Genomic DNA, 65597 nt, shown 5'->3' with positions numbered 1-65597 from the left:
AATGTCATAAGTTCGATTCTCATTTATTGCAAAGAGCACAATTGATGAGGTGCAATAATTATCCATGCTGGATAGAGAAATCGAAACATGAATCTTGAGCTACTGTACGTTTTAAAATATTTGAGTTAACGTTTAAGTGTTGTTATCACAATTTATAACTTTTGGTAGCGATAAACGCTTTATCCTATAATATTTATTCCTATCATGACTCAATTAATTTTACATTAATTTAAGTTAATAATAAAATTTGAATTTGAAATTTTTCTTAAATACATTAAGTCAAACAGTTGATGAAAATTATTCAAGAAAACTTTCTTTGACAAAATGTTTCACTAAACAAAATAAATTATTTAATTTAATTTTTATTTTTCAAACCCTGCATCATAAATTCTAAATTATAATTGAAAATTTCGAAATCTCTCATCATTTTTCTCTGTCAATTCTCAATTTTTTTTGTAATATTTGACATTATTAACTACTTTAAAAATGTTTTTATATTTGTTATGGTAATTTTAACTATTATATGGTGATATATATTGTGTGTATATATATATTTGATGAGAAGAAACATAAAATTATATATGATGATATGATTGATGAATTTAATAGAAGAAAAAAGCAAGAAAAATAAAAATAAAATATGATAAAGATACTGAAAAATTCGAAAATAATACAAAAAAATGATTGAAGAAACTAAACCATGGTTGTTTAAAATGATAAATAAACTGTGAAATAATATTTGTTATTGAATAATTTGTAAAAAATTATGTTTCTACATTCATTTGCAAATTTAGAATTAATATTCTAATGTATTTAAGTTTGTTACCCACGTGCAACGCACGTGCTTTGCTACTAGTGTGTGTGCGCACGCGCGCTTATACCAAGAGGTTAGAGATTCAATCTATGCAAGTCTGTCGTCCCAACTTTGAGCATGCCACACATGGCTTGTCTGGTGTGATATATTTGGTCAACGTTTTTTTTTGTGTCAACACTTTGAGTTTATCCAGAACACACCAAAGATAGTGATGGCAGGTTCTCAAAGTTTTTTTTTTTTTTTTTTAAATACGTACATATATATGTAATTATTTATTCAAAATATTTTTTTATTTATTGTTCGGGAAAATATTTATTTTAGAAATAAAACACTCAGATCTCCCAATTGTTCATACAATACATCTCAATACCATGTAGTGTCATATGAAATCCATATCCATGCAATATACCAGCAAAGAACCAACAAAAGTAGATCAAATAAAACCGAAATGAAATGCTTTGTAACAGGGAATGGCTACCCTCACGGTTTCGGCAGTCCTGCCTCAGCTACGGCCGCCGCCATGCCCTGCTCAGGTGGACTGCAAGGAGGCCTCCGGCCAACAGCTATGGATTCTGTACATTTCCCTTCTTTTAATGTCATTAGGTGCCGGTGGGCTGAGGCCTTGTGTGGTCATGTTTGCTGCCGACCAATTCGAGATGTCCAAATCCAAAGTAGAATCCAGGAGCTGGAATTTCTTCAACTGGTATTACTTCTGCATGGGAGTAGCCTCTTTTCTTGCTCTGACAGTTGTAGTTTACATCCAAGATAACATCAGCTGGGGTTGGGGCCTCGGGATTCCGACAATCGCCATGGCGTTTTCTGTTGTAGCTTTCATTCTCGGCTCCTCCTTATACCGAAAAATCAAACCAGCCGGGAGTCCATTCGTTAGGCTTACACAGGTAATCGTTGCTGCTGTGAGGAAACGTAAGGAGATTGCACCGGATAACCCAAATGCCCTCTACGAAAACAGAGATTTGGATGCCGGTATATCGACCACCGGGAGGCTCCTCTACTCCAATCAGTTCAAGTAAGATGCTAAATTATAAGTACAATTTTGTTTAGACTATATATAAAATGTTACTGTTGGGCTCTCTTTCATTTACTCGAGGTATGAAACAATGAAAACCCTTAATCCTTACACTCACCTCCCTCAGCCCATGCCATGGAGCATAATCCTCTTTGTATTTGATAAAATTTGTTTTGGTCCGCTAATTCAACGATTCCGGACCAACGCATATTGACTATTAATTACAGAAGTAAATTCCCCAGTCGATCTATGGTTCAGACAGGTGGGGTTTAAATTGTTGAATTTGAATGCCATCGAGCTTCTGAGCTTGAGATTTCTAACAAAGGCTGCCGTGAAATTTCAGTACTTTGACAAGAAGGGTTGCCTAAATCTTGCTTCTTTATGTACAGGTGGTTCGATCGTGCTGCTGTTGTATCCGAATCCGACACGAAAGTGCCGAACCAGCCGAATTTATGGAGACTAGCAACAGTCCAAAGAGTTGAAGAGCTCAAATCCATAATCAGAATGATGCCTGTTTGGTCAGCATACATACTTCTAGTAGCTGCACATTCCCACCAGGTCAGCTTCACCATCCAACAAGCTAGAACCATGAACCGACGTTTATCTCCCTCGTTTCAAATCCCACCAGCCAGCATGTCCATATTCAGTTCCCTGACTTTTTTAATCGGCATCCCCCTATACGAGCATCTATTCGTACCCTTCTCTCGAAAATTTACGAAGAACCCAGTAGGAATCACATACCTTCAAAGAATGGGTATTGGATTTGGGATCAACATATTCGCCACTGCCGCCTCAGCACTAGTCGAGATTAGACGAAAACAAGCTGCATTAGACAACAATCTTCTCGATAAACCAGCAGCAATAATCCCCATCAGTGTCTTCTGGTTGCTCCCGCAATACTGCCTCCACGGATTAGCCGAAATTTTCTACGCCGTAGGCCATACGGAATTTCTCTACGACCAATCCCCCGAAAGCATGAGAAGTACTGCGTCTGCATTAAACTGGCTAGGAATAGGATTCGGGAACTACTTTAGCACACTACTGGTAGCTTTAGTTCACAAGTACTCGGGACCAAGCGCGAACTGGCTACCAGATAGGAACCTTAACAGGGGACGGTTGGAGAATTACTACTGGCTTGTGACGGGGATACAGGTGGTTAATTCGATATATTATGTGCTGTGTGCCTGGTTTTACAAGTATAAACCGATAGAAGAAATTACTGATCATATCAAAAGAACTGATGAACAAGATCTTGAGTCTGATAATGGTAGAAAAGCAATCCCCAATGTAGATAAAGAAGTGGAGCTGGCGAGAAATTAGCTAGACTAGACGTGTTTTCAAGTTACCGCAGATCGGTAGTTTTTGTGGGAAATTCATGTAGTAAGTAGTCGGATTCTTGATTATTCAAGTGTCATTTTTAAGAAGCCAATTTCAAGATTCAGTTACCAGTTATATACTTTTCATTATTTAAAATATTAAAATTAACTACTAATTGGTTATGGATTAAATAGAAGATTTTTTTAAAGATTTAATCTTACATCTCATTGATCATTTTATAAAATATTATATTTAAAATTTTATGTATTATATACAAGTAATATGGTTATTAATTATAATTAATAAGACTTATAACGGGCTATTCTGAAGTCACTCCTTTTGTTTTGTTTTGTTTAGTTTTTGTTTTTGTTTTTTTTGTCTTAATCTCCAATTCGGTAGAATGAAGAGTTTATCACTAAACTAAAAATTATAAAATAAGCTAAAAGTTATGTGGTAATTCTAAAAGTGATCGTTGTTAGCTAATACATATTTTGTTTTCCTATATTTGTAATAACGCAAATCCACATGCTAAGCTACGAGTTTCTTAACTTTCCACTGTATTAGACCGGTTTTACATTTCCCCTTCAACTAATCATATTCTCATCAGAGACCGTCTAACTTAAAGTTTGAAAAATTTCCTAAAATCAGATCCATCCCGAATCCCGTCCCAAAAATTCATGACCCGAAATCTTGGGATTTTTTCCGTCCTGATTATTATCGGTAGGAGGATCGGGTATTAAAACTTTACCCGACGAGATTCCCGACCTAACCTTATTTTATTAATAATATTATTTATATTGGAATTTTAATCTATCCGAGTTATGATTTTAAATTTTGAATTCTTTAATTTTTTTGAAATTAGTCATCTAGAGTAATATCAAATTAATTATTGTCGTGGTTTTTTCATAACAGTTTAAGGGGTTTGGTTACTTTTGAACATAATTCATTTGCTTTTCTTATTTGGACATTACTATATTGCTAAACAGGTGATGACAAAAATTTGTGTGAGACGATTTTACGGGCCGTATTTTGTGAGACGAATCTCTTATTTGGGTCATCCATGCAAAAATATTTTTTTTATGCTAAGAGTATTACTTTTTATTGTGAATATTGGTAGAGTTGATTTGTCTCACAGATAAAGATTCATGAGACCGTCTCACAAGAGACCTACTCAACAGTGATTCGTTGAGAGTTAGACATAAGGCTTAAACAAGAATTACTTGCATCACGTGCACCATCGGACCAAACCAGATCTCAAAAATATGTTTCTTTCTCCTTTCGTTTGTAAGACATGGCCGGTCTGACTCTGAGATAAACCATTCGATATATCTCAATGTCAAACTTACAACAATTTAAAGAATATTTATGTTGCATTTCATGTCATTCTCCACTCCTTCTATCCTTTTATCAATTATCAAGTTAAGTTTGATATCCCAGAGGAAATTGTCCATTTTATTTATAAATCTAAATCTTTGCTTCCAAACATGATGTTAGGATTTAGTTTCGAAGTTGGTAGAGAAAGAGAAAACAAAAGAAGAAAAAACAAAAGAAGAGAGAAAAATTATGTATTTTTCTATTTGGAGTAGAGGATATATAGAAAAGAAAATGATGATTTTTCCTCCTATCACGTGTATATTTCCTCAATTTTGAGAGGAAAATATTTGAGGTGTGGAGAATAAATTTTTCACTTGGTTTCCTTTCTTTTATTTCCCTGAAAAACTCCTAAATACAATCATTTTTAACTTTTTCCTTTCAAATCTCTCCTTTTCTCTTCATTTTGAACTCTCAGACGAAGCCTATATGTGAAGTTCATTGTGATGGTAATTGGTAAACAAAAAAAAATTCCATGAGACTAAAAATTTGTGGGGATTTTCGACTCAATCCGACCTATAAAAAAATTACTTTTTATTGTCGAAATAGACTGAGTCAATTATATCCATGAGACTGTTATGCAAAAAATCTACTTTAATAGTTTAAATAATACTCACCTTCCCATTCTTAAGAAATTTAGTGTAAAAATCTATAGAAATGGTAAATAAAAATATTCCCGCAACTTTTAAAATTGTCTATGATCGAAGAACAATCTACACGTCGTGATGTTTGAAACATTGGTCGGTTGTATTGGTGGTTAAATTCGTTGTACAAGTCTACAAGAACCAGTGCCTAGCAGTGGATATTCAACGGTTTGGCTCTTTGGAGTCGATGATTTCTGATCAAGCGTGTAGATAAACTAGTATCCCACTGCGAGCGCCAACTTAATTTATGTTCCTCTTCTTCACTTTGACGGGCAAACCACCCTTCATTCTCAGAGTCAGAGACAGCAAATGTTCGGGGCACTTAGCTTTCTCCATCAACACTTGTATTGCAAATCTAACACAGAGGCAGCTATGGATTTCATCTGAATGTAGGCCATATCTTTCCCTAAACACATTCGCTGGCCGGCGTGGAAAACCAGAAACTTAAAGGTACTTTCTTGTTTACAAATCCCATTCTCAATCCACCTTTCTGGCTTATACTCGCAGCTATCTTTGCCCCAGATACTCACCATTCTCCCCATAGCGTACGTGTGGTATGAAATGAACCAATCCTTGCCGATAAACGTGCCATCGGGTAATATAACATCTTAATTACAAGTTTTTGTGTCGATGGGCACCGGTGGATAAAGCCTCGTGGCTTCTGATATGGGTGCTTGGAGATACTGCGTTTGACGCAATTCATCGAAAGTGAACATATCGCCCATTTTATTTCCCACTTTGCCGTCGAATTTTATCCAGTTCTTGAATAATTGTTTCCTCTACATCTGGTTTTGAAGATAGCAACCAAAAGAACAAAGCAAGAGCTGATGATGTAGTGTCCCTGCCGGCTAAAATGAAACTAATAACAATATCCCTTAAATATCCAACCGAAGTTTCGCCATTTCCTATGAATCTTGGTAACAAATCCTCACCTTTCTTCTCAGATTTCTCCTCCATTCTTGTACTAATTATCTTATCAGCAAAATCATAAACATCAGTGTTAATTGTCCCACATCGGTTGGATAAATAACCTTGGGCTATGTTTGGTAGATAGGATTAGCCCATGATAAGTTAACAATCATTGTATATCCAATGTTTGGTTGGTTTTTTGATCAAATATATGGGCCCGTGAAATAAGTAAAAACCCGCACTGTAGCTATAATTTGTTGGACAAATAATTCTGATAATTTAGGTGTGATAATTTATCCCATTTATTGATTAAAGTAAATTTTACCATAATACCCTTTCTCTTTCATTCATCACCACAAAACTGTATTTTTGTACGAGATACTTTCAGAAACATCACCACAAACTATTGTCCTCCATTGGAGCACAATCTTCGCCTTGTAAATGTTGGATTAGCACTTATATCAGTAGGAGTCATGCTGAGTCTTGCCCTGTGGATGCTGTACGCGAACCGCCCCCGAAGGGAGGAAGTGTTTGCTAAGATCTCATCAAGAATAAGAGACAGCTTCAGTGGCAACAAATGAAAATGTAGTGAGAATGATGTAACATCAAGTTCAAATATCCCTTTCTCTCTCCTTCATCAAGTCCAAGATACCATCCATGTTTTCTGCGCCGATCTCTCAATTTCAATACAATCCCATGTCTTTTGCGCCGATTGGGTGGAGGTGGAGGTGGAGGTGGTGGTGGTGGATTCAGAGGTGGTGGTGGTTTTGGTGGGCCGTGGTGGTGGTGGATTCGGAGGTGGTGGTGGTTTTGGTGGGGGCGGCGGTTTTGGAGGTGGTGGAGGTTTGGGTGGTGGCGGAGGAGCAGGAGGTGGAGGCGGCTTGGGTGGTGGTGGAGGTTTTGGTGGTGGCCATTAAAGGAGTTGGGAGTATTTAGGCGATGGTGGTGGACTTGGTGGTGGTGGTGGTGGTTTTGGTGGGGGCGGAGGTTTTGGAGGTGGCGGAGGAGTAGGAGGTGGAGGCGGCTTTGGTGGTGGTGGAGGTTTTGGTGGTGGTCATTGAACCAAGAAAATGGTAATTAAAATTATGACTGATTGGTAACAATGGTAATATAAATCAAATAAAACCATTCCCCGATAACGGCTCCAAAAATTTGTTGCGAATTTTTCTTACCACAAGTATACAATATTAATTTTTAGTATATGATGAAGTAGAAATATCGTTCTCACTGGGAGTGTATATTTAAAATTATACTGCTTATCGTAATTAAAATAGTCTAAATTTATTTTTAAAAAATCAATAAGAATCTTGATTGTTAAATTATTATTGATAATAATTATTGATGAATCTAGAAATACAATTTCATTTAGTCTCTATTGTATTAAATTATTATTGATAACTATATTATTAAAACCAAATATTTTATTAACCAAAAAACACTAAATCTTTATATTCTCTCTCTCAATTGATGACACCTTATGTACAAGGAAAATACCCTCTTGGACCATAAATGATATTTTTCCCAATAAAGAACCAAGTTCTTTTCTTGACATCTCCGCAAAATACGAGAAATATTATGCTAACAATTGTCAAAGGAAGAGCTAAATATCGAGAAGTCATCCATGTAAACCTCCATGATCTCTTCAACCATGTCTGAAAATATAGTCATCATACACCTTTGAAACAAAAAAGAGCATTTCAAAGCCCAAACGGAATTCTCCTAAAAGCGAATGTACCATTGGACAAGTGAAGGTGGTCTACTCTTGATCTGATGGTGCTATTGCAAACTGATTATAACCTGAATAACCATCTAGAAAGCAATAATGATGATAACCGCCTAATATATCTAGCATTTGATCAATAAATGGAATCTATCTAGGTGGTTATCATCATTATTGCTTTCTAGATGGTTATTCAGGTAATAATCAACATTTGATCAATAAATGAAAGTAAAAAGTGATCTTTTCGTGTAACATCATTCAGTTTCCTATATTTGATGCATACATAAGGCAGCCACAGTACGAGTGAGTTGAGATCAAATCATTCTTTTCACGATCATACCTCTATTCTTTGGCACTACATGGAATGGTGAAACCCAAGGACTATCTAATATAGCATAAATGACACCAGCATTTAATAATTTCAATACCTCAACTCTCACAAATTATTTAATGGCTGAGTTCAGTATCCTTTGATGGTCAACATAAGAGGTATACGGTTTCCGTATCAAAATTTTATGCATGCGAATAGTGGGGCTAATCCCTTTAATATCAGCAATCGACCATCCAAACGCAAATTTTAAATTCCCTCAATACTCTCAACAATTTATATTTTTCATACAATGTAAGAGAAGAAGATATATTTACCGGGCACATCAAATTCTCACCCAAAAATACATAACATAAATGTCTTGGTGGTTCCTTTAAATCAAGAATGACTTGTGGTACCTTTTTACTTTAATCTTCTAGCAGTTCCTCTGTTTGAGCATTAACTACTTATTTGGCAAAAGACAGAAAGAGAGTAATTTCTCTCTAAGATCCCAACCTTCATCATCTACATTAGATGTCAAACTCACCATACATCTCTCTAAGGCATCTTCCACAAGCTTCCCTATACCAACTTGAGATACACGAGTCAATAATATCAATTTATTGCATGTACTTACCTCGTTGGTTCTTCTGATGGAGTTGTAGATATTGAACACCACTTCTTTGCCACCAAATCTCAATGTAAGCTATCTTTCGTCAATCAATATTTTTTCTTGTGGCCAGGAATAGTCTCCAAAAATGAAAGGTGTGTCGTGATCTTCCTCCATGTCTAATATAACAAAATCAAATAGGAAGATAAATTTTTCCACCTTCACAAGAACATCTTCCACTATTTCACGTGGATATGTAACTGACCTATCAACTAGTTGTAACGTGATTATGCTAGGCTCACTTCTCTAAACTCCAAGGTCCTGTAAATAGAAAAAATGTATTAAGTTTATAGTTGCTCCTAAATCACATGAAACTCCATTTACATAAGAGCCACCAATAACACAAGATATATTAAAACTCCACGGGTCTTTTAATTTATGTAGTAGTTTTTTTTTTTTTGGAGAATGACACTATACTTTTCTGTCAACTTCACGGTCTCGCATTTTTGCAATTTCCTCCTCTTTGACATTACATACTTGATAAATTTAGCAGAGTTAATGGGATGTTAATGCGTATTTTCTTGAAAATTTCAAAAAACTTTGCAAACTGATAATTTTAACACCTTATTTTTTAACCTCCAAGGGTAGGGAAGGTTTGCTTTTGGTACATGCTACTATTCAAGTACTCTTTGGTCCCTTAGCTTTTTCCTCTCTCAGATCCTTGCCTTAGACTACCTCTTCTTCAGTACTCTTTGGTCCTTCAAAGCATTCGCAAGCTACTATTCAAGTATTCTTTGGTCCTTCAAAGCATTCGCAAGCTGGCCTATCTACGTCTCTGGAGACTTCATCGTGCACCCATATTACCCATATGCATCTCAACCTAGTCAAGACGAGATTCAGTATTTCTCATCTTTTTACTCAATTCTGCTACAAAAGTACCAACCAAGTCTTCAAAGGATTATTTTCCTTGACCCTTTTGAATATTGAACCCTGGATTCAACACATTCTTGTTGTTTGCATAAAAGAAATTTACGCAAACTAGAATGATATTAATTAGAAAAAGAGTTACCTCGATAGCCTTCATACCCACAATTGTTATTGTTGATGTATTGATCTCCTTTCATATTAGGCTCTTCTTAAAGGGTGATTGTAGTTACTTCAAAAGTACACTGGCCTCCTTTGTTTATGGATGCAATATGTGTGGTCAATGTAGACACTTGGGCGATGAACGATGTGATATGATCCACCGCAAGACTCCAACAATTTATTTTTGCTCCAGATCATTCAGAGGATCATTGATAGCTATTGATAATCATCTGCTAAAGCAACTCACAGGATTGGTCTCGAGATTTAACAAAGATTGTGCCACCGACAGCTGCATCAATGTGGGGGATGTTTTGGTCATTTTATGTTAATGTACAAAATTAATACGTAATATTAAAATCATACCAAACACCGTAAATTTTATCCCACCATGTTATTTATCAATATCTCTATTTTTTAATCCCTATATTATTAATCATTTACTTATCCTATCACACGTACCAAACGTAGCCTTGGAGTTGTATATATGGGCTTGGACAATCCTCCCCCCTTGAGTTAGCTTTTGGGGTTGAGTTAGGTCCAAGTTCCATTCTTAACATGGTATCAGAGCCCGGGTTCCACCGTTATGTGTTGGACTGCCTATAATTAGGCAACATGTTCTACCCATAATTGGGTCATTTGTAAACTCCACGCTCCAGATATTCATTCCTGGGCGTGAGAGGGGTGTGTTAATTGTCCCACATCGGTTGGATAAATAACCTTGGAGTTGTATATATGGGCTTGGACAATCCTCCCCCCTTGAATTAACACACCCCTCTCACGCCCAGGAGGTGGAGCCCGGGTGTGTTAATTGTCCCACATTGCTTAACAAGTAGCAATAGAATTTTTCAATTTTTTCTTTGATCCCAGATTGAAAAACTTCTTAATTACCTATAATCTTGGTAGAGCATACATAAAGCGTAGAAGCATCCTCAAACGCCTGTATGAATTCCCCACCCGTGGTTCCATCTCCGCCCAGACAACAGTTGGATCTCGATTTTCTCGTGCCCAAAACGCAGCGGAAGTTTAAAAATTTTATTTTATTTTGACAATCAAAATATATATGTTTGAGCACTAACATTCATAGGGCGTTAGAATTTATACCTTTGGTGAATTAATTCACTTGGCTCCAACTATTCCGGGGTTAGCAGATATAGCTCTTGATGAATTCCCTACGAACGTTCTTCAAAAACTCCTTTCTTTATTCTTCTAATCAGGTCCATGACCAGATGATTTGTTCCTCTTCTAATTTGCACTAGAAAAATTAGAAGAGATTTAACGTTAGAGATCAAAGTTTGAGAGACGGCTCAAACTTTTTTCCCAAAGAGAAGTGACCGAAATTTGGAGTGGAGGAGGAGAGTGATTTTTCGAAAATCATTATGATGGAGGCTAGGGTTATGGCTTGATTATTATATTTTATAATTAAGCCATGACTTAATTCACATTATTAACATTAATGGACTTGATTAATTAATTGGACTAGTCCAACTAGTTTAGTTAATTAATCAAAGTCTATTAAGAACTTTAATTATTTAGTATGTTGGACTTGTACTCCTATAAGCCCATTAAACATAATTCTCACTAATTTTAATTTAATATTTAATAAACTCAACTTTTGAGCTTAATAAATTAAATCGATTATAAATTCAACATTTGAATTTATTATTTAAATTATAAATTCAACTCCTTGAATTTTATCACCTCCAAAATTTAATATTTAATAAACCCAACTTTTGAGTTTAATAAATTAAATTCTCAGATTTTATAAATTCAACTCCTTAATTTATTTTCCCAAATTTTATAAATTCATAAATTCAACTTTTTGAATTTACTATCTCAGGAGTTGAATTTATTTTCTCAAAATTTAATTATCATAAATTCAACTCCTTGAATTTACTATATCATAAGGGCATCCACAATGGTGGGTATTATCCAAGCCATGTCATCCAAATATCCTCTCCGTTTAAATATTTACCATTGCACACCATTGATTTGTGTGCCACAACGATATCCGGTTAAAAATTTGTAATCGGATATTGTAATTTTTTTTAATTTCTTGAAACAAGCGTGATTGAGACACGCTTGTTTTTTGGGTAGATTTTTTTTTTTTTGGACGAGATGGGTCGTGCTTCTTTTTTTGGTCGAGCTTTTTTTTTTTGGGTCGGACTGGGAGCTTGGGTGGGTCGAGGTGAAGAGCTTCACCTCGACCCAAGCAGCTTTTTTTATTTTTTTCCAATTTTTATTATTTATTTAATTATTATGTGAAATATAAATGGACAATTAAATGAAAATAAAATATGAATTAAAGAGACAGTGGGATCCATAAATATTTGGTTGGTGTGATATTTGATTGTGAAATATGAGAATTTGAGTAGAGAAATATTTGATTGACGACGTAGATTAGGGGGACCACAAATATTTGAAGGAAATATCCTCCTTATTGTGGATGACCTAATATAATTTCAACTCCTTGAATTTATTCTATCAACGGGAACAAACGGTCCAGTGCTTGTGTGACCCTCAATAGTTCAGTGATACAGCTAGCCGTGGGTTCACAACTCCTTGTGATTCAGGACATAATCATTTATTCGGGCTTACCCTTACTTGCCCCATTCTATGTATCAACAATTGATCATCAGAATGTCAGAAATTATATTTCTGATTAAACTCATCGAACTATGGTAAGAGCGTCTAGTAGCATCGTCCCATGATTCCCTAGGTATCACTGATAGTGCCTGCAAGAACCAGTAGATTATGATTAACGTACAGTACAGTCCCTTCATCTCATATATCCCGATCGAATCTGCAACCATTGGTTCATCGAGGGTTGCATAATAATTTTCTCGGGTCGTAAGAACTAATGGTACACAATCATAACCACGGACTTATTCTCTCGATGAATGATGATCACTTGGAAAGTCCGAGGGAGGGTAGTTCGGTATAATCATCATATGACTACCCATCTGTATGTTTGGACATCTCTATGTCTTTACCAAGAAACACGGTACACAACATCACAGATGCTAGTATCGAGCTCAAGCAACCTTTATCCATGTTTTAGGCGGCTGAATCGACTAAGAACGAATTTAGATTATACAGTGTTTACAAATGAGTTTCAACATCGAATTAAGATTCATTTGTATTAAAGTATAATCAAGGACTTTATATATGTCGATTGCGTGGGTATACAGATAAAGTAAAACAAGACCATAAAAAATTAAATTATATTAAAATAAAGATTGTTTATTACACTTAAGTCAATAAATTCCTTAGCCAACCGTTGGCTTGCATGACATCTACTCTAACAACAACCTGGATCAACATTAAAAGCAAGTTTACAGATGTTATGAAACGCAAATCTTTCAAGAATGTCTTGTGCATCCTCAGCGGCCGTTTCAAGAATCGGGATAAAACGCCTCTGAAACTCCACAGTTACATTTTCCATGACCAAATTCCGGAGGGATTTCGTATTAAACTCATAGCTCGCTGTTTTGCGCTGAATCCTCCATAATTCCCCATCCCTGTTGAAGATTCCACCTCCAAGGAAATCTTCGAGAAGGGTCCTGAAGCGCTCGCCTTTCGGGTAGTTATCAAAGTTGGATTTCAGCATGTGCTTGACTAGTTGCGGGTTGGCATGGATGACGCCGTTAACTTTCCCGGGACAGTGGAAGACTGCGGAGTTGGTGGGGCAGTTGGACAATACTTCGGTGCTCCAGTCTACCTTAGCACGTATGAGGATCACAGCCCTCGCGGCAACGGTTTATCATGTGTGGAATATGCGCAATAGGGTAATGTTTGAAAAAGAAAAATTGGGATTCCAAGAGATAGTCACAAAGATTAAGATACACACCTACCGTTGTATACCGGAGGCCATTCAGATTGCGTGTGTGCCGCACTAGTTTTTTTTTTTTTTTTTTGGTTTTCATAGTGAATTGTATTGCTGTATCATTGTCATTGTAATTTATGATTATCTTTGAATTCTGCTTGTGAAAGACCCTGGGTATGTCCAGTGTATTTGTATCTCAAACTTTTTACCCATTTTAATGAAAAATACTTTCATTAAAAAAAAAGAAGATGAAGAGAAAATGGATTACCATATCTGCAGATAGAGCTGGAGATGGGAGCGTACAGGGTTGATATGATTACCAGCTCCAGAAAGCCGACAATATTGGAGTCATATTTTGGGATTTATATGGAAACTATGCTATTCACACATAATTTGTGATTTCATCTATTCAATCTATGATATAAACGTTGAGTCATGAATCATAAAAAAACTGAATATATACTCTTACATGGGTGTCAAAAATTGGAGTTGTTGAAACATGCGAGAATTTTATTAATAGTGAAGAGTTACATTCTTTATTAATATTTTCTCGGATGAGCCTTGTCATTTGTCTTATACAATTTACCAATCTAACTTAACTTATATGTTACTGCTTTAGTCCGATGACACTGAGGCCAACTCCAACCCATAAATCTATTTTGGTGCAGAAAACCAAAATAGTGCAGTTTCTGCACCAAATATAACATTCATCTCCAACACATTTACTTCAAATCTTACACTAAAAAGTATATTCCTAAAATATTCCATTTGTTTACTATTTATTTATAATTTAACAATATAATTATAATTAATGTTAATATTAGTTATTAAATGTATAATTTTTTTAAAGTTAGTGATATAATTATAATTATATTTTATAATTATTGATAATTTAATTTGTTTATCCTTTATTATAATTACATATTTTCGGATCCGATTTTTCAAATTACTGATGATTTAGTTTGTTTATCCTTTAATATATTTGCATTTAAATTATCTGAATTCGAATTTGTATTTTTATTTTAACTGTGTACTTGAATGTTTAAATATTATTCAATAAATTTGTGTGTTAGATGTTTAATTATAAAATTATTTAAAAATATATTTATAAATTTATATAATTAAATATTTTAATTTTTATTATTAAATATCTAATTATTAAAATAATAAAAAAATATTATTTAAATATATCTAATTATTAAATTAATATAATAATATCATATTATTAGATAAAGAATATTTATAATTCTTAAATATTTATAATTAAAAAAACAAAAAAATTGAAAAAAAAAAAAAGAAATTCCCTGCGCCAATTTGGCGCAGAGGGAAGATAGCGCACCTCCCATTGGAGCATCTCCCCTGCGCCAAAACGGCGTGAGGGCGCAGAGTTGGAGATGCCCTGAAGAGTAACAACTTCAAATTCTATTGTAACAAAAAATTAAAAAAATGAATATATTTATCATACTACATATTTAATCAAAGTATACAATTTTTATATTAAATTTACAGTCAAAATTTGTTCATAAGAAACAAAACAAAGAATATATGATATTCCTGGTAAAACCATTAAAAATATAATAAAAAAAAATATCACGGATGCGAAAATACCATAAAACACTAATCACCAACTTAGACGCTGTTACATATACGATTTATGAAGATTTTGGATCTCAATCAACGGAGTTAAATAATGCCATAGGGTGTAAACGAATCGAATCGAACCGAATACTAGTAAAATTTTAAAACACGAATTTAGATCGAATCAAGTATATTCGAGCTCAAACTCGATTATTTTTAAAATTTTGGCTTGAGCTAGGCTCAAAATGAAGTTTTGAGTTCAAGTTCGATTCGAAATCTTCAAACATATTAAAATTATTCGAACTTTTGTTCGGATAGTATGGTTCAAGAACAAATGTTCGAAATCTCGAAATATTTGAATTGTAATATAATTACATTATATTAATAAAATATTAAGGTTCGCGAGCGGCTTGCGAACTATCGAACAAAATAATTTTGACTCGAATACGACTCGAAAAAAATTCGAACATGTTCGAGTTCATAAATTCGAAGACGAATCAATTATTTATCGAGTCTGCTCGAAAAGCTCGAGAATCGACTCGATTTGTTTACGGCCTTAAATTAGACAACCAATTGGAATTCAAATTTAATAGTTGATCTTAATTCTGTATAAAACATCTAAAAATCAAAATAATCACAAAATATAACTTGAGTTATTTATTTAAGAATATGTTTCTTGTGAGACCTGTTGACCCGGTCAACATTTGGAGTGAAATATAATATTTTTGACATAAAAACTAATATTTTTTCATGGTTCGATATGATAGGAGGTCTATTTTTAAAAATTGAAAAGTGAGACGGCCTCATAGGGTTTTGTGTTTATTTAAATACTCGTTAGTGAGTGAATTGTGGTATTGTCAAAACGAGCCGACGAGGCAGATCGACCCATAATCCTATGCAGGCTGCCATTAGGCGTGATGGGGGTGGAAAGATCTACACTTTGGCGGGTGGAGATTTTACCAACCTAAGTTATCATGCTTAGCTCCTGACTTCTTGGCAAATCTCTTAGACATGAATGAATGTGTAGCGCCACAATCAAATAACACATACGCAGGCATATCATTGATTATAATGGCACCTGCTACGACATCATTTGAGTTGTCAGCCTCTTCTTGAGTAAGAGCATAAACTCGAGCATTTGTCTTGTTTTCCTTAGGCTTGTTTGGAGTTGTTCCTCCTGCTGGACCATTCCTTGGGTCTGGAAGAGGGCATTGAGCAATGCGATGGTCCATCTTTCCGCAACGGAAACAAACTCAAGAATTCCTACGACATTCACCAGTGTGAGCGAATCCACAAGTTTGGCACTTGACTCACTCTTTGCTTGATTGAAAAGACGTGGTTCCTTTAGCTGGAATACTGGTGAATTGATTGCTTGAAAATCTAGGCCTCTTGAATTGTTGGCCCAGTTGGTATTGGCTTGACTGATGACCTTTGAGTTTGTTCTCACCTTCACGCCTCTTGATGTCATTCTCAGCCCTGATGGCGGCTCCCATCAATTCTTCAAAACTATTGGGCTCGATAACGGCAAGGGCAGATTGAATACGGCTGTTCAATCCCTTCTTGAAGCAATGCATCTTCAAGGCCTCGTCTCCCATGATGGTTGGAGAGTAAGTTTCCAATGAGTGGAACTTAGATGAATACTCCACCACTGTCATGTTTGGTTCTTGAACCAAGCTTTAAAATTCTGGCAGCTACTGTACTCGAACTGCTGTCGGGAAGTACTGCTTCAGAAATGCCTCTCAGAACCTTTGCCAAGTGATAGGTCCCGTCCTTACCATAGCTGGTGAGACTCCTTCCCACCATTTGGCTGCTTTATCCACAAGAAAAGGTGTAATCACATCTACCTTGATCCTTTGTAGAACCTCAAGTAGTCGAAGATGATTCTCCACCTCTTTCATCCAATTTTGTTCGACCTCAGGATCGGAGCTTCCATCGAAGTTTGGGACTCTTGCTCTTTGGAGAGCCTCATAATGCTGTTTCGTCCCATTCTGAGCTGGAGGCGGTGGCGGTGGCTGATTAGCATTAGGGTTCACTAACTCTTGTAGCGTGGTTGCCACAATCGTGGCTATAGCCATCAAGTCCACCTGACTGAGGCCAACTGCTGGTGGTGGTTGTGGTGGTTGTTGTGCATCCTCATCATTGCGATTTTTTTGTGGTTGCCATAGCGAGGATTGCGATTGTTTCTAACTGGTCGTCCGCCCATTTCCTACAATTATGAAAGTTCTAAGGTTGATGGCAGAATAGAGACTAAACAAAGGAAGCAAAATGATTGAGTAATTGCTCCAAAAATTAAATATGAAACCAATGGATATAAATAATTTTTTATTGATTTCCCAAGGAAGTGCAATTACAAACAACCTTTGAAAATGCTAACAAAATGCAAATAGAACAAGTGCTATTACAAAAAGCTACTACTGAATGTCTAGTCTATCACTTCCCCTAATCCCAAATCCATAGGATCCTCCTCGACTTCTTCATCTTCTTCGGGATCTTCCTCAGGTTCGTCTTGATGGTTGGCTATCACTGTTTCAAGGTGTTCAATATGACCATGCAGAACTGCATTCTGATCGCTAAGCACTTCGACAGTGTCCTGCAGCTCTTGAATCTGAGCATCAGTATGTTCTCTATACTGATTATGCTGGTGTACGAGTTGGTGATTTTGATCCTTAAGTATTTGGATCTTCTCAACTAATGTATCACGTAACTCGATGAACTCTGCAACAGTCTCTTGGGAGGTTTCAAACTCTTCTTGAGTTCTCCTATTCTTCTCTTCTGCCTCATGCAGATAATGAGCATAACGTTGAACATCACCTCTCAAGTGTTCTGTTCGACGCTCTAATTCATCTTTGTCCAGCTCTAGACAGTAGTTATGTTCTTTTAGTTTCTCTAGCTTCCTCTCTAAGCTCTTAATGTAGCTACTCTGGTCAGCCATATCCTACATCCAAAACATGAGAGTGAAGGTTCAGAAATGATCTCAAGAGTACAAGTCGAACTATAGACAATTACTGGAATGAACAGAATCAATAAGCCTATAACATTTAGTAGAAGAAAACAGCTCAAAATTTTTTCGGTCTCAGAATGGCGTGAAAAATTTACTAAAAATCCTCCACATCAAGAACATGAAGTGTACCAAATTTGGTTCAAAAATACTGAGCCGTTTGGAAATGAAAATTCCTCAAAGTTTCAAAAATCTGGAAAATTTTACGAAAATGATGATATCACTATCTAAATGAAAGATTTTGGGGTTTGTCGACGGTTGTAGAATGAAAGTTTTGTTCTAGGTTAGGTTATCCTCGTCGAGAGCTTTCCAACGCATACTTTTAATAGTAAAAATTTCTCCTGGATCAAAAGTTATGGTCGTTTGAAGTTTGTGTGAAAAACACCTCAACTTCCACGCCATTTGCAAGGTCTACTGCATGCGCCTACTGGAATTCACTTCCTACTGAAATTCTGATGTCACTGCAGTCAAGTCTGCTGCTTTCCAGCATTGTTAAAACCAGTCTGCTGCATTCCGATCTACTGATTTTCATCTGCTGGTTCTGGTTCCAGACTACTGGTTTTGATGCTGCTTTTTTTCGGTCATTTGCTGGTTCCGACCTACTGATTTTGGCCTACTGATTTTTTTTTTCTACTCATTTCAGTATTCTATTACAGTAGCTTATTTTCAGTAGTCTATTACAGTAGCTTATTTTCAGTAGTCTATCTCAGTAACTTTCAGGACTTATTTTCAGAAGTCTATCAAAACTTATTATTTCTAGTTCCTCCTCCCCAGATTATGAAACCTGGTTTGCTCTGATACCACTTCAATGTCACGCCCCGGGACGGGGGTTGGTTGACACCGGCGTTGCTCTCAAATTTACATTCGACAACAACAAGCCTCAGAAGTACAGAATTCAGAAACCAGTTTTTTTATTCATAATTACTGAATATTTCAATGTCTGATACAGCGAAAATGCCAAATGTTTTACAGCAGAAATATAAAACCAAATATAACAACGTCTTAACAAATGCAGCGGAATAAACATAAACTAAAACTGATAAACAACGGTCTTCTTCACCAGCCCCAGAATTGAATCTGCTCTTCTTCTTCTAACTTTTCTTCCTCGTTCTTATCTGAGATGGGTTTGGTGGGTGAGTGATATGGTTGTCACTCAGTAAGCAGGGGCGGGAATAACTCCCAGTTTTCTAAATCTTTTTCAATAGAAACAGTAATACAAGAATATATAGAAAACTCTTATTTTCAAAACTGAAATCAGAATTCAGAAATCACAGGTTTCAAAACAGAAATCAGAATTAGTAAGCACTAAGCACGTTAGTGAATTTCATGGCTAAACTGATATCAGTCCCCTATATGTTCTCTCCTCTAAGGGGTGAGGCCAGAATCAGAATTCAGAGATGTTCAGATTATATATTCCTACCATTAGTTCACTAGGGAGTTTCAGTGCTTCAAAATCAGATATCAGAAATCAAACATACAGAAACTGTGCTTTAAAACAGAATTATCAAACTGATTTCAAGATATTATATATAAGCCCACTTACCGTAATTTGCTAGAGTTTCGGTTGAAGTCTACTGGAAATCTGGTTGCTCTCGCTACTGGATTTTACAGCTCGAATAAGGCAATCTCTTAGCTCGAAAATTTAAGTAATAATCTCAAGATTTGTGTAACACCAATTCAGAGACTTGAGGGTGTTATTGATAGGCCACAATCTGACTGTTAGCATCCCATTAATTGCCATAATATGTCATTATGTGCCATTACAGCCTTTATTCCATGATAAATGCTTCAGTTACAAGTCATAAGCTGAATTAGTAACTTTCTGTAGAATTCTGTCAGCTGCTGGATTCTCTCTGCTGGAATTCTGTCTGCTGAAAAAACTACGAGCTTCTGGAATATTAATAGCTGCTGAAATATTGTTAGTTTCTCCTGAAATTTTTGCATTGCTGCTGAATATTGCTCGCTGCTGCAAAATGCTAACTGCTAGAAATTTGGGTTATCACAAAAATAGTTATTGAAAGTAAATCAGTCCATTATTTCTTCTACAAATTAAGTTATATTTCGTATTATGCATAAAAAATCAAATTTTACCTATGAACATGACCGATCCATGACAACTTCTGGAAAAATATATTATTTAAGTTTCATGATATTTTCGGTGTAATTTAATTTTTTTAAAGCAGTTTCCTTTACGCAAGTTCTTGAAATAGAATCTTTATTTATGAGTTTTGCTCATATATGTTCAAACACATGAAAAAAAAAAAGAAATTGCATTCAGTATGTCTTTGTCACTGAAATTGTATTTTATTATTTTGTTGATTAATTATTCTAACTCGTTTTTTACCTGTTAAATAAAAATAATCATAATCTCAGTTAGTAACTCTTGCTCTGATACTAAGTGAAAGTAATTTGTTTGACATATATAATGGTAAGGATTGTGTGTATCAGATATAAATATTGTCTCAGATGTTATAATATCTTGTGAAAACATGCAGCGAGATGTTACAACACACAAATAAATAACTTTTAAAGTAATACATAAATAATTATGTAAAAGTAAACATACTTGTGTTATGCTTAGGGTAAAATAATCAAAAGAAAAGGAATCGAGTTTATTAAACCAATAATAACGAAGAAACAAAACTATATTCCTTGATCAGTCAATTGAGTAAATTGCATCCTATAATATAAATAATAAAAATAACTAAAACATAAGAATGTCAATCTGTGTGGCTGAAATTCGGAGCAACAAAATAATTCTTCAATCAATATTTTGTACTGATGTTTGACACGCCACGACAACACATTGAAATGCTTCATTTTTATGAGTTCTTCAGAATATTATCTTATTTCTCTCATATATCGCTCGTCTCGATTCTTTTTTGGTACAACAATTATTCTTCAATATATATAGACTTGTGTCAACATCTTGATAAGATTCTTTGAATAGATTTCTACGATATAAAAAAAATACTCTTTCATCAAAAAATAAATTATTATAAACATTAAAGATCAAATCTAGAGTTTAAGAAATTAACGTTTTAGAAAAACAAAACTCTCTTACAAAAACTTATAAAAAATGATTTTAAAAAATTGTGTCATACATTATAAATCACATTTCCTTTCCGTCTCATTCTAGAGTTTGGACTATCTTCTCATGTTGGACAACCCCAAGATTATTCCACACAATAAGTTTTATTCCGACAACTTCAGCTTGTTCGAATTTCCTGTTCTTTACAAATTTAAAAAGCTTGTTTTTTTGTGCACATGCATGGCGATGCATGCATACAACATAATGCTACAAAATACTTATATTTCAAATTTATTTCAAATTCTTAAATTAATTTACTAAATACTATTCATACTAAAATGATAACAAAGTGATATCTATTTTATGCCACACCTAAGTAACGAGCGGGATTATAAACCCACAACACTTGAATGGATATATGGATGTTAATCGAGCCATATCGTTTTGATTTATGTAACATATATCGACAAAATACATGAATTTCAAATTCATTAACGAACTTACAAAATTTTACTGATATTAAACGCTAATCGAATATATCGATATCTGAGTTATCAACCTTATATATTTAAACATCTATAACATAAGAAACAAAATATTTATGTTTCAAATTCTTAAATAAATTTACAAAATGGTACTGTGTTAAAAAAACCTATAGTGAAATATATTGATATTTAAAGCGCATCTTCTCTATTTTAACATACACCTATCTCTCTCAGAGCACATAATAGAAAGAAATCTCAAACTACAAATTTTTTATTTATGTAATTTTTTGAGTGAACAAAAAAAAAACTACAATTAAAGAAATAAATACTTGCAATTTTTTTATGTCTATATTAAATAAACATTGCTCACTTCCCTAATTTCCCACATTTGGATTTACTTAAACCACAAATATTTCATCCATCCATGTGAAGTTTTCTCGTAAATTTTGTGATGAATTTGTGTAACATACACTTGGAATAGCATGAATACACTGGCTAAAAATCAAGTACCATAAAATTTCAATATACAAAATATGTTTAGTTGTTTGGATAGTGCTAAATTTAACCCTTGAATCCCATAATGTACACCTGCAATCTTTAGGAGCGACACCAATTTTTTGTCCCTTCTCCAAACAAAAGTCGGAATTTATGAGACTTGACGTTTATTAAGTAACAAGGGATAAGAAAATTGCATTAACTTAGTTGTAAACTTATGCTATACATGGTAACAAGCATGATGGATGACAGTGGACTATTTTAATTTTCCTACAACAAAAGTTGGCCTTTTTCTTTAGTATTATTCTATTTTGGCACAATGTAATCCGATTTCATGCAAATGGTATTGTGAAATCCATCTTGTATAAATTTGCAAGTGAATTCCTCTTGAAAAACCACTTTCTTTTGGCATGCAATAATTAAAAAGTTAATTACTTCTAGCAATATAGTTTATCAATGGAGTCCCCTAATGCCGTTGCTGGTAACAAAACCCTGTCTGATGTCTCCAGCAAAAGTGGTGAAGAAATGGATCATTCTTTGGTGGTTGGTGAAGCCACGTCTAATGTTTCGGGAAAGAAATCTGAAGAGGTTGGATTTTCTTCTGTCCCTGGTGGATGTAGTATTCAAGGGGCTAATGATTGTAATGAGTTAAATCCTGAAGTTAACTCATTGAATTCCATCAAAGAAAACCAATCTGTCATTCTTGGAACATCAAGGGATTCTCCTAAAGGGGTAGATCTCGATGAGTCGAATCTGGAAGTTAACTCATCGAAAGCCAAGGATGAAACCCCTCTAATCGTGATTGATCCGGTAAATCATGAGACTAGTAAAGGGGAAAATCTTGATGAGTCGAATCTAGAATTCAACTCACCGCATGCCAATACTGGTGAAATTCCTCCCCACGTGCAGGATCCATTACAAGACTGTGCTAAAGAGAAAAATCTTGACGAGCCTGATGCTGAAGTCCCTCCCGTAGAGCCAGAGGCATCTGACGTGACAAATGCTGAGCAGGACGATGACGAATACGCTTGTAAGTACTGTCACAGGAAGTTTTCCAACAAGCAGTCGTTGGGCGGACACCAGAACGCCCATAAATTTGAGCGCGCCCTGGAGAAAGATGCGTGTGAGGCCCATAAGTCGGGTGCTGGATACTTAAGCGGGACTTCATCCTATCCCAAGGTGACTTCTCCTCTATCAACCCACCCTGGATCTTTGAAAAGATCTTATGAATATATGAACAGGCCACTCCAGATCAGAAGTTCATATCATCAGTCTCAAGACTCTCAACAAATGCTGCAGCATCAGGGAATGAACGTTGCACGTCCCGTGCTTCCTAGCATCCTGCCTCATGCCGTTTCTCGCCATTTTGATGAAAATTATCGTGGTTATCACTCTGCTGGATGGACCGGGCCTGTACCGAGGAATTCGATTGCTGTCTCCACTGTGCCTGTTCCAAGAGTTTCCCAGTTCGTTACGGCCCAGCATTCATACCTTCCGAGTATTGGTCTAACTCTTCAGTTTCCAAATCAAGGGGCACCGAGTCCCAGTTCCATGCCCGTTTCTCAGGGCTTGTCAGATTATCCTGAATCAAGATCGGTCTCTGGAAGAAACGCTGGAGTCCAAAACAATAATCAGATGAATGTTCCTGGAAGTGAGGAGGATGAGTCGGGCCTGGATTTAACTCTCAGGCTTTAATCAATTTCATGTGTTATTTATCTCAAGAATTTATGTTTGATTGAATTGTGACAATGATTGCTCTTCATTTTCATTGCCAAGAAATAAAATTCACATGCTTTTACATTTCTTCTATCCAATTTAAAGTTCATAAACCGGAGATGTGTGCTAATTTCAATTTTCAATCCACTCCTCTTTTGTTTTTCGTTCACCATTGTTTGGTTTCTGATTAACATAAAGAATGCTGTTACACTATAATTTAAAATAATAACAATTTAACCACGTCTATCTCACCAATGGAGTTGTGCTAAAACTTATGTTAAATACTTTCTGGCTTAAACTCTAAATTATTGTACTAAACATCTACCGTTTCAAAAATAATTATTATTCATAACAGTATAATTCAACTATTTTAGATCATATAACCGAAACAATATATTCAAACGGTAGCGCTACACACGTAGCCATACACGTTATAATTGTTACTCAAAAAAACTAAGCGCTTCAAAAGTGAAAATATTGATAGAAGTCATTTCTAACTGATTGACCTTGACCATCTGTTATATTGACGTCATATCTTGTATTCAGAGTTTACCTTGATTTGGTATCTTTCACGTGGCCTAAAAATCATTTTTCATTTTCCACGACGTGCATGTGCTTGTGCAATAGTAATAAGTTGTAATTTACGAGAATCAAATTAATTAGTTCCAAAAGCCACAGCCAAGACAGATAAGAACATGAGATTACATGAGACTTGAGAGGTTATTGGTGCGTGATACTTGTGATGACGATTGAAATTTGTTGCCAGATTTTGTTTTACAATGTACATCAATAAATCTAATGCACTTAATATTGAGGAAATTGATATTATTAATTTATTTCATGTTTATAATTATGCATGATTGTCTGGCTAAGGGATTTGACTCGGAATGACAATGGGTGAGTTTGAGGCAGATTTGACTAAGCTCAGGACCCGCCCCAAAACCTGTCTAAAAGTATATTAAATTTTTTTTATTCATACACACTAAAAACGCTTAAAAAGTAATAATCATTAAAATTAATTTCCAAAATTTTATTAATAACATTTAGGGACAAAAAAATAGTATCGAAAGTTAAAACTATTAATTTATATTCAACTCATAACAGTTTTATTTTATAATTATATATTTTTTTTATTAAACATATCATAATCTAACAAAATTATTTAAATAATAAGAATAGGGAATTTTTTTTTTGTCCGATGTGTTTACCTCTTTGCGATTTTAGTCATCTATGTTGTCAAACTTCAATTGATCAGTCTTTTATCAAATTTTAGTTTTTTCAATTTTAGTCTTTTTTCGACTTGGTGCTGAGGTGACACTAATGCACTGCTGATGTGGTGCTGACATATATAGCTCCACCTCACCATTCTCGATGAAAAATGACTAAAAACTGAAATTTGATAACATATATCGTCAAAATCGCAAAGTGACAAAATTACAAGACCAAAAATGCATTTTTTCAATTTAAATATATGTATAATGATTAGGTCTTCTGTGAGATAGGTCGACCTAACTCTTACTTACATTGAAAAGTAATTCTTTTAACATAAAAAATAATATTTTTTCATGGATCGGTTTGAATCGAAGAGTTGTGTCACAAAATTGATTTGTAAGACGATCTTATATGAGTTTTTGTGATCTATAACAACGAAAAATGTTTACTTAAACCATGCCATTCTCATACCTAGATATGAAAAATTTTGTAATATTTGGGAAGCTAAGGGTTATGTTTATTGGGAGGAAAGAATGGTGCATATATATATATTTGTGAAAATGTACCTTGATTTCATATTACAAAATAGATTTGTTAACATAGATACAAAATAATAATATTTTTGGAAGGTATCCTTCTTACAAAATTGATCTACGAGACAGTTTAACATAACTTTTGTAATGGACAAGAAAGGCAATACCATGTATAAGATTCTAAAATATCCTGAAAATCTAAAATATATATGATGTATATTTCTTATATTATAACCTATGACGTGATTAATTACATTTATTATTTCGTTTATCAAATTCAAATCTATTACATTAACAATACCCTTTTCAATGATATTAGTTTTCGTTTTTCTACAAGTACACTTGTAAGGACCGTGTATCGTATTATTGTAAATCCTATGTTGATCATCGATGATTTATGAAATTGTCTTGTGATTATGTATATGAGGTATATCATGACAATGGAAAATGAGAAAATAAGTGTTAATAATGAAATATCGTATCAGATATTGATTAATTAACAGAATTGAAGCTGTAAGAGCTCGAGTGGAGAAGTCGGACGTCAATACAAAATCAATATTTTGGACAGAACGTGTCGCGCCCGAGCGGTAGAAAATGACCGCCCGAGCGCCAGTGTAGAACATGTTATTACTCGGGCAGAACTTTCCGCGCCCGAGCGGTAGTTTTTGACCGCCTGAGCGTGGTGCAAGTGACACTCGGGGGTAGAACATCTCGTGCTCGGGCGCCAGAATTCTACCGCCCGAGCGCGAGAGCGGTGGGGATAAGAATGAGCTTTTTCTTCTTTCCTTCTTCATTTCTTTTTCAGCAAACTTTGAGGGAAAGTTGGGAAATCGATTTCTTTCGTCCGAATCGACTTCGAAACGCTGTCCAAACGCGAAACAAATTATGTATTCAGAATCTTCGCGTTGAGAGCTTCCTTTTGAGGTAAATTTCTTCTAGTTTCAGCAGCTCTAAATATGGAAGTGCTGGAATAACATATATTTGAAGTCAAGATTCCTATATGTGGTAGAATAACTGACAAGAAACTCGTATTCGAAGTCGAAATTGAATTATGTTATGATTTGGATTTGATACGAATTTTTAAAGTTTCAAAAGATATTTGAGACTTATATTGTCGATTTTGAATGATGTTATTGATTGGAATGAATATGTTATTGATGTAGATAGATTATTATACTGATATCTTCAAGCTAAATCAACTGGAACGAAGAATTGAGGTATGTTGCGACCGGGTAACATACGACAGGTATCTGTATCATATGATATATGTTGGATTGATTTGATTGATTGGAATGAGAATATATGTCTATATATATATGCCTTATTTGTTGAGTTTATGTGGCATACATGACATTGTGATTTGAATATCGATGTATAAAATAAATGTTTTGTTAAAACACATCGTTTGGTGCATACATCGATACATGACATGCACGTTGAGCTATGATCCTTGGATACCCTGATATGATTTGATTGGATTCTGGGGTTTGTGAACACAATGTTTTAAAAAATATACATTTGTGGCCCCGACGATTGATTGAGATTTGGGATTTGATGGTGCTTTGTCGACGCTATCATACGAGTATCCCTGATTGAGGCCGGTGTGCCAGCTTGAGCATTGATTTGATAGCGATTTGTTTGATTCTGACATGTGCTCAGTGGATGGACATTTGACTTAATACCTCCACGACATACATGCATTGCATACCATATATCATTATTTAGATACTTGTGGTATATATGATGGTTGTTCCATACGAAGCTTTGCTCACCCCCAAGGGGGGCTGTTGTTGTCTTTGTGTGTGGACAATGGCTGGTACTCCAGGATATCAGGAAGCCGGAGGGGGTACTTCTGGAGGAAGTCACCGTTTGGGGTGAGGTTTTATATTTTGTTCCCAGTATATATATGTATCTATATACCGGGGCATGTCCCAAGGATATGAGTTGTTTTTATATGATTGATTTTGATTATGTGTGGGCGAGTTTTATGATGTGAGTTAGTATTCAAATTATAGTAGAAATATTTTGGGCTCGTTGTAAAAAAAATTTAAACTCGTTTTCCGCTGTAATTAATTAATTAACCCTAATCAGATTGTGTTATAATAACGATTAGAAGCTAAAAGCCCCACACCACTTAAACAAAGTTTTTAGTAAATTCGAAAAAATTATAAAAATAAATTATTATTTAAGAAGATGAGAATCACATACTTTTCGAATTGAGCCATATCAGTATTGTTTGCAAATGCTGCAAAACTTTGTAAAAGAAAAATTTATAATAACTTTTTTTAATATATGTTCAACAATGCATATATGTACATGATATAATAATATAATGTTCGTTTATATAAAAATTTAATGTCACAAATAATATATATAATATCTGCCTTTATAAATTCTTATGTATAGTTGGGAAAATGGTTTTTTAGTTTGTTATTTTTGTTTCATTGTGATTTTAATCTATTATATAGTTAAATTGTAGTTTTATTATTGTATTTATAATTATTTTGACAATTTTGGTAATCTTTTATCGTAAAAAATCTTGCTCATCGAAATTTGATGATATGAAATCGAAACTATAAAAATTAAAAAATAGCAGGAAAAATTGTCTTATCACACAAGTCCGATCCGACACAGCCCTTATCCGATTTTAAAAGAAAATAAAATCAACTGTAGATTGTGTATTTTATGCCATATATATAAATTTTATAAAAAAAAAAATCATTAAAGTTTTTCATTTTTAAATTTCAAAATTCAATTACTCGGAAAAAAATTAATTTTATTTTTTCTTTTATGGATCAAACATTCATAGAATTTCTTTTATTATTTATAAAAATTAATATCAGATTTTTATAAAATGAAATCATTGGCTAAAATATTAATATTACGTTGGATGCAATAATTGTCCCTGCTTGGTATAGTGATCGAACCGTGGTGCTTGAGTTATTGTGCGGTTTAAAAGATTAGAATTGCACCACTACCACTAGCTATAGCTTTTGTTAAAGCGACAAGCACTCGGTCCTACAATTGGTATCAGAGCCAAGGTCACAGGTTTGATTCTCATTGATGGCAATGAGTGCAATTATTGGAAGGGAGATTGTTGTGTGCAATAATTGTCCCTGTTTGGTATAGTGATCGAACCGTGGTGCTTGAGCTATTGTTCGGTTTAAAAGATTAGAGTTGCACCATTACCACTAACTATAGCTTTTGGTAAAGCGGCAAACACTCGATCTTATATATTATATTCTATTTTTAAGTTAATAAAAAATTATTACATAAATATATGATATTTAATGTCACACAATATACGACATACCTGTAGTGCCTAGTTGACAAGTTGCGTTACAGTAGAAAAAGATCTGTATCTTTATTGTTATTATCAACCAAAAAAAAAAAAAAACATAATCTTGTTATTTTAAATTTTAATTTTCAATTAATTTGATTTAATTGTTGATGTAATATCGAATATGTCAATAATTTTTAATATCAAATCTATATTTTTGACACTATCATATAAACAATTTTCAATTTCAACATTTTGATAAAATAAAATAAAAAATAATCGAAATTATTGAATAAATTTTTTTTGAATAATTAATAGATCTAATCTAAAAATCTAGTTTACCGCATTTGCCTGCACGGGTAATAAACGGCCCGGATCACTCTACATGAGTGATCCGGGCCCACCTTCCTGTAAAAAAAAAAAAATTGGCTCGAAAAAATTCGAGCCGTTGGATTGACCCTTGCAGGTAGTGCCCGCACGGATAGGGTCGACCGAACCAAGTAATATCCGGTACGAATTTCAATCGCCCACGTCACAATATAAACCCCATACGAGAACAGAAGAACACACACACGCAAAGTGTAGAAACTATGAATCACCACGTCGAATTTCCCAATGAGATCCATACCACCACCTTCAACGTTGATTTCTACGGTGACTCTATCTACACCACTGTCACCGACGACTGCGACGCCGTATCGGAATGGATCTCTGAAGTGGAGTCAATCTATCGCTGCCGCCTCCACCACGTTATCGTCGGGCTCGACGCCGAGTGGCGCCCCGCCTTCAGCCGCTTCCCAAACCCAATAGCCATCCTACAACTATGCGTCGGCCGCAGATGTCTCATCTATCAAATCATTCACTCCCAGGGTATCCCCTTTTCTCTCACCGGTTTTCTCTCAAACTCTAACTATACTTTCGTGGGAGTCGGTATCAAATCTGACTTGGAAAAGATTGAACAAGATTATGGGCTTGGGAGAGATGTTAATGCAGTGGATTTGAGGGATTTGGCGGCGTATGAGTTTCTTAATATGGACTTGAAGTTTAAGGGGCTTAAGTATTTGGCTAGTGTTGTACTGAACAAAGTGGTGGACAAGCCGAGGTGGGTGACCCTGAGTGGATGGGATAACCGGCGGCTGACTTATGATCAAGTCGAGTATGCTTGTGTTGATGCTTTCGTGTGTTTTGAAATGGGCAGGATGTTGAATGCTTCGTGCTGAAAATAAGGCAGTGTGATCGATGCTTCGTTTTGCTAATCTACTGATTATGCTGTGTGTTTTATTATTTCACTTTCTGTGTCGAAGCTTGTTTTTGGTTTCCATTGCAAGGTTAGTTATCTGCATCTTTCTTATGAATTTCTTCGCCATAGCACCCTGAATGCTTGTTATTGATTGTTTGCTTGCACATTGTCTTGTATTAGCTTCGCTGCTCCAAGAATCTGTGTCGACTTTTTATGAAATTCTGGAAAATGGTTCATATTTCCGGGATCCGCTTTGGTTTTGTTGACGTGGGGTGGGATCGATCCACCACCCCACGTCCGTCCGTCCGTCCGTCCGTCCCTCCATCCATCCATCCATCGGCCAGTAGCTATGGATGTTACTCCCAATGGATTTTTGTTTGTGGTGTTGACGGTGTGCATGGATGCAATGTCAAAAGTACAACACAACCATTCCATGTATAAATTATAATAGTATCACTCAATTTAGTTATCGATGGTAAATGTTTAAAAACAATAATTATAGACAATCTTGACGAAATAAAGTTTATAATCATTTTTTTAAATATTTGTAAACAAAAAAAATTTTGTGAAACAATTTTATGAGTTAATTTTGTAAGATATATATTATATTTAAATTAACTATGATATTAAAAATATTATTTTTTATTATAAATATAAATAAAGTCGATTGTTTCACAAAGATCATTAAACTAGTTTCAAATTGCATCTATCAAAGTTGTTTTGAATCTTATGGTGTAATAGATTTGCTCTTTTTTTAAAAAAATATTGCATTCAAATTTTAGTTGAAAAGTAAAAACAAAATCCCGCTTAGATAGATAGGGGATTGGAATCCGCACCGCTACCACTGTGTATTGTATTGTATGGACTGATTTCTTGACATCGACACCATTGGATTACTCCAGAGGTTAGAGGAATATTGAGGACTTTTCGCCAAAGCTGAGAAATGAATTAGGATAAACAGACACAGAAGAGTATTTAGAAAATAGTTATATATAACTGGTGTTTTCTTCCCGTAGAGCAAAAATAATATGAATAACTTTAATATTAACTAGTGCAACGACGCACGCATTGCGTGCTTGTATAATATTTTTTATAATTCATATGATTTATATTTAAATGAGGATCAAAATATAATTATAAGAAATAGTGAGAGATTACACTGTAATTTTGATATATAAATTAAAAAATAAATTGAAAAATAAAAAAATAAAAAAATGACTTCGGTAAAATTTGAATTTATAATTTAAACATCAAGAAACAATGACTATATCCGTTAAACTACATATAACTTACAGTAAAATTTTAACATTTTATAAATATATATAATTATTAAAACAGACCATAACACAAAAATTAGTTACTCTAAGTGTCTCAAACTTAATAAGATAGTATAGAGTATAGATGAAAGGAAATAATTTTTGCCTTGTGAATTTGTCTATGTGCGCTTTTGATATGCTATGTCAATAAATTTCGAATTTAGTCATGTATTTTAAATTTTTTTGACGATGACATTACACATATCAGTGTCACGTCAGCATTGCATTAGTGTCACATCGTCGTCACATGAGAAAAACGAATAAAATTGTAAAGATATCAGACTAAAACTGAAATTTTACAAAAAATATCCTAGTCTATTAGAAGAAAATATCTCCCGAGATCCATTATTTTAGATAGAATAATTTTTAGGCGATCCGACTAATTTTTTTAAAAATATATTAAAAAATTAAAGCAAAAGCTAAATCTATAGATTTCCAGCAACTGAATTCTTAAAATATATTAAAAATCTTTATTTTTATATCAAAATATTATTTTTTATGACTATAACCACGTCTGGAGTGAAAAATTATATTTTTGGTAATTTTATGAGACGAATATCCTACCTGATCCGAACAATGAAAAACAGTCCTTACATAGATCGAGTTGACCCTAATCATGTAACGGGAGATCGTTTCACTGGAACGTCTTATAGGAGACAGGAGACCTACTCAAATAAAAATTTATAAACGAACTGTGTTATCTGCATTTAAAAGAGTTTTAAAACACTAATTTTTACGTTTTTGTTTAACAATCTTCTTAGAATTGAAAAAAAAATATATTTCTAAGCCGCCTTATATAAATTCTTATATATAGTTGGGAAAATTGCTTTTTTAGTTTGTTATTTTTGTTTCATTGTGATTTTAATAAATTATATAGTTAAATTGTAGTTTTATAGTTTTGTATTTATAATTATTTTGACAATTTTGGACGCTTTTATTGTAAAAAAACCATGTTCATCGAGATTTGATGATATGAAATCAAAACTATAAAAATTAAAAAATAGCGGGGAAGAATTGTCTTATAACACAAGTCCGATCCGATATAGCCTTTATCCGATTTTAAAAGAAAATAAAATCATATATATAAATTTTATAAAAATAAATAAATCACTTATAATTTTACATTTTTAAACTTCAAACTTCAATTACTCGGGACAAAACTACTTTTATATTTTCATTTATGGATCAAACATTCATAAAATTTCTTTTATTATTTGTAAAAATTAATATTAGATTTTTATAAAACGAAATCATTGGCTAAAATATAAATATTATATTCTATTTTTAAGTTAATAAAAAATATTACATAAATATATCATATTTAATGTCACACAATATACCACATACGTGCCGTGCGTATTTGATTAGTTGCGTCACAGTAGAAAAAGATTTGTATCCTTATACAAGGGAATCTAGATTGGCGCAGAGCTCTTTATTTTTTTTAATTTTATTTTTGTTTTTATTTATTATAAATATTTATATTAAAGATTATAAATATCATTTAAATAATAATATAATATTTATTATATTATGTTAATAATTAGATATTTAAATATAAAAATTAAAATAAATCAAATAGATGGGTTGAAGAATGTCCACATTCGGTTCAAAAAATAAAATAAATTTAATAAATCAAATAAAAAGAATATTTTGAAAATATTTTTTTTAGAGTATGATTTGAAGTAGATGTGTTACAGATAAATATTGTATTTGATGCAAAAATTACACTATTTTAAAATAAAGTTGCTTTAAAATAGAGTTTTGAGTTCGAGATGACCTTATTATTATCATCATCATAAAAAATAAAAAAAGAAAATATTTTTTATACTCCGTAACAAATCTTGACATGGTAAATTTTAATTTTTCGATTAATTTGATTTAATTGTTGACACATTTTAATGGCAAATTTATATATTTGGTATTAACCTATCAACAATTTTATTCTTCAGCATTCTGATAAAATAAAATAAAAAATAAAAGAAATTAAAGATAATGAATAAATTTTTTTTTGAATAATTAATATATCAAATCTAAAAATTTAACAGATAAGTTGATAAAAATTATTTTATCGCATTTGCCAAGTATATCCAGTACGAATTTCAGTCGCCTGGTGACGCCCACGTCACTGTTTAAACCCCGCAAAGAAAAAACACACACACACGCAAAGTGTAGAAACTATGATTCACCAAGTCGAATTTCCCAATGAGACCCATACCACCAACTTCAACGTTGATTTCTACGGTGACTCTATCTACACCACTGTCACCGACGACTGCGACGCCGTATCAGAATGGATCTCTGAAGTGGAGTCAATCCATCGCCACCGCCTCCACCACCTTATTGTCGGACTCGACGTCGAGTGGCGCCCCCCCTTCAGCCGCTCCCCAAACCCAATAGCCATCCTACAACTATGCGTTGGCCGTAGATGTCTCATCTACCAAATCATTCACTCCCAGGGTATCCCCTTTTCTCTCACCGGGTTTCTCTCAAACTCTAACTATACTTTCGTGGGAGTCGGTATCGAATCTGACTTGGAAAAGCTTGAACAAGATTATGGGCTTCGGAGCTATGTTAAGGCAGTGGATTTGAGGGATTTGGCGGCGGATGAGTTTGGTAATAGGGACTTGAAGTGTAAGGGGCTTAAGGATTTGGCTAGTCTTGTACTGGGCAAAGAGGTGGACAAGCCGAGGTGGGTGACCCTGAGTCGATGGGATAACCGGCGGCTGACTTATGATCAAGTCGAGTATGCTTGTGTTGATGCTTTCGTGTGTTTTGAAATGGGCAGGATGTTGAATGCTTGGCGCTGAAAAAAAAGGCAGTGTGATCGATGCTTCGTTTTGCTAATCTACTGATTATGATTATGTTGTGTGTTTTATTATCTCACTTTCTGTGTCGAAGCTTGTTTTTGGTTTCCATTGCAAGGTTAGGGTTTCAAAAGATTGTCCACTGAATATTTCTTCGTTCCACGTTTTCTGTAAATTATCTGCATCTTTCTTATGAATTTCTTCGCCATAACACCCTGAATGCTTGTTATTGATTGTTTGCTTGCACGTTGTCTGGTATTAGCTTCGCTGCTCCAAGAATCCTCGTCGACTTTTTATGAAATTCTGAAAAATGGTTCATATTTCCGGGATCCACTTTGGTTTTGTTGATGTGGGGTGGGATCGATCCACCACGTCCGTCCGTCCCTCCCTCCATCGGCCAGTAGCTATGGATGTTACTCCCAATGGAATTTTGTTTCTGTGTGGGTGACGGTGTGAATAGATGCAAAGTCAAAAGTACAACACAACCATTCCATATATAAATTATAATAGTATCAGTCAATTTATGCCTATATTCAATTCAGAATTTCGATGATTTTTAATTTTTTTTAAATAATAGACTTTTATGGATTTGATAGATTTTTATTGATTTTTACAGAATCTCACAGATTTATAAACAGATTAACGTGGATTCATATAAATTTTTTTACAAGATTTTTATATATTTTTGTGAATTTTTTTTATAAAAGTTTATAAATTTTGTTATAACATATTATTTTTTTATTAATTGACATATATAACATATTCAGTTTTAAATAATTTTTCAATATTTATATTAATAAATAAATTTACTTATTTAAAAGTTAAATCATTTAATCTTTACATGTGTATATATGTGGGTTTGTATGCATGTCTGTAAATTTTTTAAAATACATCAATTGATTAATCTGTAATCTTGTTTTTGAATTGATAATATAAATTCGAAAAGAATATTATTTAGCATTGTGTGGATATAATTTTGTATAAAAATATCATAGCTTTCATATTAATTGAAAATGTTAAAAAGAATTTAAAAAATCATGGTCGTTGCGAGCCTATTCAATTACTGAGAATTAAGCGACATTTTTTTGGATCATTTTTTATTATTATTAAATATTACATTAATTTGTATAAATTATAAATTAAAAAACACAAAAACAATTATAGAATTCAAAATTTCCTATGATATTAAAATAAAAAATTATTAAATGAACAATCAGCCAAAAATGAAAAATTTTAAAAGGAAAGATGAAAAATATATATAGAGATACACTTTGAAAATTTGAGAGAGTGATAGAGATAGATGTAATGAGAGAAGATAAGAAGAAAGTTGATAAGAAGAGAGTTGATGTGAAGCGACAGAGAGATAAATAAATAGCTTGTGTATGAGTTAGAAGTTTTAAAAATCCATCTAAATCTTTAGGTTGAACCAAATACAATTTTTGACAATTTATAGTTGTACCTTAGGATTTAATGTTTGTATGTTAATGAATTCCATGAAGTTATTAAAAGTCTATTAAAAATTTGAATACCTATAGACTTTTGTAGAGTTTTTAAAAGTCAATGTTGAATAACACTTGACTTTTTAAAACTCTATGAAAATCTATTTTGAATACCACTAGACTTCTATAGAGTATGTAAAAGTCTTAATTGAATAATTCTAGACTTTTAAAATCTACAAAAGTCATTAAAAATCAATAAATCTTCTACATTGAATACACTCCCTTAGTCATCGATGATAATTGTTTAAAAATAATACTTATAGAAAATCTTGACTACATGAAGTTTATGATCATTTTTTTTTTTTTTGAGTATTTGTAAAAAAAATTTGTGAGATGGTTATATTATATTTAGATAATTTATTAAAAAATAATTTTATTGTAAATATAAATAAAATTTGTCGTCTCATTACTAAAGATCACAATTTCAAAGTGCATCTATCAAAGTTTTATTTGTATCTTACGGCGTAAAGGATTTGCTCTTTTTTTTTAAAAAAAAAAATTGCATTCAAATTTTAATTGAAAAGTAAAAACAAAATCCCGCTTAGGGATTGGAATCCGCAGCGCTACCAAGCATTATCAAAGGCCACTTTAAAGTTAAAAAAATAGATAATAAAATGTAGATTTAAGGGTTTAATATAATAAAAAATAATTAATATAATATTTTATTTGATTGATAAATAATAATTTATTTGATTTAATTTGAGATAAAATGATAAATTATAGAGAACAATGGTGCAATGATCCTTGCTTCCATAGTCCAACTTAGTCTACGGCTGTCAAAAGTTACTCGAGAAGGAATGAGAAGTTTAGTTGTATTGTATCACATATATAGAGAGCAAATAAGAGCGGTTGACTTCTTGACATTATTGACATCACTGGATTACGACAAAGGCTGTAGGAGTGTCGAGGATCTTTCGCAAAAGCTGAGGAAGATTATCGACGAAGACAAGCTAGGAATAAATAGACACGTGAGAGTGTCTAGAAAATAGTAATATGTAATTGGTGTCACCATCCCGTAGAACAAAAATAATATGAATAACCTTAATAATAATGAGAGGAAATAATTTTTTTTCTTGTATATTTGTCTATGTAAAGTTTTGGTATGTTATGTCAATAAATTTCAAGTTTAATCATGTATCTTATGATTTTTTTTGACACTTTTAATATTTTTCATGAGAAATACTCATGTGAAATTACACATATCAGTGTCACGTCAGCATCGCATTAGTGCCACGTCAACGTCACATGAGAAAAAAGAATAAAATTATAAATATATCAGACTAAAACTGAAAGTTGACAACGCAGTGATAAAATCACAAAATGCTAATAAAAGAAATTTTTCCTAATAGTAATAGACATTAGTTATAATAACAAAATACTAAGGTTATGTTTGGTAGCCATGATAAGGGAATGATTATTAAATAATCATCCCTTATCTTAATCTCGTGTTTGGTTCATTTTTAATTTAGCATAGATGTCCTTGATTATGATTGAAAGCACTCACTATTTATGTTATTTGTGTGATTAAATATCCCTACTCAAAGGTGTGATAATGTATAATTCTTGAATAGTGATAATGATAAAATTGTATATTGACCATAATACCCTTGAATTGTCTTTTTCAATATAATATGAAAATTAAAATCAGTGAACATTTAATAATTAATATAATATTTAAATTTTTATTATATTTTTTTATAAATTAATTTTGATATATTTTTATTATTTTCAATCATTTTAAAGAAAATAAATTGTAATACAAATCTATCTTAAATTAATTTTTTATAAACTTCTAATCTTGTTAATTAATTTTTTTATAAAAATAAATATTTATTAAATTATAATTTATTTTGTTTAATGATTACCGTAATATTTTCAAATATGTTTTTAATAAATATATTTAAATTAATTTTAATAAATGTAAATTATAATTATAAATATTTGATTATCTATCAAATTATTTTAAAAAACAATAATATTGTAATTATTACTAAAATTTATTTAACATTAACTTTCAAAATATTATTGTTATTTGAATTATTAAAGTAAATGCATATTTACAAATTTATTTCTAATAAATATATTTAAATTAATTTTAATAAATGTAAATTATAATTATAAATATTTAATTATCTATTCAATTATTTTAAGAATATATATTTAATTAACACTTGGGGCATTTTGGTAATTGCAATAAAATTTACAAAATTAATCTATCATTTTAAAATTATACCAAACATCATGTTATTTATCACACAATACTATTAATCCATATATCTCATTTTTTAATCATTCTAATTACTAATCATTTGTTTATCCCATCACACGCACCAAACGGAGCCTACTAATATTCACAATACCGTTATTGATGATAACGGTAATAGCACATCTACAACGATATATATTTTAATGATAATAGTTAATTATTTTAATAACAATAATAGTGTAATACTTGACTGCATTAATTATAATTAAAGAGTTATGGTATACATGATCTGTTCGTGGAAAAAATGGAGAAGGATTTGATTTGATTTTTTTTAAAAAAAAAATCTTAGAATGAAATGTATCGATTTTAGTTTATAGAGTCGAGCGATAAAAATGAATCAAAACACACTCAGAACTCGAGTCAATTCTCCAGTTGGAGAAAACTCACAATTTTATTGATAAAATTCTTGCCTGTAAAACATTTTATACAAAAAAAATGTAGGCAAAAACTTATGTGAGACGGTCTTACGGGTCGTATTTTGTAAGAAGGATCTCTTATTTGGATCATCTGAAAAAATATTACTTTTTACGCCAAGAGTATTACTTTTTATTGTGAATATCGGTAGGGGTTGACCTGTCTCACGGATAAAGATTCGTGAGACCAATTCACAAGAGACTTGTTCAAAAATGTACTATATATATGTGTGTGTGTGAGAGCTTAAAATAAGGAAATTTTTGTCTCATTTAATATATTAACTATATAGGTAAAAATTTGTGTGAGACGAATATCTTATTTGGATCATCCATGAAAAAATATTACTTTTTATGCTAAGAGTATTATTTTTTATTGTGAATATCGGTAGGATTGACCCGTCTCACCGAGAAAGATTCGTGAGACCGTCTCACAAGAGACCTACTCAACTATATAAGCCTCTAATTAACAAACATTTTTTACATGACCAATAAATCAAATAATTTAAACTTCTAAACATAATTGTTTGCACAATTTTTCTGATGTTACGAGCGTATCAAGTGTTAAAAGCATCAATTTGAGTGAAAAAAATAAAAATCTAATTTATATGGAATTAAACGACAATGGATGCTCATTGTAACATCATAAACAAGATAAAAACTTGTATGAGACGGTATCACGGGTCGTATTTTATGAGACATGTATCTTATTTGGGTCATCCATGAAAAAATATTACTTTTTATGCTAAGAGTATTAGTTTTTATTGTGAATATCGATAGGGTTGACCTGTCTCATAAATAAAAATTCGTGAGACCGTCTCACAAGAGACCGTCTCACAAGAGACCTACTCCATAAACAAATACAACGTCAAAACTAAAAGAAAAAAAGAACTTGATGAAATAACGTCTCAACATGATTGTTTATATACAAATCATTAGGAAATTATAAACACCTGAAAATATTATAAAAATGTACTACAATTTGATTGAGACTGGTATAACATGCGTATATAAATCTCAACAGCCCGTTGCTGAAGGGCGTGATCGGTGTGAGCTAAGTTAAAAGTTTATTTAGAAAGATCTCGAATAAATGTGGTTTTCTTTTTAGACGTTTTATTGAGCTTTAATTAATCGGTAAAAATTACACATTTTCCCACTTTTTTGTCCAAATCAAAACTTTTTCTTTACTTAACCATGCTTAATCTGCTACGATATTTAAAACACTGTTGGACAAATCAAGTCAGTTCGCAAATTTTTCAAACCGTTTCGATAAATATTTGATTTATATTCGAATTTATCAAACTGAAGCCGAACTCCAATATGTTTGAACTTTTTTCTAGACGAACTCGAACCAAAATTATTTTGTTCAATAATCGCGAGCAACTAACGAATTTTAATATTTTATTAATATAATATAATTATATATTAAATATATACACGATTCAAGCTTTCGTACATCTCGAGCTTTCTAATCTTCATTGTTGAACCTTACTATTCGAACAATAGTTCGAATAACTCACGCATAGGTTCGAAGGTTTCTAGTCCAACTCGAACAAAAAAACAAAAAATATTCGAACTTCGAATCGAGTTAGAACTCGGATATACATAGATCAAACCGAATTCAAGCATTAAATTTTTATTAATATTCAGAACAATTTGATTTGCTTACATCAAGATATAAACATAAAGATTTTTTGGTTAAATTTGATATTTTAAACTTACAATTTTTATTCATTGAAATCAAATGAATAATGTAGAAGATTATACCTGAGTTGGTTTCATGTGAAACGATAAGTATTTGAAAAGAAAATTAAAAATTATGATATATTTTTTATAGATTTGGTTGGATAGAAAATCTCACATAAAATAAAGATTTGATTTACAAAATTAATCCTTAAGTTTCATAAAAACAAGAATCCAAAAGACATTTTCACAAGAAATTTCAGGTCTCAAATGCATAACTAGATGTATCCATCAAATTGTTAAATAAATAAATTTGTTTTAATAAGGCTATATTTTCTAATTCTCTTTCAAAATCATAGAAAAAAAATCCTTTCACCGTCCCAGATTTCGATCAAAGATTCAACATCGCATTACAGAACAGAAAACCCAGAAACTGTAGTTCACATTCTTCACATATCTGAAGATGAAACCCAAGAATTAGATGATCCGATTAAAGTGAAATCAAAGCCAGATTCTGTACCTTTTTTTCACCCAGAAGCATTCAGAATCCTGCCCATCTCATAACACAGAAATGCATCCAAACAAGCATACTGGACTTGATCTGGCGTCAGCCACTGCTTATCCCACCTGCTCATCGTCACCCTCCTCGGCTTCTTCACTTCCTTCTCCAGCACCACTTTCGTCAACCCCTTCACCCCGGAATTCTTTAATTCCATCCTGTCATATACTTCCGCCGCCAAACTCCTCAAATCCACTATTTTGGCGTCCATCCCGAACCCGTAATCTTTTTCAATCTTTCTCAGATCAAATTTTATACCCACCCCCACAAAAGTATAGTTGGGATTTGAGAGGAAACCGACCAGCGAGGATGGGACGGTCGGGGCGTGAATTAGTTGGAAGATCAGGCAACGACGGCCCACGCAGAGCTGGAGGGTGGCGGCTGGGTTCTGCGTGTTGCGATTGAAGCAGGGTCGCCACTCCACGTCTAGTCCGACGATGCGGTGGTCGGGTTCTAGATCCGAGATCCACTGGGACACGATTTCGGGGTCGTGGGTGACGGTGGTGTGGATCGAACTGTCAAAGAAGTGAACGTCGTAGGTTTTGTGGGTATTGCTGCGTAATTGATGATCTACTATGCTCATCGCCATTATCGTCTCGTCTTCTCTTTTTCACCGAGCTCTATTTTATGGGTCGGATGATTCGGGTAACCCGTCTCAAAACTATACCAGTGGATTATATATTAACAAATTTTTTTACGGATGAAATATTGTAAATGATTATTGTTATAATATTTATATTTTTCATGTTATCAACTATTTAAACTCCGTAAATATATTTTATAAATAGATGTATCAAATAATAAATAAAACATTCCAATTCATTTTTTCATCTTTATATTTTCCAGATCTAAGATCATAAATATCTATTAATACTAGTGCACCGACGCATGCGTTGCGTGCTTGTATAATATTTTTTATAATTCATTTGATTTATATTTAAATGAGGATCAAAATATAATAATAAAAAATAGTGAGAGATTACACCGTAATTTTGATATATAAATTAAAAAATAAATTGAAAAATAAAAGAATAAAAAAATGACCTCAGTGAGAATAGAACCTAAAACTTAAACCCCAAGAAACAATGACTCTATCTGTTGAACTACATATAACTTGCATTAAGATTTTGACATTTGATTAATATATATAATTAATAAAACAGACCATGACACCAAAATTAGTTACTCTAAATGTCTCAAACTTAATAAAATAGTATAGAAGTATATATTTATGAATAATATTTATATACAATATAACTTTATCATATTCATAAAGAATTTTGAGACATATATATTTCAACAGCATTCTTGCAGGATATTGATTCAATATAAATTATAAATATATTCTTATTTTGATTTAAGTTTTTTTCATCGTATCTTGACTTGTTTGTTTAGTATTTATATATTATTTTAATTTTGATGATTTAACTAGTCATTAAAAAATTTTATGTGAATACAACTATTTGATAGATTTATGATAAGTTTTGAGTCAATTACAATAATATAATTGATATTAATTGGACAAAACAATTTTTTACTATTTTCTTATATGTTTTTTTCTTCACTTTGAAATTGATTGGTTCATATATTAGTAGCTTACTTGGAGAACAAGGTAAATTATTTGTCGGTTTTCGAAATTTGATTTAGTCGTAAATCGATACATAAATTATTAATTGAACATCTTTATGTACACCAAATTCGATAGCCTACACGATATCTTGTTTATTTATATTTTCTATGCACAAATGAAGACTATATAATATTTAGATAAAATAATTCATTATTTATGTTCATTGATGCTTGTTCAACGAATAGAATAACGAAATTTCAAAATTACGGTTGATATTTTCTGGAATTTGATGAGATTTGATATATATATATATAGATGAAATCCTAAATAATATGAAATAATATAATGAGATTTGAGTTATTATATGGACAAAATAATTTTATTTTTGTGCTTCCAAAACTTATAAAAATCATTTTCCAAAATATCAATACAAATATTTAATTCACTTTATCACATTTGGAAAAACTATTTTGAAACCAATTAAAATATTTATATGTTTTAAAAATCATGTAAATTATTTTTTTCTTGTGGATTTTGATTATTGTTAATATAACTTAACTAATTATAATTTGGTGACTTTATCTCAATTTTTTATGAACTTTTTACTTAGTTAAATAAATTATTTAGTAAAAATATTTTTTTTTCTTTAGTCTCCAAGACATTTTTCTTGAATATAATATTTAAACAGTACATGGGTATTGAAGGTTATTAATTAAGAAGGGATTTTAAAAAAATTAGTAAAACAAAAATTTAAAATATGAAATAACAATAATTTTAAATATACAATCCAATTTTTAAAATACCAAAAATAAATTCCAAATCCATGAATTAAAAACTTATTCCAATTCCAAGTCCAAATACACTCTCTTCATTTTTAGTTCCTCCAAACATAGTCAAACAATTTTGAGTTTAATAAAATCGAAAATAGAGAGTTCTCTCTATTTCAGACATCCTTCTGGTTTTGGGATGTGATGCCGATGCCACTAACTCGACACGGATCCGCACAAGAAGAATTCTCAATCATGCAGAATTGCAGATGAAGAGCCTCAGTCATTTGGGTTTATTACAAACATTTCAGGTAGTATAGATAATGACTTCTTTTCTGCAGAACAAGAATTTCAGATAGATGATTTTAGTTACTGAACAAGGAAACTGACTATATGCGTCTGCAAATTTACACGTTTTTATTGACATGAATAATTGGAAAATTCTAACGAAACACAAAGGGAGATCAATTAACAGCAAATTCAGCCATCTCGTAGTTCGTTCACGGACCCGTCGTGATCGAAATTCCAGTATTTACTCGACTATCAAACTGGGTTTCCTCTTTCCTAGTTTCTGCAATATTCTGCAATGTATCTAGATGTGTCGTTGATTTGTCTAGCTGTGATTCGTCGTCATCCTCCAAAGGAGGGCTCGATCTTCCACTTGCTTGGACAAGATTTTTAATGGAGGCTATATGTTCTTTATCCTTCAGCAAGGATTCTAATGTAACGTGAACTCCTGAAAAAATGAAACAACATAACGTGAGTTGCTTTCAGTGGGGAAAAAACAGGGAGAGATGTAGTTAGAGAATGAACATACGGTATCTCCAGTAGTGTTTTGGGTTCGTAGGGTCGTTTATCGTTTCCTCTACGGCTGGCCGTGTCATGTATTCTTCTTTCAATACTAGCAAATCCTGCAAAAGTTTGAAACTATTATTTGTTTGCGAAGAATCAAAGAATGCCAGATGGGCCCTAGCAGAGTCTTGATATCTATTGATTAAAAATTCCAAAATGGATCTCGACAATGCTCAGGTGGTTTGAAAAAATATATTACATCGTTATAAGTATGTCATCTTTATCGTCAAAATTCAAGCTATAGGATCGAATGATTGATACTGTACTAAGAAAGTAACTGATGGTAAGCATGCAGTTCAAATATTTTTAAATTGGATAAAGCCCAAAGGGCACGTTTTGATCTCTATGCCGTTTTAGGCAGCCATATGGTACTATAATGGGTCAATTGTTGCTATCCATCCGTGCCAACTCAAAATCACTTTAAGCATGCAAATAGTAGTCGGGTAAGTGATACTTTCTAAGAAAACTTTGTTTTTCGGTTAGGACGTACCCAACGAACCCACAAGGTAATGTGTCAGCATGCTTTGCAGATGTTCGTTTGTTTCGAAATATAATACTTAGAAATGCACAAGTAAAAATAAAATAACGGACTGATTGATATACCTGAAGTGGGAAAATTGACCACATTGATGGTGCTTCAACATGCTGCCTCAATATGAAACGTGCGACATCAGGAGTGCATTCATCGGGTGGTACCAAGTCAGTGCCCACAAAGGTCTTGAAATATCTGAGTCGTCTTTCTTGATCTTCTTCCCACCAAACACGCAGGGTGGAACAGTCGTGACACGATGGAGCACATACCTGATACAGACTCCAAAAGTTACAAATCAGGACAATGAAAGATATCGACACAAATTTGTATGGTTGTAGGTATAATATTTTACTGCCTATTTTATCCTACAAAGATCGAAATTTACAATAGTGCATATGAGAGAACAAAATAAAGGTTAAGAAATCACAAAATTCACGCTTCCAAACTTGGCTTAAGAACCTTGAAAAAATACAAAATAGAGCGACCAAGACCAACTGCACCGTAAATAACGAATCAAACATCTGTCAACTGTCATAATGCCCAACTTGACGTGCTCGAGTAGTCCTGGGATAATTCTCTCCTCCCAAGGGCAGATTCTTAACACATTCTCACCCATTGAATGAGGAAATAAGGAATAAGCCAGAGGAATAACTAAACACAAAAATCTAAACATGCATGCTCATTAAACAAGTCGCGTAAACTAAATGGTCACCATCCCTCCCTATTAAATTTCGCTGTAAATTTTCAAGATTTAATTTCTTGCTCTTAGGAGAAACTTGTGGCTCTGCCACCGGCTACCACAAAATTCCTCGTTGAATAGGAATGTATAAATACAACAAATAGCATTCACGTCGGACAATTTGTTATTAAGAACAAAGAAAATCGATTTCAAAAGGGCTTTTTCCAAAATCTAGGTGCTGACCGCGCTAAAGAAATTTATAACATAGCATAACAATTCAGGAAAGACTCGACTCAAAAAAATTTGCTAAACTATATCTTGGTTACGCGCAAAAAATAAATATATTGAATGGCCATTACCATCATGTAACTGTACTGAGAAGGAATACCAAACTCAAGACCAGGTTCATTGGGCATACGTTGAATGCGTAATCCAATTAAACCAAGTTCTTGCATCACCTACATCGAAGTTGTCCAAACACAATTTTCAATTCAGAATTTAATGAAACATAACTTATGTGACAAGAAAAAGGTGAAAGATTTAAAGTACGAATTTCTATGGAGAATCTGATATAAAATTTACCGGATGAACACAAGAAGGAATCATCCCAAGGTCTTCTCCACAAGCTAGCATATCTGATGAGCTCAAGAGAACTGGCAACGTCTTAAGTGCATTCTGATGCCAGAGAGTTTCTTGGCGACGGAAATAATAATCATAATATAGTCTTCTCATTACATTTTTGCTGCATCATTAAATAGCCGTAAGATATGGTAAAATGTGAAGCAGAAGCCCAAATCAGATAAAAGATTGAAGATGAAAGAAGATGATATTTGATAGGGCTCTTCATACCACGATACACTGTGCGGTTCACAACAAAAAGGAGTTAGCGTGTTACTTGAATAATATGACATAGAAGGTACCTGTGCTCATCTAAATCACTGAAGCTAGATGTGTCCTCTAGGTTGAAGCGTGGGTAAAATTTTTTTGAATCTTCTGGATCTCTAATGAGGACAATATTCTATCACGAGGTAAAAACAAGAATTAGGACAAAAATGATATCTTGAGAGCGACATATACGACAGTTATCTTAACTTTCTGAATATTGTGTAAAAGTAAATTCGGAGTATCTGAGATTAGAAGTAAATAATTACTTATTTTGTGCCACCATGGATTACAAAAACTAAATAATTTTCCTTTCTGTGTGTGTGTTTACACTTGCCTGCAGAAGATCAAAGAGGTTGCGTCGTAGTTTTTCCTCGCTCTCCAACAACATGGAGTTTTCTATGCAAGACTGCAGCTTAGATGCAACTTTCTTTTCGGTATTGCAATCTTCTTTGAACTACATTGATCACATTTTCAAAACTTCATTAAGTTAACTGACAAAAAACAACCCAGATTTCCCCAATATTTGTTTCTTGTTTTGAATACTAGTTTGATCCTTCTAACTTGACACAAAAACAATTACTAATTCCAGCCATACGAAAGCATTTCCTTAATGATGCTGAAAAATATCTATCAAGAGGATATATTGTATATGCCAATACATGGAACATCAAAAGAAAATTTTCATATTGGACATCTAACACAGAAAAAACACTGTGGCATTAAGACACTCTTTGGCCTAAAAATTAATTAATTAATTAATTTGGGGTTAATTAAAATAATTAGTCAGATGGATAAATGGGGGTGGTTATTGGCAATGCAAAGTTGAAGGATTGGTCAAAATGTCAAAGAGTTGCGCACAATACTCCTCAACCCACGTTCAAGGTAGTGGAGGGCAGCAGTTGGGGAATCAGATGCAAGAACCAAGGGACAACACTCGAGGACCAGGTAGAGAAGAGGCTCACCAACAATCATCATCAACAAATCGCAGCACTATGCAAATTCCCTGAAATTACATAGCTCCAAATTCTAGTTCTACTTCAATTTCCATTGTCAATGCTAGTTTATCATTATTAGTTTCTAGAATTTCCTTAGGATCTCCATCATTTCGTACCATTTCATTAGTACATTTCTGCATATTTTCGATCACAATGACCGAATTAATTTTTCTGTCATTTGTTGAAGCTTTCATTCCAGCTTTTATCATCGTTTCGTATTTTTCGACACTTAACCAGGGAAATTAGAACTGAAAATCAAACTGAGGCTGGCAATCACATATTAGAAGTTAGATTTTCTGCATTTTCATCACATTTGGAACAAAACGTGCCTGACGCGCCCGCAAATAATTATTGCAAATAGATACATAAATACATACATATTCCTTAGCTAAGAAATGATGACATTTCCTATGTGAATGCCACATATATTAGTTTGACTTTATAAGCATAGCTATAATATTGTTTATTTTGTCCGAAAATGGTCACTTAATATCATAAATTAACAAATATCTATATTACCTCGTAATGGTCTTTCTGACATTCATCCAGAAAGTTGGAAGCTATCAGAGCCCATGAAGCCCCAAACTTCTCCTGAAACATTTAGTGCCAAATACATATAAGCTTAAACGAGAAGCCTACATAAAAACTGTGCGTAGATAATTTGGAATATGCAAATAATTTAGGAAATAAGAATATTGTGTTATTTTCTATTATTTGTTACCTAAAATTAGGGATAGATAATTGTGTTTATAAACTTTTTTGTATCTCATTATCCATTCAAGAAAGTAATAAAGAATCACAGTAGCCTGTTATGCTCACGAGTAAAGGATCTAGTTATCTGACGATTTACAGAGAATTCATCACTCGCAATGTTGTGAGAGTGTTTATGGGATTTTTACCCACGTCTCGCTATTTTAATAAATGTTGACTGTGGCTAGTTAAAGAGAGAACCTCACGATCTCCAAACTCCTTGATAGAAGCAAAAAAAAATCAGATACTGTTTTATTTCTCAAAGCTTCCGATAAATACACAAAGTCTTGGCAATCAAAAAGACTAAAAGATAAGAATCCCTATCTAAATAATAAAAACCCCTATCTAAACCAAAGAGTAACTTCCTAACACATTAAGACAAGCTCTTATTTTAAAGAAATTAGAAGCAAGAAAAATCTGGAATCCTATCAGTTAATCCGCAACTTTGAACTTCCCATGTGTACGCATTTGACAAACAATATCGTTTGAAGTTGTTGGGTTGGGCTGGGCTTTGCGCTTGTTGGTTTTGGGCTGATCGTGACATTACACCCCTCTGGAGATATGTGACCGTCCACGATCACAAATGAAAGAAATTCCTCGGCCAAGGTGGAAGCATCCTGCCAAGAAGCCTCTATGGGCAAGAGGCTGGCCCAATGGATCAGCAGCTCGCGACATACCTGGCGGACTGCTGAATCCAGAATGACCATTGGCTGGGGTGGGTAGTCTTGGTTGAACACTGGCAGGTCCGAACCGTGGGGAATATTTCCCCTAAATGGCTTCACAGATAAGACATGAAATAATGGGCGGATCAATTAGGAGTCAGGAAGCTTGAGTTCGTATGCGACCTGACCAATGCGTGCAAGAACTTCAAAAGGGCCATAGTAGCGTGGGGAGAGCTTCTTGCTCACACGCTTCGCGACACTAGACTGACGGTATGGTTGTAAGCGTACCAGAACCATATCTCCTACTGAAAATTGGACATCCTTGTGAGATGAATCATATTGCGTCTTCATGTGATTCTGGGCATGTAAGAGACGTTGCCAAAGACATTTCAAGACCTCGTTTCTTGTATGTAATTCTTTGTCGACGGCCTCTAATTTGGCCACCCCTGGGCAAAATGATAAAAGACGCGGTGGTGGGCGGCCATAGAATAATTCGAGGAGCACAAGGACGCATTGAAGCTGGTGTTATAGCAGAATTCAGCCCAAGCCAGCCACGTAGTCCATTTCTTGGGCAAGTCACCTGAGAAGCAACATGGATACATTTCCACAATACAGTTAACCACCTCCGTTTGGCCATCCGATTGAGGTTGGTAAGCCAATGTAAAACAAAGTTGGGTTCCACTTAGGCGGAACAGTTCCTTCCAAAATCCACTCGTAAATGTGGCATCTCCGTCGCAAAAAATGGACTCGGGCAGCCCGTGAAGCTTGAAAATATTCTTCAAAAAAAATCCGAACAACGAGTATTGTCGTATAAGGATGTTAGAAAGCAACAAATTGTGCGTACTTTGAAGATTTGTCGACCACGACCAAGAGAACATTTTTCCCGTGTGATAGGGGGCAACCCTCCGATAAAATCCATAGAAATGTCCGTCCATACGTGGCGAGGAAATGAGAGGGGCTGTAATAAACCCGCAGGCTTCGAATTTTCAGTCTTATTGTGTAGACACACCGCACATTCCGCAACAAATGCCTTTATGTGGTTGCGCATGTGTGGCCAGTAGAAGTCCCTCGTGATTCGATGCAGCGTCTTCAGATATCCCTCATGACACAAGATATTAATAAAGGAAATGATAGAACATGTTAATGCCGAATCCGGAGAGAAAAGACCTTCTGATTATACCAATGGAGGTCATCCGTGAAGTCCCAGGGCCAGGAGCTTCTCCTGCCTTTGCCTTTTCGATCAAGGACTAACTCTGGCCTAGAGAAGAGTTCAATTCTGATTTTTGCCACCCCATCCCAGTCATGGGATTGATAAGGACAAATAGAGCTATTTTTTTATTCATCTCGTCTCGAGGGTGCGTCGGCGACCACATTAGATTTTCCTGATTTATATTCCACCTTGAATTCAAATCCCAACAGCTTGATGATCAATTGTTTCTGAGGGGAAATAATGATACATTGCTCCAACAGAAATTTGAGACTATAATGGTCGGTGTGAACTAGGAACTATACTCCCCATAGATATGTTCGCCAGTGGTGGATTGCCTTTAGCTAAACCTATCGACTCTCTTTCGTAGGCTGGTAATTTACGGTGCTAGCAGGCAATGGGACGCCCGTTTTGAAGAAGGACAACCCCTAATCCAATTGCAGAAACATCACATTCCACCACAAATGGTTCTGCAAAATTAGGTGAGGTTAGTACAGGTGTGGATGTCACTACTCTTTTTAATTCTTCGAAATAGCATATAGCCTCTTGTGACCATATGAAGGAGTTCTTGCAAAGGAGGATGGTTAAGCGTGCAACAATAATTCCGCAGTTTTTTACAAACTTGCGGTAATAACCCACGAGGCCCAGAAATCAACTAAGGGTGCGGACAGAGGACGGAGTCAGCCAATTAGCAATGGCTGCAATTTTCTCTTCATCGACCATGACACCCGATGGCCGAGGTAGGCCACTTTTGTTTGAACCAGAGAACATTTTGTTGGAACTTTTCAAGTTCGCAATCTTGATTTTGATGATAACAAAACTTGTTATTTGTGTTACTAATAATCTACCTTAGTGTGCAGCATCTAGGATCACTCACGAGATATTTACATCGCAAACGGAAGACCCAACTGATTGCACAAAATGAATCAGTCTAATTGATTACGTCAATTGAGCAGTCCAGCTGATTGTCCAGTTGATAGGTGGTTCAGCAGGAGAATCTCAGAAGCCTGGCCAGCCGAATAAGTGTTCAACTGATGAAGAAACCCAGCTAATCAGTCCAACTGAACAAGAGTGAAATCAGTTCAACTGACGAGTCAACTGATTTTACCAGCCCAACTGAAGATCAGGTCAACTGACCAGTTCGAAGCATCAGTCAGAATCTTTCAGTTATGGATGAAGACAAAACTCTTTCAAGTGGAATCCACCTGTACGTGAAGGTACAAAGCCATTGTCCAGTCAAGGACAATAATGGATATTGCATCGGAGCATTCAAGACAAAACGTTTCAGAAGGGCAGTCGAAAAGTCGAGACACAAAGTCCAAGAAACGAATTCAAGATGCAACGGATACAACAAATGAGTCTCTCTGTACGATCGGTTTTCCCACCTATATAAAGAGAAGATTAGTGAAGACTCAACTAGGAGAAGAGCAACAACAAGAAAAAGAGTGAACAAAAAGAAGCTTTTAAGCATATACGAGAGAAAAGAAAGGGCACGCTCATTGCACATCAGCTTTCAGAAGCAATAAGCCCAGAGGGAACTCTTCATAGTTATATCAGCTTAGATTAGAAGCTTATTTCCCTCAGTGTGTGAGAACATCCTTGTTCAGTTCTCACTCACAAACACTCTCATCCACTCAAATACAGTCTTGCATCAAGACGTTAAACTTGTATATGTAGTCACTCACATAGACATTAAAGAAGTGTTGACTGGAAGGTGCTGCTTTCAGTCTAGTCTAGGAGTTCAGTTTAGGCAGTGGTGTAAGTCCTAGCTGAGTGGGTTTGTACAAAGTGTTGTATAAATCAAAGTCTTCTAGTGGATCCTACCCGAGGCGGTAGAAGGGGTGACGTAGGAGCAGTTGAAGTCTCCGAACATCAATAAACATATCTTGTATATTTAACTGTTTAACTATTGTTTTCAAACTGTTTGGATCAGTTAGAGTATCCATCAGTTCAGTTATCACCATAGCTGAACTAATGAATGCAAAAACTAATCTACCCTTTCTCGGTTATTCAGTTTACATAAGTTAAAACGTTACTAATATAACAGTTTTCTTCACGAAGGATTACTTCGAGTTTTTTCCGCTTGGTTTTTAACCCAACTCGATTTAATTCATCGGTGTTAATATTCTTAGAACACGAGCTATTGCAGCTCATTGGAGAACGATACTTCACATTTGGATGCCTTCAGGAAAAACTATTGTACCTTTATCGTGGAGAAGACCATATGTAAGTGTTTCAAGTGTTCCTTCCAAGATTTGTTGTAAATCAGAATATTGTCGAAGAAGAAGATAACAAATATGAGTAAGTAATCCCCGAAGATAGAATTCACGATGGCCTGAAATGTAGATGGTGCATTTGTTAGCCAGAAGGGCACAACTAAAAATTTGAAGTGGCCACGATGAGTCCTGAATGCCGTCATGGGATGCATGTTGGATCCATCAAAACTTGGTGGTAACCAGTTCGAAGATCGAGCTAGGTAAAGAATCGGGCCCCATTAAGTTCTTCTAACGGTTCTTCAATAACTGGGATTGGGATACCTTCAAATTCGTCTAGCAGCGCCTGAAGGCCTGGTTGTTCCCTCCGATGGATTATGTTATAGTAAAGGCAAAAGGGACAGAGCCCGCACTAAGATCTTCTCCCTGAAGACTAATCGAGTTTCCCTCATATGGAAAATTCATGACCATGTTAGTGAAGTCCCAACTGATGGCTCCAAGTGCGCACAACCAATTCACTCCCAAGACCACCCCAAATTCTCCCAACGGTATGGAAAATCGAGCTCCCCCAAAAAATTCTGTACAACGCTGCACACTCCCGAGCACTTAAGTTGTCCGCCATTGGCCACGGACGCCCTTAGTGTAGGTCTGGTTTCAACGGATAAACCTAGCTTGCTTGCTGAGAGTGTATCAACGAAGCAATGCTTGCTTCCCGAATCAATGAGGACCTTCAAGTCGCAGCCCAGAATTTATCCCCAAATCTGCACTATCTTTGCACCACAGGACCAGAAATTGCATGGATAAAGGCTCCGAAATCTTCTGATTCTTTTTCGTCCGCGGGATCATTATCGTAAGATACGTCCTCTATTCCTTCCAACAAAAACAATCATTTCCATCGATGTCCCGATGTGTATTTCTCATCACAATTGTGGCAGAGCCCCTTGGAACACCACTCTTCTAACTCTGGTCTACTCAACCGTTTGATAACAGATGTATGCTGCTGCTGCTGGGAGCTAGGGCGGCGCAAAGGTGCCCGCGTTTCCACCCTCGGGTAATCATTGTGTGTTTCATATAATCTCGCCAGATTCATAGCAGTAGTGAGATTTGTTGGGTGGTGGTTTTTAACTTCTATAGCAATGCTTCTGCGCAATGCACTAATGAACAATTGAACTTCCTGCCTCGATGTTACGGGACCCGAATGGGCCAGCAATTCCTCAAAGCGTTCCTGATAATCATTCACAGAGTTTGTCTAACGTAGTTTGGCAAGATCGCCAAAAGTATCTTCTCGAATGGGTGGCCAAACCTGAGATCGCATTGTTCTACGAAGTCGTCCCACTGAATACCCGGCTGATCCTGTTTTAATTTGAGAAACCACAACCGTGCCTTGCCGTTGAGATGGAAGGATGTCAATCCTACTTTTTATGCTTCATGTGCGTGCTGATGTTCAAAGAAATGTTCGCAGCTATTTAGCCAAGCCAAAGGGTCTGATTTTCCATCGTAACAAGGAAAATCTAACCTGGTATACTTAGGTACGAACAATGAGTTGTCTTTCCCTTCATGTGCGCGCGGGCCTGAAGAGTACGTATCATGGGAATCTTTGTGGTTGTTGTCACCACACTGGTCGTGCACAGTTTCTGTTTTAGATGCGGTGACTTGGATCGATAGTTATTCCAACCGTGTGGCCAGATCTCGATGCCTCTAGTCGCTCTCTCGTTGTCGCTGGTCATTCGCGTTCCTGTCTTCCTTGTACACGGCCATAAAGCCTCCAGCTGCTTGTGCATGGAATGCAAGTAAGCAGATCTAGTTATAGGGCGATTCACGGAGAATTCAGCAATCGCAATGTTGTGAGCGTGTTTATGGGATTTTCGCCGCCTCGCTATTTTGATAAATGTTTATTGAGGCTCGTTGAAGAAAGAACCTCACGATCTCCAAACTCCTTGATAGAAGCCAAAAAAATTCAGATGCCGTTTTATGTCTCAAAGCTTCCAATAAATACACAACGTCTTGGCAATCAAGAAAACTAAAAGATAAAAATCTCTATCTAAAGGATAAAAATCCCTATCTAAACCAAAGCGTAACTTCCTTAACAAATTGAGATAAGATTTTATTTTAAAGAAATTAAAAGCAAGAAAAATCTGGAATCCTATCAGTTAATCCACAACTTTGAACTTTCCATGTGTACGCCTTTGAAAAAAAATATTCTTTGAAGTTGTTGGGCTGGACTCGGCACTTGTTGGTTTTGGGCTGGTCGTGACATAGAGTTTTTCATCTGCCTCTATGTCATGTACTTCCTCGAGTCGGTGCACACCGAGGAAAGGAAACCCAAAATGGGAGAAGTGGTAATGACAAACTCAGTACCTGTAACAGTTTTTGCCTAATATATGGTTGGCTTAAACGATTGAAGTCCCATATCCCTTCCCGTTCAAGTTCTTCCTGAGAAAAGGAAGCAAATCACAAATGGTGCATACAAACACAAGTTCTTGAGCGAGTAAATTCAGAATGACTTAACTTAAAAAGCAATTTATTTCATAGTGCTTTCTAAGTGTTTTTCCTTTAAAAAAGGGCAAAAAATTTATACTTGGATATAATAAGCAAAATATAAATTTAATTTTTAAACAGAAGTCATAGACACCATATTTTCTAAATTCTTGATTTAATATTTTTTAAATGTTTTTTAAAATAAAAATTCAACTGATTATTTTTTAAAAAAAGCTCCTTCATCCAAAAACACACTTTTAAGTAAAATCCTCACTAAACCTGAAACAAGAACAAGAAAAACAAGGCACCTACCTGGCTTAAAGCGATAGATGGTCGGAATTTTCCACAGAGGCCAGTCATTGCATGATCCGGAAGCTCCCAGATTCTAAAGAATCCTAATATATGGTCAATCCTGTATGCTGTAAAGTACTTCGCCATCTGTAAAAACACAACACAGCTTGCTACTTGAAAACGATATGACATCTATGAAGGACATGGTAACTTTACAAAGAGAAACCAAATAAAAGAGGCAAAGTAACACAATAGTTTCATCAGGAACCTGTGTTAAACGAGCCCGCCACCATGCATAATTGTCCTTGGACATTTCTTCCCAGTTATAAGTAGGGAAACCCCAGTTCTGCCCGTTTTTATCAAAATAATCAGGAGGCGCCCCTGTCGAGGTGTTCATACGAAAAAGATTTGGATATACCCATGTATCCACACTATTCCGGTCAACTCCTATAGGAAGATCTCCTTTTAATACAACTCCTTTCTTTCTTGCATACTCAGAAGATTCAGACAACTGCTCTTTAGCGAATGTAAACATGATTAAAAGTGTTTCAAGTGTTACTGAGAAATACCAATCAAATGGAAACTGTCAGAAGGTAAAATTCATAACTTACTTGCTTATGTAAATGAAACTGGATATAGTAATGGAAAGAGATTATATCATAGCACAAGCTGTCTTTCAGAATAAGTTTCTCGAGCTGAAAATACACAGATGTGATTGATAAATAAGGATGTCAGAGCAAAGACAAGTTTTGAATTTGAGATGAAGTTTCTTAGCCCATTTTTATTAATAGCTCGGGAACACAAGTGCAGGGAAAACAAATTCAATTATCCGGTCACCTTATCCTTCGAAAAAAGAGAAAAACCGACCCCACTGGCTATGATCTGATGTTTCAAAGAAGTCCCGTAGAAAACAGAAGGCTGCATACGGTTTTAACCAATCCTGAGATAAAACAAATATATCAGAAGGGACATCTAAGAGGTCTTGAATTCCAATACTGTAAACTCAAAAAATTATCCGAATTCCAAGATAATGTGACCTGATTTTCAGAAAAGAAGTTCTGGTACGCAGTTGAATTAAATGTGATTTCCTCTCTCCTGAGAATATATTTTCTTGGCAATAGAAAGCTTTGCAGCCATCGTAGCCTCATAGTCCACATGCTGCCAAAAAGAAGAGGCAAGAATTAGAAAAATTCACATTTTAAACATTGGTTGATACTGCAAGCAGAGTTTTCAACAAGAAAGAGAGCAGAAAAAATTCCCATTGATGAAAAAAGTAAATACCTTCCCATCAAGCTGTTCTCTGGCCTGATGAATCTCATGCTGAAAAGAGAGACAGATAGTGTAAGGATATCGACCTTAATCCATGTCTTTTACAACATTGACAAGTGAAGAAAACCACACCTTGACATCGACAGAAATATTTTCAGTGAGAGCCTGGACTCTCAGATATAAAGGATGCAAAGCAAAGACTGATAGAGAGCTGCATGTCACATGAAATTGAACTTATTATCAGCAGGTAAGCCTATTCCATTTCTTTTTCCATTAATGTACTTGCTATCATGTCTATATAATCCATATAAAAATTGAAGGCATTCTTTCACAAATTTTCTTGTTTATCAGTAGAAACAATATTTGAAATAATTACATTACCTGTAAGGATATGAGTCCCACCACATTCCATGTACAGAAGTATCATTGATAGGTAGCAGCTGAACCAGGTGAAAGCCCGATTCAACCGCCCAGTCTACTAGTAATTTCAAATCGAGAAACTCTCCAACTCCCAAACCAACCTCAGATCTGACAGAGAACATAGGGATGGCAACACCAGCACCTCTCCAAGGCATTTCCTGAAGACAAAAATCCACATCTTAATATCAAGAAAGGGAGAAATAATTGAATAAATAGAGAATTAATATCTTAAATGTCTTACTCGCATAAAGCCATCGGACAAGACAATGTACTTAGGTTGACTAGTTGAGAAGTCGACAAAGAGCTCCCTGTTCGAGCCAATTTCTAAACCAAAGTTTCCAGCTTTGCCATATTTACAATATCTGTATGTAAAGAATAGTTAAGGAAAGGTACAGACACAAAATCTAATATTTTCACAGCATGTGAGTCATCATGCCATCAGAAAGGCTCCTAAACCTAAAGGATATTGTACAGGAAAGTCATCCTTATGCATTAGTGACTCAGCTTGCCAAACTGATTCACCGGCATAACTGAGTTTAAGTCCAGCTTGAATCTTCCATTTCCCCAGCTTTAAAGAACTACCAATCACATAAATCTACAAAATTTAATAAAAGAAACATCAGTGAATCAAACTTGAAAGCAAACGTGTTCCCTCTGATGATTTGCTAAGCCTGTTGGCATAAGAGATCATACCTCTGAGTCTTTCTCAATTTTCGGGCAGCAAATTCTGAATTGCACGATAACTATATCTGTGAATTACATTCATTCGCAAATAAACTTCCGTATGTCGCATGATGGTGTTTAAAAACAGATATATTTGATATTTAGCAGGAAAATCACCTTCCGCCATCGACAGTTTCTCAATTTCCCCATGGGGTTTATCAATTTCTGGATTCCAACTTCTACGAAATATGACGTCTTTAAATGCACTTCTCAAAGGGAGATCATCAGAACCAGTCTGCTCTTATTGCCCAACAAAAATACCAGCTTCTGATTAGGAATCAGAAAAATGTGCAGCCAATAACAAATCCGATAATCAGTGATTCAATGTCACCACAGATCATTAGATGAAAAAAGCAGAGCAATCAAAAGAATCCTAGCTGAACGAGAAGTAAATTTGAAGGAAATGGCAATTATGTGTAGTAAGAGAGTGAAACATAATATAATTAGCCAAAACAGATCGAGCAGGGAAGTATGCAGGCGAGCCAAAGTAATCATGTGACATGCTGTGAAAGGAAAAGACCAACAAAAAGGAAAAAAAAAAGCACCTGCCAAAGATCATGAATCTCTATCAACTCCCCATTCTGAATGCCATTCGGCAAGAACAGTTTTCTTTTCTTTCCAGCCTCCCATCTCAAAACGTTCCTCTCATCATCCACCATATAATAGCTGTACTCACATGCAAACCCGGCCGTTACAGAGAGACAGCCAGACCATATAAGCTCATCCCCTTGGTGAGAAGGGCTTAACAAAAGACCTTTCTTCACGCTCCACGAGCCAAGTACAGGTTCAGAACCACAAACCAGAAGATGCTGGCCCCAGTGAGTATAATAGGGTATTCGAAAGCTCAGAGTTACTGAACTCGATTTGTTGCTCCCATGAAAGAACCCCAGATTCACCATTTTTTCACAAAGTGTTGAACGGAGAGAGTTAGGATTATTCAGACTCTAGTAAAGTACAATGGTAATAGTAAGATTCAATATCAAATGGCATCTTCAACGAGAAAGTATATAAAACGTTGGGAGCATAATTCTGAAATTTCAGATATTCGCATTTCTCAGTAGAATCAATACATAAAGTTGAAAGAAAAACCTCAATTAGTGTGTACGGCACAAACTCTTGTAAGAACAACCTCAATAGAATCACGACATGAAGTTGAAAGAAAAGCAACTTTTGCAACGTACAGCCATTCTACTTCAACAGTAAATGGCTATCTTTTGCACCAGCAAACATGCATAATCTTCGACGAAAGAAAGAACAAAACAAATACTAACACTAACTACTAAAATCTTGGAATCTCCAAAAGAAGAATAATTTTTTTAAAAAAAAGGAACATAAACCCGATTCGAAAACTCAGAGATTCGCATTTCTGAGAGCCTACAAAGTTGAACTTTCAGCAAAAATAACTCGAGAGAAAATGTGGGAAGGGGAACCCACAAAAATAAACCAAAACAATAAAAAAATCAAATCGCAAAAATGCACTACAACATTAATCACATCGAAGCACATAGAAAGCAAATAACAACTAAATCAACAGTTCCAACAAGTTAAGGCCTACATAATTTCAAGACTGTACCTTTCCTCGCAAATCTCCAACCCAATCAAATTGAGCTGGATACAGAGTATACTTAAGAAACCACAAAATGGGTCTTTAAATCTCTTTTTTAAAGCGAAAGTGGGGGTTATAAATGGTCCAGTAATGAATCACCGCACAGGAAAAAAGTGGGAGATCTTTTGGCTCGTGAAGCAATTCTCATCAGCCTACGTGCACTGTACTATACTGCGAATCTCTCTCTGTCTCTCTCCCCGTTGCCCACGCACATTCTAGTTTCTACAATCATATTTTATATTAATGAAAAAGAAAAAATACATATTTTTTATTTCAAGAAATGCACGTGTTGTGCTAAGGTTTTATTCTAATGTACGGTGGAATTATTTTAAATTTATTTTTTTAAAAAAAAAACTATGTGTTTATATATACAAACATTTATCCATTATTGTATATTAAAGTTAAATCCCAATTTATCTTTGATCGGAGTGTCGTCGAGTTGTACTCATCGAATTTTACAGATTGGCCCCAACAGTCTAACCACGCGGTTGCACATATGGTTTTTGAAGTACATCCCTTCAATAACACTTAGCATAACTCTTTATCGTTTCCTACCTCATGATGCACAGTAAATAAGTTTAATTTTGCAAATAATATATAAGAGAGGCAGAAAATCTTGGTTATTTTATTCAAGCATACAAAATATTATCATATAGTAATCTCATGTAGAGGATGATGAACTTGTTTAGCTACCAATTGTAGTGAGAAATACAACACACAAACTTTTAAAGAAACTATTACAGTTTTATTTGTAAGAAAATGAAGATGATAAATAATGAAAACGATGTCTTCATCTTCTTTCTATCTTGATATATATAGAAGCATTGATGGATTTGAAATCCGGACTTCAGACTCGTAAATTATTCCGCTTAAAAGTTTTGGCCGATAACATCTTGTGATAGGTGGTCATGTCAATCATTATTTAGTGTTATGTCATTTCGTGGTGGTTGAGTGGTCTATCCACTTTTAGTGTATTGTTTGGATCACATGTTTTCTTTAACGTTGTCGGTGAATATTTTGTTTTTGTATAGTCTACGTGGAAAACACGACTTGTGTGGTCTTTCACTACTTGGATTTGTTTCTACAATATGTTTTCGGTCAGATCTTGGCCTAAAATCTTTCCCAAACTTTGGTTCTTCCTAGTTCAGGCACTTTGGACAGATATCTTCTAACTATCTTCCAATATGAGCCATGTTGCAGAATTTCGAAGAGTTTCTTTACTCCTTGCAGTTGTTGTTCAACAAAATTTTTCTTTTCAAATATTTTTTCTGCAAAACTTTTAGTTTTTCTTGTCACGGTATTTAAAAAAAGATCCATTTACAAAATTTGAACTTAAATGAAACTTAACTTTGTCCATTTCTATGAACAGACTCATCATCTTCATGCGATTATCCACCAGTTTGAAAATCTGTTCGTGATCCTCCCATGTTTGTGTCAAAAGATCCTACACTTTCCCTTAGTAGTTCTTGTAGAGATTTTCTAATAATTATAGAATTTTCACCCTTTTTCATCTTCATCTTTAAATCTACTACCTTAAGATTTGCAAAAGACTCTACAAGTTCTTGTATATCATCAAGACCAATCATCTCTATCGTTGTCATCATATTGTTTTTTTTCCTAAAACAACTTCGATAAGATTGATAATTTTGTCATCGTTGGTTAAAGGTTTTCCATTACTTTGGATTTCTCTCAAAATTAATAAATCTTGAACGTATATTGGATTAATATTTGAGAAAAATCTCATCATTAATTACACAATAATAATATTGTATGTTAGAACTATTTTACATCGACTCTAATGCTATTTTCATGGCACCGTAAATAAAAGAAATAAGTGCAACGTTATTTTTTACACAAAATTTAATTAATGAAAATAAATTATTTGTGTTGATACGAAATTTAATAAACATAACGATATAATTTGTACATAAAATAGTTAGATATAACAAATATAATATAAACAAATCATTGTCATATACCATTTGATGTAATTAGGGATGTAATCGAGTCGAGCCGAGCTGAGCTCTTGAATGTTTGAGCTTGGTTCGTTTATAATCGAGCCGAGCTCGAGCTTTATTTAACGAATATATGCATGGCTCACGAGCTTATTCAAACCTTTATCGAGCTTAAACAAGCTTAATAAATATGAATTATACATTTAAATTTTCATTAAATTAATTAAAAAGTAAATTATATATTTAAAGAAAAATATATTATTCTTATTAAAATTTGTAAATTTATTATAATAAATAAATTTAATAGCTTTTTCTATATATTTCATAAATAATATGCAAAATCAATAAATCAAATATCAAAACTATTATTTTTTCATCTAAAAGATTACTCATGAACTTACCAACGAACATGTTCACGAGCTAACGAGCCGAATACTGTAAAGCTTGAGTTTGGTTTGTTTATCTTATCGAGCCTCATTAAACGAGCTCAAACGAGCTTTTATCGAATCGAGCTTCGATAGCTCACAAACGGTTTGGTTCGTTTATATCCCTAGATGTAATTACACTGTTTTTTATTATTAAAATACAATGTTTATTTTGTTAAAAGTAAAAATTTACGGTCAAAAGTAAAATCTCAAACTCACCAAATATATTAAATTACACACTTTTTATAAAATTTTCTCCACTCAATTGTATTTTTGTTCACAAATTGAGAGACCTATTTATAGAATTTCTTTGAAAATAATTCAAAAATAAATACGTCATTACATACATCATCACACACAATTTTCAATATTTACAACTCTTATTTTCAACACTCACCCTCTTATTTTCAACAATCACCGTTATGATGATGATCATAATACAATGATTGTCTTCATTACGTATTTTTATATTGTCTCGTTAAAAATCTTACTAGGAAAAACTCATTGGGATAAAAACCATAGTAAGGGAAAAAAAGTGCAGTCACGTAAACTCTCTATTATGTTAACACGAACGATTCTTCACAAATTTCGTAGATTGCACATCCCAATATTGTATATATGCTTTCTGAATATTGTCGTAGGAAGTACCTTTGTGAAGAGATCTTATGAGTTTTCACTTGACTGAATGTAACGAATATCAATATCTTTATTATTCTCAATCCCTTGGGTGAATGCGAAAAACTTAGGGGGGAATATCTTTAGTTCTGTCACTTTTTATGTTACGAGTGTTTGTCGTAGGAAGTGCCTTTGTTACGAGTGCTTGTTTATGTGAAAGCCAAGAAATTGCAGTGCCTCCACGAGTAAATACATATTCGATTTCGGAACGCGCCTTGTGTGGATCAGATAAATACCCAGTATCAGCATAACCAATTATATTTTGATTGATATCTTTTTAATACAAAAGTCCCAATTTTATCGTTCCTCGTAGATAACGGAATATATGATTAATTCCATTCCAGTGTCTATTTGTTGGATATGAGCTAAATCTTGTCAATAAATTTACAGCAAAAGATATATCAGATCTTGTACAATTTGCAAGATACATAAGTACATCAATAGCACTTAGATATGATACTTCTGGACCAAGAATAACTTCATCATCTTCACATGGACGAAATGGATCTTTTTCTATGTTTAATGATCTAACAACCATTGGAGTACTTAAAGGATTTGATTTATCTATATTAAAATGTTTAAGGATCTTTTCTGTTTAATTTGACTGGTGAACAATATTCTACATTCTTTTTTTTCAATTTGTAAACCTAGACAATACTTCATTTTTCTAAGGTCCTTTATTTCAAATTCTTCCTTCAAATACGACAAAACTTCTTGAATTTCTTATTTGTTCCAATTATGTTTAAATCATCAACATATACAGCAATAATTACGCATCCGGATGTTGTGTTCTTAATGAAAATGAAAGGGCATATTGAATTATTAACATGTCCCTTTTTCATTAAGTGTTCACTTAGTCGATTATACCACATTCGGCTTGATTGCTTTAACCCATGTAATGATCTTTGCAATTTTACAAAATAATATTCTCAGGGTTTTGAACTTTGTGCTTCAGGCATCTTAAATCCTTCAGGGATTTTCATATATATATATATCACTATCGAGAGATGCATATAAGTAAGCTGTGACAACATCCATAAAATGCATTTCTAAATTTTCAGATACAGCCAAACTAATCAAATACCGAAACGTAATTGCATCCATAACAGAAGATACGTTTCTTCATAATCAATTTCAGACCTTTGAGAAAAACAGTGCAACAAGTCGAGCTTTATATCTTATGACGTCATTTTTCTCATTTCGCTTTCGAATAAAAACTCATGTGTACCCAACAGGTTTTACACCTTCAGGTGTAAGGACTATAGGTCCAAAAACGTTATATTTATTTAGTGAATCCAATTCAACCTGGATGATGTATTTCCATTTTATCCAGTCCATTCGATTTTTACATTCACCAAAAGATTTTAGTTCATGATCTTCATTGTCATTTATGATGTCAAATGCCACATTGTAAGAAAATATCTCATCATTTCTTTTATATTTTTTCAGTATTATTATAATTGATAGAGATTTCACGATTCTTATCAGTTTGTGGTTCTAACAGAACATTTTCATCATCATGTATTTCTTTCGGAATATCATTCTCTATTTTGTGATCATCGTGTTTCTCTATACTTTTTCTTTTTCGAGGATTTTTATCCTTGGAACCGATTGGCCTTCCACGCTTCAAGCGTTTAATGACATCATGAGTGTCTTCAATTTGTTTATTTGGAATTTCAATTCGAGCAGGGGCATTTACAGCATGTATATATGATTTAATTATCCTTTTTGTGCTATAAATACATCTTTGATTTGTTATTCTTTGCAAGTCCACAATTTGTTATACATCCTTTTCACATTGTTTAATTATTAGATTCAGATGTAACAATGATGATGTATACAATGTAATTTCTTTTTCGATATGTTTCTTTTGTCCCCCTAACATTGGGAAGATTTTCTCATTAAAATGACAATCAGCAAAACGTGTTGTAAACACATCGCCTGTCTGAGGTTCAAGATATTGAATTATTGACGGGCTATCATAACCAACATAAATTCCGATCTTTCTTTGATGTCTCATTTTTGTTCATTGAGGCGGTGCAATAGGCACATATATCATACATCCAAAAATTTCAGATGAGAAATGTCTGGTTCTTTATCAAAGACAAGCTGCAATGGGGAGTATTTATGATATGCACTTGGTCTGATGAGAATTAATGCAATAGCATGTAAAATTGCATGTCCCCATGTATAATCATGGAGTTTTGTTTTCATGATCATTGGTCTAGCAATCAGTTGTATACATTTAATCAATGATTCAGCCAATCCATTTTGTGCCATGAGCAACATGATGCTCAACAGTGATTTCTATTGTCATACAATAATCATTGAAAGTATGAGAAGTAAATTCACCAGCATTATCAAGTCTTATTTTCTTGATTGTATTATTTGAGCAAGTAATCTTGCAAATGCCATATTCCAAGTTGATAATAAACATACATGTGATCATCTGCTAGAGGCATCGATCAATACTATAAAATATCTAAATGATCCACATTGTGGATGAATTAGCCTACAAATATCACCCTGAATATGTTCAAGAAACATGGGTGATTCAGTTTAGATTTTAGCTGGTGATGGTCTTATAATAAGTGTTCCAAGAGAACATGTTTTGCAATGAAACTTATTATTTTGAAATATCTTCTCGTCTTTCAGCGGATGACCATGTGTATTTTCTATGATTCTTCGCATTATTGTTGAACCAGGATGTCTTAATCGATCATGCAATTTAATCAGTATTGAAGAATTATCAACTACCATGTTTGATTCAATTGTATTTATATGTATATAATGCAATCTAGTAGGGAGCATTGATAGTTTTTCAAGGGATAATACCCATTTTCGTCCTTATTGTTTAACGCTTTTCCCATTTCAGTCCCTCTTCATTTTTGACTGCTTAAGTAATCCTTCCTGTTTTCAATATCTTTCCGAATTGGTCCCTGTCGTTATGGTCCCTGTCGTTATGTTGACGTTAAGATTAACGTTGACCCACATCATGTGCCTCTCACATGCTCTTTTCTTTTTGAAGGCAGTCGATTTATCATTCTCATTTTACTACCCACCTCCACAACACGCTTAATTGGTCGTCAAGTATGGTTTTTGACTTTTGATGCATTATTGTATGTACCATATTTGTATTATAATATTGGCTCTCTTCAGGTGCATGTTTCGATGGAGTATTCTAGGAAGGTTAGTTTGGTAGATGGGACTGCTACTGCTTCATCCGGAGCAGCTGAAACGAGAGTGATGGATTTTGGATTTGTTTTCCTTCCATCCAAAGATGGGATTGAGACCGCAGCTGGAACAAGCAGTCAACAGGTTGGGACAAATATTGCTGAGCTATTAGTGGCTCGTGGTTTTTCCACAGTTGTAAGGCACCGTGATTTTGAGGAGAGATCTAATCATTATGAAGAAAAGAGCATGTGAGAGGCACATGATGTGGGTCAACGTTAATCTTAACGTCAACATAACGACAGGGACCAATTCGGAAAGATATTGAAAACAGGAAGGATAACTTAAGCAGTCAAAAATGAAGAGGGACTGAAATGGAAAAATCGTTAAACAATAAGGACGAAAATTGGTATTATTCCGTTTTCAACTACATATTTTTTTTCCTGATTTATATGTGGTAAGACATATATTTCTCATTTTCTTCGTTTATTGTCTGAGTATCATACCCATGAGAATATATGTCATTAAAAATCAACAAACTTCTTTTCGATTGTGGTGAATACAAAACATCATTTATCATAATTTTGTACCATTAAGTAACAAAAAATGTGCTTTACCACAACCTTTAATCAAGTCTACAGGGCCTGATATTGTATTCACCATTGTTTTTGTTGGTTTTAGTTCCAAGAATTATCTTTTATCTCGGAGAATAGTGTGTTATACCAATATCAATTATGCA

General features: G+C 34.1%; 5 protein-coding genes and 1 pseudogene across 7 annotated transcripts in view; 3 read left to right on the top strand and 3 right to left on the bottom strand.

Moving 5' to 3' along the window:
* The window catches only part of LOC142529062 (protein NRT1/ PTR FAMILY 3.1-like), a 6836-nt gene extending 3554 nt beyond the window's left edge, over positions 1-3282 (top strand). For both annotated transcript variants that reach the window (XM_075634443.1, XM_075634444.1), the window contains 2 exons: positions 1282-1841; positions 2231-3282. In XM_075634443.1, coding sequence (XP_075490558.1) covers positions 1282-1841; positions 2231-3161 — 1491 coding nt within the window. In that variant the 3' untranslated portion in view covers positions 3162-3282. The remainder of the gene's footprint in view (positions 1-1281; positions 1842-2230) is intronic.
* Positions 3283-5333: 2051 nt separating this feature from the next.
* On the bottom strand, positions 5334-6238 carry LOC142528474 (cytochrome P450 CYP94D108-like; annotated as a pseudogene).
* Positions 6239-29508: 23270 nt separating this feature from the next.
* On the top strand, positions 29509-34543 carry LOC142529803 (3'-5' exonuclease-like). The gene is made up of 2 exons (XM_075635444.1): positions 29509-30284; positions 34435-34543. The coding sequence occupies exon 1, from the start codon at positions 29547-29549 to the stop codon at positions 30174-30176; it is 630 nt and encodes a 209-aa protein (XP_075491559.1). The 5' UTR covers positions 29509-29546; the 3' UTR covers positions 30177-30284; positions 34435-34543.
* Positions 33641-34513, top strand: LOC142529802 (3'-5' exonuclease-like). The gene has a single exon (XM_075635443.1). It carries the CDS (start codon positions 33690-33692, stop codon positions 34317-34319), a length of 630 nt encoding a protein of 209 aa, XP_075491558.1. The 5' UTR covers positions 33641-33689; the 3' UTR covers positions 34320-34513.
* A 5817-nt stretch (positions 34544-40360) lies between the features above and the next one.
* Positions 40361-41399, bottom strand: LOC142529805 (3'-5' exonuclease-like). 2 transcript variants are annotated; one of them, XR_012815966.1, is made up of 2 exons: positions 40601-41399; positions 40361-40452 (listed from the first exon to the last, which is right to left on the bottom strand). XR_012815966.1 is itself a non-coding variant. In XM_075635445.1 (1 exon), the coding sequence occupies exon 1, from the start codon at positions 41320-41322 to the stop codon at positions 40702-40704; it is 621 nt and encodes a 206-aa protein (XP_075491560.1). In that variant the 5' UTR covers positions 41323-41399; the 3' UTR covers positions 40560-40701. The 2 variants fall into 2 exon arrangements, 1 of the variants encoding a protein (XP_075491560.1); XM_075635445.1 differs by lacking the exon at positions 40361-40452 and having other exon boundaries at positions 40560-41399.
* Positions 41400-43039: 1640 nt separating this feature from the next.
* Positions 43040-58845, bottom strand: LOC142530139 (4-alpha-glucanotransferase DPE2-like). Its single transcript, XM_075635934.1, is given in 25 exon segments — positions 43040-43806; positions 43888-43981; positions 44526-44723; positions 45493-45591; positions 45716-45875; positions 46054-46151; positions 46353-46472; positions 47533-47604; positions 54204-54278; positions 54636-54761; positions 54883-55125; positions 55226-55309; positions 55452-55475; positions 55477-55554; positions 55652-55702; positions 55704-55772; positions 55896-55934; positions 56016-56094; positions 56265-56461; positions 56545-56671; positions 56771-56898; positions 56997-57052; positions 57144-57261; positions 57572-57970; positions 58600-58845. Coding segments are annotated over 24 exon segments (2925 nt in total). The 5' UTR covers positions 57926-57970; positions 58600-58845; the 3' UTR covers positions 43040-43570.
* Positions 58846-65597: the final 6752 nt, after the last annotated feature.

The sequence above is a fragment of the Primulina tabacum genome, chromosome 16, assembly GCF_025594145.1.
Source record: "Primulina tabacum isolate GXHZ01 chromosome 16, ASM2559414v2, whole genome shotgun sequence".
Lineage (NCBI taxonomy): Eukaryota > Viridiplantae > Streptophyta > Magnoliopsida > Lamiales > Gesneriaceae > Primulina > Primulina tabacum.
Note: the sequence above shows the minus strand (reverse complement) of the source record. Positions and strands in the feature narration are given on the sequence as shown.

Bases quoted from the DNA above. Each gene is read 5' to 3' on its own strand.
- LOC142529805 (XM_075635445.1), bottom strand. From the start codon at position 41,322: ATGGCGATGAGCATAGTAGATCATCAATTACGCAGCAATACCCACAAA.
- LOC142529803 (XM_075635444.1), top strand. From the start codon at position 29,547: ATGAATCACCACGTCGAATTTCCCAATGAGATCCATACCACCACCTTC.
- LOC142529802 (XM_075635443.1), top strand. From the start codon at position 33,690: ATGATTCACCAAGTCGAATTTCCCAATGAGACCCATACCACCAACTTC.